A 72,089-nucleotide genomic window follows, 5' to 3' on the forward strand; every position below is an offset into this window, starting at 1 on the left:
CTAGACATTGGGACTCGCATTCGGGAGGACGACGGTTCAATCCCGCGTCCGGTCATCCTGATTCAGGTTTTCCGCGATTTCCCTAAATCATTCCAGGCAAATGCCGGAATGGTTACTCTGAAAGGGCACGGCCGACTTCCTTCCCCATACTTCCCTAATCCGATGAGACCGATGACCACGCTGTCTGGTTTCCTTCCCCAACCAACCAACCATTTGGTGCTACACTTTCAGCTGAAATGCTTCAGTCCATTAGAGTGCGTCGTTCTACCTGCAGGTGGAGCTCGTGGTATCTCTGTGTATGTTTAAAAACAAGGTGAGAGATTACCTTCCAATCGACACGGTAACAGTCACAATAACATCATACCTCCACGACTTATTGGGGTGACGCAACACTTTCTTTGATGTGTATTTAATAAAGTCCCATTCTGCAGTCTCTGGCTGCATATTTGGGCTAATCTCACAAACTACTGTAGGAATTTTGATACGGTTTTCACTAATAGAGTCTGATTCACGGAGGAAGCCTGTGTCTACAATTCATTATAACTAAAGAATCATGAGTTTCATATTTCTTTGACTTTCAGTATGACACCTCGTGACAGTAATGGGAGGTACAAGGTGGTCAGCTACAGAGGTTTTCTGACGAGAAAACCGGTAAACACCCACCACAATTCAAGAGAGCTGAGTAGCTGGACCAATATCCATGTTGAGCCTAGGGGTCGAGCGTGCCAGGAAACTGTAATGTCGCGGCTTCGGATCCCAATTGGCTCACGCATTTTTCAGTCTGTCTTTTAACCAAGCATTCGACGCTGTGATAAGACATGCCACAAACTACTAATGATTTGGATTCCACGTTAATCCGTAGGTCTCCTTTCCACAGTTGAATAACAGGTAGGTTAGGAGCACGCAAGTCGCCGAAGACGTGTCCAATTGGTAAGGCTTTTCTCAGTCGGCTGAGTCACACGAAATTATTATTGCCACAATCTTTACATATTCACATGGTATAAATATTATAAATTAAAGTCTACCTCCGCGTTCTTCTGTCTGTGTGTGAACGTTAATCTAAGGAACTATTGTAGGGATTTTGATACCGTCTTTTCTACTACGTAATCTGATTCACGAGACAGGCTACGCCAGACAAATTGAGCGGCCGTTCATACCGAATGGTTGAAACTAAACTGACGTTGTTCCAAGTGCTCCATTGCGGGCTGTATACATTTCAGGATGCTGAAACATCGTAGATATATACATCAATCGGTGCACTCGCGGGATAGGCGAAAATAAAAATAGTTACAGTTTCTACCACCAGGTGAAAACATGCCACTGCAGCAGCCAGAATTTGGTGTAGGTACAGGAAAAGGGGGGGGGGGGAACGATCAAACACGCGACAACAGTGGATCTGGCACATTTATTAGGATATGGTCAGAAGTTACAACATAAGTTCAGTATGGTCTCCCAACTCTGCAACATGCTGCATTCATAATACGGTATGGTCGGTAATTGCTCGCAGCATCCTATGTAACCAGAGTGATACGTCGCCTTACGCTGTCCTTCAGATCAGGAAGAGTCTGAATACATCTATGATAACCACGATCTTTCAGATATCCCCACAACCGGAAGTCACACTGATTGGGTCTGGGATCTGGAAGGCCACACATCTTAAAATTTCCTAGAGATGATGCGCTAGCGAAGGTTTCTCGAATCAAATCTTTCGCCTGGCAAGCAGCACGTGGTGTCACCCCATCTTGTGCGTAAATAGTGGTGGGGACACTGTTGGTTTCTTGCAAAGCGGGAATCACATGTTGCACAAGAGGGTCGTCACAACAGACCCACGAGATGTCATCTCCTCGTAGTAAAGCGGAACGAGAATGAAGGAGCTTGTGAAACCACGCCACACAGTCACATAAGTTGGATGCAGGGATGTTCCTGCGCAACATGTGGGGGAGTAGAAACCTATGTGGGACAGTTCTGTGCTTTCACGTGTGTCTAAATAATATTCCCCAGCCACATGTCATCCATTTCCATGCGTCCCAAAAGAGAGAGAGAGAGAGAGAGAGAGAGAGAGAGATCAAAATGGTGGCATTGTAACTTAGCTTTGGGCTTCATTGGTGCACATTCTGAATTTTGTAGGTATAACAGTATAAAATGCACCGCAAAGTGTTTTGCGCTGTTGACCAGGGGAGAGGCAATTCCCGTGACAGAGCTCGAGCACTGGCTGGAGAATTTCAGACATGTGCTGCATGGTCGACTAAAGCAACAGCAACTTCACAACAACTGCCATTGAGATGGGCCCCTCTCTCTACCAGCTCCACCACCTAACTCATCTTTTTCTTCAAATTTCTTGACTACATTCTTTAGACCATTTATTGACACGGGGCCTATTTGCAGCAGTCCATGGCCACTCGTTTCAATAGCCATAGCTTTTCGTATGGAAAACTTCAACCCTCTTAACTCTTTACACTAACAGTCACCTCACAAAGAAACTCACACGCGTCGTCGAGCGACAACGAGCATACTGAAGTCAAAACAAGAAACAATTCACATTCTGACTGCTTACAGAGCCATATTGTTATCTAATGACAGGAAGTGGAGCTATAATTTTTTCAGCGTACTCCACGATCGCACCGATTAATGAACATAACTACGATATTTCCGCATTTTGTGATGCATGCATCCCACAATGCTCCACGGAGAACACACGTCAGCTTATTTATAACCACCCGGTACTTAGTGCCATCCGTGCGAAGCTGGGACGGGTCGCTGGTTTCAGTGTAATCATGTGGTTCAGATAAAAGGACAGTTGATTAGTTTGAAGTTTCATGTTTTGTTTGACGAGGAAGCCACTAATTAATGAATGAGAAAACTTTCTGAAACGATTTTCTGTGTTGAGTATAAATACAGACGCCTAAGACAAGTCACTTACAAATATTTATTTCTATAACCCAGTTGCAAGCTTATATTCGGTGAGACGCGCGTTTGTAACATATTTATAGTTGTACTTCGATGCTTGGGGCTGTATCTGTGACAGCAAGACAGGGAACACTAGAATGCATCTGACAGTTGACTATATGGCCAACTGTATCGAGAAACATATTTCTTTTCTTACAGCACAGTATGGGCGGCATTATACACTACTGGCCATTACAATTGCTACACCAAGAAGAAATGCAGATGATAAACGGGTATTCATTGGACGAATATATTATACTAGAACTGACATGTGATTACATTTTCACGCAATTTGGGTGCATAGATCGTGAGAAATCAGTACCCAGAACAACCACGTCTGGCCGTAATAACGGCCTTGATACGCCTGGGCATTGAGTCAAACAGAGCTTGGATGGCGTGTACAGGTACAGTGCCCATGCAGCTTCAACACGATACCACAGTTCATCAAGAGAAGTGACTAGCGTATTGTGGCGAGCCAGTTGCTCGGCCACCATTGATCAGAAGTTTTCAATTGGTGAGAGATCTGGAGAATGTGCTGGCCAGGGCAGCAGTCGAACATTTTCTGTATCCAGAAAGGCCCGTACAGGATCTGCAACGTGCGGTCGTGCATTATCCTGCTGAAATACAGGGCTTCGCAGTGATCGAATGAAGGGTAGAGCCACGGGTCGTAACACATCTGAGATGTAACGTCCACTGTTCAAAGTGCCGTCAATACGAACAAGAGGTGACCGAGACGTGTAACCAATGGCACCCCATACCATCACGCCGGGTGGTAAGTCAGTATGGCGATGACGAATACACGCTTACAATGAGCGTTCACCATGATGTCGCCAAACACGGATGCTACCATCATGATGCTGTAAACAGAGCCTGGATTCCTCCGAAAAAATGACGTTTTGCCATTCGTGCACCCAGGTTCGTCGTTGAGTACACCATCGCAGGCCCTCCTGTCTGTGATGCAGTGTAAAAGGTAACCGCAGCCATGGTCTCCGAGCTGATAGTCCATGGTGCTGCAAACGTCGTCGAACTGTTCGTGCAGATGGTTGTTGTCTTGCAAACGTCTCCATCTGTTGACTCAGGGATCGAGACGTGGCTGCACGATCCGTTACAGCCATGCGGATAAGATGCCTGTCATCTCGACTGCTAGTGATACGAGGCCGTTGGGTTCCAGCACGGCGTTCCGTATTACCCTCCGGAACCCACCGATTCCATATTCTGCTAACAGTCTCATCGGATCTCGACCAATGCGAGCAGCAATGTCGCGATACGATAAACCGCAATCGCGATACGCTACAATACGACCTTTATCAAAGTCGGAAACGTGATGGTACGCATTTCTCCTCGTTACACGAGGCATCACAACAACGTTTCACCAGGCAACGCCGATCAACTGCTGTTCGTGTATGAGAAATCTGTTGGAAACTTTCCTCATGTCAGCACGTTGTAGGTGTCGCTACTGGCGCCAACCTTGTGTGGATGCTCTGAAAAGCTGATCATTTGCATTTCACAGCATCTTCTTCCTGTCGGTTAAATCTTACGTCTATAGCACGTCATCTTCGTGGTGTAGCAATTTTAATGTCCAGTAGTGTATTTTCTCTCAGTATACGTAGGATAACTGAAAAACATTAGGTTCTAATAACTTGGTGAAGTTTTCAAACAAATGTCATTTTCTTCGCTTACAAAATCGAGACAAAAGCGTCCACTGAAAATAGACTTTCGAAGATATCGCAAAGCAGCTAGTTACGCTGAAAAGGAATTCAATTTAGAATGCTGGAATTAAATTCCGATCAAAATCTTACTTTTCCCGTCAATTTGAAAAACATGGTTTCGAGAAAAACACGTTCAAAGTTTTGGGTTACATTTTAGTAGTTAAGTTAAACATTTCTCTATTCAGCGATTCATGGGCCATACAGAAGTCCTTCCAAATCCAAGAGAAGCCGTCTTTTATCTTCTTTGTGGCCATGGTGGTCCTGAAGGCCTCTTTGTCAGCATCTGCCATCCACTGCTCTGCTCGCTCGATAAGCTTTTTGTCCGATTTTTTGCTAAGTTGTTATATCCTGGTCCGATCTCAAGTTATAACACGATCATAACTTCCATAGCTGAAGCTGAAATTACGCGTCGTCTATTTTGTTCCAGCTGTGAATAATTTTCGGACACACTTTTCGACAAACCGCCTGTATCGTGATGAAAGGGTTTCTGGCGAACATGGGATGAACACTACAATGTAGCATATACTCCAAAGAACGATTTACGCCAACAAAAACCATATTTTTAAATATTCGAATAGTGCTACCACCTTCATAAGTACAGAGTAGATCCTCTATGATACGAAAAACGGCTGAAATACTTTTCCAGAAGCAAAGAAGAAAAACATGCCAGATTTAAAAGATGCAAAATCTCCAAGACTGTTAATAGTTTCCACAACGAAACTCTGTCTAGGAATCTATGAGAAAATCCAAAGAGATTGTGGTCGTATGTAAAGTACACCAGCAGCAAGGCACTATTGATACACACGCGGCGCGGTAGAAATGGTAATGTATCGGCGACAGCGCTACTAAAGCAGATGTACTACGCGTAATTTTTCGAACTTACTTCACTGAAGCAGATGCGGTAACTACTTCAGAATCCAAATCAAGAACAGCTACCGTTCTTTTGAAATACAACTGATTCGTTATTCATTCAAAGTAAGGGGTGCTACCAACTGAGAATTTCAGGTTGTTTCTAGATTTGTAGAAGGCTTTTGACACCTCCTCACAAGTATCTTCTAATAAAGTTGCATAGTAGTTGTTCTACAGGATTCGTGATTTTCTCTCAGAAATGTCACAGTTCATAGTAACTGATGAGAAGTCATCTAATAAAACCGAAGTGATATCTGGGACTCACGGAGGAAGCGTTATAGGCCCTCTGCTTTTCTTTATCTATATAAACGGTTTAGAAGACAACCTGAGCAGCCCTCTTAGATTGTTCCCAAATTATGCTATCGTTTATCGTCTAGTGAATTCTTCAGAAGATTAAAAGCTACTACAAAATGAGTTAGGCAAAGGTAGGGGCCTACTTGTATGGTGTGAAAAGTGCCAATAAGAAGTGTGGGTCCACCCTATTACCAACAAAGGTCCATTGAATTTATGCAACACAACAATTGCCACGAATTTAAGGGTTGTCTTGAACTAAAGATTTCGTTTTGTTGGCAGAATACTTAGAAGATGAAACAAATCCACTAAAGAGAGAGGCTACATGAAGTTTGTTCGTGTTCTTCTCGAGTATAGTAGTGCGCTTCGAGATCCTTACTAGAAAGGATTAACGGATCACATTAAAAGAGTTCAAAGTAAGGCAACTCGTTTTGCAATATCTCGAAATAGGGGGGGGGGGGGGGAGAGTGTCGCGTGTATTATGGGAGAGTTGGAATAGCTGTCATTAAAACATGGGCGTTGTCCGTCGTGGCGAAACCTTTTCTGCAAATTTCAATCGCCAACTTTTTCTTCCCGATGCGAAAATATTTTGTTGATTCACACCTACTTAGAGAAAAATTACGGTCGTAGTAAACTAAAAGATGAGAGCTCACACGTAAATACTCAGGTTTCTCCTCCGTACTGTTCAAGAGTGGAATCGTAGAGAAACAGTCTGAAACTGGTTCGATGGACGTTCTGCCAAACTTAAGCGTGAATCGTGATTTGAATGTAGAATAATGGTATAAAGTATCCTCAGACATACCCTCCCGGATAGCCGTACGTGTTAAAGCACCGCTTTTGGGACGGGGAAGTGCGCCAACCCCACATCGAATCCACCCGGCTGGTGAAAGACGAAGGTCGGTGTGTACCGGCCAGCCTGGATGTCGTTTCTAGGCGGTCTTCCACATCCCACTAGATGTACATCGGGCTGGTACCCAAGTCCAACCCCAGTTACGCGATTCTCAATCATTTAAAATACTTTCTCTCCCTTTCGCGTGAATAACACTGTACGTAAACAGTTGCGGTATACGTAATCCAGCCCGGGATAACGGGATGGTGACAGGAAGGGCATCCAGCCACTCCTTAAAGTGACCCTGCAGAATCCTTAATAGATGTGCCAATGCTGGACAAAGGCGTAATAAAAGCAAGAAGTACCCTCCGAGCTGGTCATCACAGTTATTTCCGGCGTTCGTATACAAGGTGGTCCATTGATCGTGACCTGGCCAAATATCTCACGAAATAAGCATCAAACAAAAAAACTACAAAGAACGAAACTCGTCTAGCTTGAAGGGGGAAACCAGATGGCGCTATGGTTGGCCCGCTAGATGGCGCTGCCATAGGTTGGCTCTGAGCACTATGTGACTTAACATCTTAGGTCATCAGTCCCCGAGAACTTAGAACTACTTAAACCTAACTAACCTAAGGACATCACACACATCCATGCTCGAGGCAGGATTCGAACCTGCGACCGTAGCAGTCCCGCGGTTCCGGACTGCAGCACCTAGAACCGCACAGCCACCACGGCCGGCGCTGCCATAGGTCAAACGGATATCAACTGCGTTGTTTTAAATAGGAACACCCATTTTTTATTACATAAAGAAATATGAATGTTTCAGTTGGACCACTTTTTTCGCTTTGTGATTGATGGCGCTGTAATAGTCACAAATGTATAAGTACTTGGTGTTTTGGTTGGCAGGAGAGTCAACACCGTGATACTAGAGGAGGCCGAAAGGCACGCGTTTTAGCTCACGCAGGCTGGCGTGAGGTCTGGAACGGGACAAGGAAATTAGAATTTAGAAAAACGGACGTAGCTGGTGGAATACTTAACTTTAATCCGTTAATGAAGAACGTCGGTCTTGACGGTACATGATTCACAATATCAATAGTAACTGATAATGGCGCCTTGCTAGGTCGTAGCAAATGACGTCGCTGAAGGCTATGCTAAACTATCGTCTCGGCAAATGAGAGCGTATTTTGTCAGTGAACCATCGCTAGCAAAGTGGGTTGTACAACTGGGGCGAGTGCTAGTAAGTCTCTCTAGACCTGCCGTGTGGCGGCGCTCGGTCTGCAATCACTGATAGTGGCGACACGTGGGTCCGACGTATACTAACGGACCGCGGCCGATTTAAAGGCTACCACCTAGCAAGTGTGGTGTCTGGCGGTGACACCACACTTGGCACCAGGTAACATTCCGCCAGTGCGGACGGAATTTGCTTCGTGATACATTACCCGTGTTAAAATGGACCTTTTACCAACTGCGGAAAAGGTCGATATCGTGTTGATATATGGCTATTGTGATCAAAATGGCAAACGGGCGTGTGCTATGTATACTGCTCAGTATCCTGGACGACATCATCCAAGTGTCCGGACCGTTCGCCGGATAGTTACGTTATTTAAGGAAACAGGAAGTGTTCAGCCACATGTGAAACGTCAACCACGACCTGCAACAAATGGTGCCCAAGTAGGTGTTTTAGCTGCTGTCGCGGCTAATCCGCACATCAGTAGCAGACAAATTGAGCGAGAATCGGGAATCTGAAAAACGTTGGTGTTGAGAGTACTACATCAACATCGATTGCACCCGTACCATATTTCTATGCACCAGAAATTGCATGGTGACGACTTTGAACGTCGTGTACAGTTCTGCCACTGGGCACAAGAGAAATTACGGGACGATGACAGATTTTTTGCACGCGTTCCATTTAGCGACGAAGCGTCATTCACCAAAAGCGGTAACGTAAACCGGCATGATATGTACTACTGGGCAACGGAAAATCCGCGATGTCTGCAACATGTGTAACATCAGCGAACTTGGCGGGTTAATGTATGGTGCGGTATTATGGGAGGAAGGATAATTGGTCCCCATTTTGTCGGTGGTAATCTAAATGGTGCAATGTATGCTGATTTCCTACGTAATGTTCTACCGATGTTACTACCATATGTTTCACTGCATGACAGAATGGCGATGTACTTCTAACATGATGGATGTCTGGCACATAGCTCGCGTGCGGTTGAAGCGGTATTGAATAGCATATTTCATGACAGGTGGATTGGCCGTCGAAGCACCATACCATGGCCCGCACGTTCACCGGATCTGACGTCCGCGGATTTCTTTCTGTGGGGAAAGTTGAAGGACATTTGCTATCGTGAACCACCGACAACGCCTGACAACAACCGCCAGCGCATTGTCAATGCATGTACAAACATTACGGAAGGCGAACTACTCGCTGTTGAGAGGAATGTCGTTCCACGTATTGCCAAATGCATTGAGGTTGACGGACATCATTTCGAACATTTATTGCATTAATGTGGTATTTACAGGTAATCACACTGTAACAGCATGCGATCTCAGAAATGATAAGTTCACAAAGGTATATGTATCACATTGGGACAACCGAAGTAAAACGTACCTACGTTCTGTATTTTAATTTAAAAAGACCTACCTGTTACCAACTGTTCGTCTAAAATTGTGAGTCATATGTTTGTGACTACTACAGCGCCATCTATCATGAAGCGAAAAAAGTGGTGCAACTAAAAGATTCATATTCCTTTACGCACTACACGAATATGGAATAAAAAATAAGGGTTCCTATTTAAAAAACGCAGTTGATATCCGTTTGACCAATGGTAGCGCTATCTACCGGGCCAACCATAGCGCCATTTGGTTTCCCCCTTCAAGCTAGACAAATTTCGCTCTTTGTAGTTTTTTCGTTTGACGCTTATTTCGTGAGATATGTGACCCGGTCACGACCAATGGACCACCCTGTATAATGTAGATATGTTTGTGTTCTTCTTCATGCAGTCTTCGCATCAGTTTCAATAGTAGAATCGGGTGTTACTAAAACAACGGAAAGATAAATTGTAGCCGTGCATGCAGCGGTGACTGACTTACGAAGAAATTCTCCTTCTGTTTTTCTGTATACCACGAAAGTTCAGTTCACTACGAGGAACATTCGTCACTGCAAAAAAAAAAGAGACTTAGAACTACTTAAAGCTAACTAACCTAAGGACATCACACACATCCATGCCCGAGGCAGGATTAGAACCTGCGACCGTAGCGGTCGCGGGGTTCCAGACTGCAGCGCTTAGAACCGCTCGGCCACCACTGTCGGCATTCGTCACTGCACATGGAATGTGAGGAACATTTACAACTTCATTTCAGGCCATTAATTTCTTGATTTCGTTTTCATTGCTGCAAACGTGAGAAGATTATGATTAACCCTTTGTCGGATCATGGCTTTTACGTTTCAATTTAACTAAAGGAATGCAGCTCGCGAGTGAAGGCTGCTTTGGAGAGAGCGAGGAGGGGCTGTGATAGGAGAACGGAGGCCCTCCCCTCTCCCCCCCCCCCCCCCGCCCCAAAAAAAAAGAAACAAGATGAAAGTATGCGATGTGAGAAGTCTAGCCTATTGAGAATGCTCCCGTTGTCCCACCCTGGTAGCCACCAAGGATTTGATGCAGATGTTCACGTCGCCAAGTTGTGATCCATCCGCCGTTTAGCAGAGATCCCGCTTCGAGCGCTTTCGTCTAGTTTGTAAAGTTAAAGGCGTACCCGCCGGAAAGAATTCCGATAAGGGCGGGGAGTCGCGAGATGAGTAGGTGACCTGGTTTAGCAGCCATGGGGGTACTGCGGCGACATCAAACGGCAGACGAGGAACTAGTTTACTGCCTCTAGAACTACAGTCTTTTAGACTACGTAGTGAAGTAACTTTCGTTCTAACTATGTTACATGCTTGACTGAGGCTGAGCTCCTCCAAAAATACCTGCAGAATATTGCTCGAGTTTCCTTAATATTTTCAGTTTTTTTTGTTGAACCTGATCACATTAAGGACTTCAGGAGCTCTCTTACATCGTGCCGGGTTTTTAGCTATAAAATACTCTTTAGATCCCTGCTACCCTTTATGATACACATCAATAAAACGGATGCCGTATGAGAAGGAAAGATTTGAAACAAAATTCGAAAGTAGCTAATGCAATTTAGCAATTACACTGATAAGGACAAACAACAATAATTATAGCAACACTGCTACTGCTGTTGCTAACAACAATAGTGATAAAAGCAGTTTCTATTTTGCTGTGAAATTGGTAGTCTGAGGTGCGGAAAATCTCCGATCGCACGTGTACGCTGATTGACAAAAATTAAGCATTTGGAACGAGTATTGTAATGTAGACGTAATTTGGTACATGTACACACGATCAGTGAGGATGTAAGTGATCTGTGACAGCGAGGACAGCGACTACAGTGCTTATGTGTTATCTCAACGTGATCAAGTTACCAGGACTGACATAGTATATGACTGGCGTTTGCTGCGACTAACGCTTTGTCATTACTGTGACGGTCCACGAAGGATGTCGAGAGAACGTTACCAGCACGAAGTTTGAAAGGGGTCTGCATATGGCTAGCTGGTATGATGGTGCGATGTCCAGGAATATGTGGTGTTCGAAAAAGACATGGTACATGTCGAAACTTGAGGGAAATCCCGTGCGTCATTACGGACTGCGGTGACCAAGTCTGACCTCTACCAGGAAGGACTCTCCTCTTAGTCACCAAGCACGCTGTAATCCATTGCCTTCTACGGGTCCTCCCGCCCCCCTTCCCCCCTCCCCCTCCCCCGCCTTATCCTCTCCCGTCACGCTGCATCATTTGTCAGGGAGTGGCAGTAGCCCGGTTACTGGATCGCTATTTGATGTACAGACTGCTGTTACTGGCATGCGATTAACAAGTGGGTGGTGGGGCATTGAGCTGTGGCAAGATGCAGCGTACCACACGATATGGCGCCCAATAGCGCTATTTCACCGCCTTTGCCCTTAGCGTGCGCTTCAGGTGTGCGTAGAATATTTAGGTTTGATTTTCATGTTAGGTCAGGGATGGAGAGAATATTTCACGATTTCAGGTTTCATTGAGGGCGACATAAAGCGAATGTGTGGAGTTTCGCGAGGGGCGTTCAACAAAGAACAGGCACTTAGCGTTATTTCTACCGTTAAGTGCCTGCTTGAAACATCTGTCCACGTTATGTTGAAGTACGTACTGTAATTGCTATGTTGTTTGTTGTTGTGGTCTTCAGTCCCGAGACTGGTTTGATGCAGCTACTCTATCCTGTGCAAGTTTCTTCATCACCCAGTACCTACTGCAGCATACATCCTTTTGAATCTGCTTAGTTTATTCATCTCTTGGTCTCCCTCTACGATTTTTACCCTCCACGCTGCCCTCCAATACTAAATTGATGATGCGTTGATGCCTCAAAACATGTCCTACCAACCGATCCCTTCTCCTAGTCAAGTTGTGCAACAAACTTCTCTTCTCCCCAATTCTATTCAGTACCTCCTCATTAGTTATGTGATCTACCCATCTAATCTTCAGCATTCCTCTGTAGCGCCACATTTCTAAAGCTTCTATTCTCTTCCTGTTCAAACTGTTTATCGTCCATGTTTCACTTCCATACATGGCTACACTCCATACAAATACTTTCAGAAACGACTTCCTGACACTTAAATCTATACTCGATGTTAACAAATTCCTCTTCTTCAAAAACGCTTTCCTTCCCATTGCCAGTCTACATTTTATATCCTCTCTACTTCGACCATCATCAGTTATTTTACTCCCCAAATAGCAAAACTCCTTTACTACTTTAAGCGTCTCATTTCCTAATCTAATTCCCTCAGCATCACCCGACTTAATTCGACTACATTGCATGATCCTCGTTTTGCTTTTGTTGTTCATCTTATATCCTCCTTTCAAGACACTGTCCATTCCGTTCAACTGCTCTTCCAAGTTCTTTGCTGTCTCTGGCAGAATTAAAATGTCGTCGGCGAAAATTTTCTAATATCTTTCCCGAAGAAGTAATACCGATAAGTAGGGGGAAAGTGTACAACCGATCTCCTGTACTAGATGATGGGAAAGAAAACATTTATTATTAAACACTTACGTGGCAACTGACGGTTGTCACGTTTTTGACACTAACTTTATGTGAGTATGTAATGGTAAAGAAAACTGGGAAGTCACTTTTACGTTAAGTTTGTCATTAAATTTTGAAAAACGCGATCGAGTCATGATTTGAAAATATCCACTTAAACTGTATGTTAGTATTGAACTTCGTTACGTGAACAATGACTTTGAGACCTCAACATAACGTCATCAAAGAAATTTAGAGAAAGACAAGCACTTTTTACTTTGCAGTTACTTAAATTTCAAATTTGATTTCATATTATTGCCAGAACAACTGAGCCTTTTTTACTGGCTTGAACCGAATTAAATACTAGATTACGTACCAAACCAGACAGCCATGTGCTCCAAGCTATATGTGAAATAAATAAAACTTCCGCAGTCTTAATTTGTGCATTCTATTTAGATTTTGATTTTTCCAGTGATAGATTCTCAAACTTCGGTTAGCATATAAGGAAAAAAGGGAACAGGGACCCCGCTTGGAAACAATGTCTGGGGGGAAATCAGGACACAGTCTCCCTGAATGTAACTGATTATTATTTAAATAAAGTTCATTAATCAAATCACATTCAGTTGTGGTGCTGGGTTAGCCGTTAATACTTTCTACCTATGATCAGTCTTACTTCATTGCTGTGCGTGCGACGGAACTCGGAGCCGACGACCAATCTGCGTTGCTGGAACTGCTGCTGTTGTTGAAGACGGTAGCATCTTGTGGGGCCACGGCTAATTACAGGAACGTGCAATTGTTATTAATACAGCCTCTTCTGCCCGTCCACTGTCCTTCCTCCTGCTACTAGTGATCTGGCCGGCGCGCGTACATGATGGCCGCCGAAATGGTACTCTCTACTGCGAGAGCGTTAACACCACGCTTCGGCACACCACAACCGCTGGAACCCGCCTCTCGCTCTCTCCGCCCGCTCTGTGCAACAACTCCCTACCCAAAGATTTTACAACGCACAAGCACTGCTGTTATCGTTAAGAGTCGATGCAAATAACTATTCCTTTGACTTTTTCCAAGGACTTATAAGTTTCATAGTAGAATACAGATAAATACAATAAAACGTTAACAGACTTCTACCTAAATGTACACATACAGTGAAGCAATATCCTTACTTATTAAAAAGAAAGCATTTAAATTACAAATATTTACATACAATTAAATATATATCGTTAGCATCCTGCATTTTCGGTGTTACATGCCATCTGTGGGTAGTTATCACACAGTGAAGTCGGTGGTCACTTTAACGCTACTGGACCGCGTATCGGAAGTAACGACGAAGCGAAGATAAATCTCCCTTTGACGGTTTTACCGAATGAATGGAAACAGGCTAACGAAACAAATATTCCAGCATTTGTGGAAAAACAAATGGACAGAAGCATGGATAATAGAAATCAGAAAGTGACTACAAAGAAACATGAAAGAATCGGTAATAACAGAATGAATCTCTTTATGAGAACGAATTACTAAATCAGAAGGCTTTCAGATCAGAAGAAATAAGAAATCTGGAACAAAGTGGACAGAAGAAAAGAAAAGAAAACCCGTGGAAAAAATGAAAGAGTGTAGGACAAAGAAGAAGCAACAAAGAAAGAAGAGAAAGCTAAATTTGTTACGTCATCATAGTTGATCAAAAAAGGAAGGAAGGAAGGTAAGTAACGTTTCACTTCCCGTCGACATTGAGGTCATTAGGTCATTAGAGACAGAGCACTAGCTCGAATTGTACCGAGGATGGAGAAAGAAACCTATCGTGCTCTTTCGAAGGAACTATCCCGAAATTTTCCGGGAGTGATTTGCGGAAATCACGGAAAACCTAAATTTGTATGGCCGGACTCGGGTTTGAACTGTCGTCCTCCCGTATGCGAGTCCAGTGTGCTAACCACTGCGCCGTCTCGTTCGGTGTGGGTGGTCAATATGGAGATTAAGAATAACAATAATAATAATAATAATAATAATAATAATAATATTGACCTACTCATTTGGAGTAGTGAAATGGAGTAACACAGACCTAGAAGCACTCAATAAACTTACACGATCACAATGCCACAAATATAGAATAAATCACATACATTCAGCAACAGAAAGATTCACATTAAGCAGAAAGGAAGGAGGAAGGGGATTTACCGACATAAAAAACCTACATTATGGACAGGTAGACAATTTAAGAAAATTCTTTATAGAACGAGCAGAAACTAGCAAAATACACAAATCAATCACTCATATAAATACATCGGCTACTCCATTGCAATTTCATAACCACTTCTACAACCCTTTAGATCACATAACATCAACAGATACAAAGAAAGTAAATTGTAAAAAGAAAACACTACATGGCAAGCACCCGTGTCATCTAACACAGCCACACATCGATCAAGACGCATCCAACACATGGCTGAGAAAAGGAAATATATACAGTGAGACGGAAGGATTCATGATTGCAATACAGGATCAAACAATAAACACCAGATCACCAGATATTACAGCAAGCAGATTATTAAAGATCCCAATACCGCAACAGATAAATGCAGACTTTGCAAACAACAAATTGAAACAGTAGATCACATCACAAGCGGATGTACAATACTAGCAAATACAGAATACCCCAGAAGACATGACAATGTAGCAAAAATAATTCATCAACAACTTGTCATACAACATAAACTAATAAAACAACACGTTCCCACATACAAGTATGCACCACAAAATGTACTGGAGAATGATGAATGCAAATTATACTGTAACAGAACCATTATAACTGATAAAACAACACCACATAACAAACCTGACATCATACTCACCAATAAAAAGAAGAAATTAACACAACTAATCGAAATATCCATACCCAATACAACAAATATGCAGAAGAAAACAGGAGAAAAAATTGTAAAATACATCCAACTGGCTGAGGAAGTCAAGGACATGTGGCATCAGGATAAAGTTCACATTATACCAATTATACACTCCTGGAAATGGAAAAAAGAACACATTGACACCGGTGTGTCAGACCCACCATACTTGCTCCGGACACTGCGAGAGGGCTGTACAAGCAATGATCACACGCACGGCACAGCGGACACACCAGGAACCGCGGTGTTGGCCGTCAAATGGCGCTAGCTGCGCAGCATTTGTGCACCGCCGCCGTCAGTGTCAGCCAGTTTGCCGTGGCATACGGAGCTCCATCGCAGTCTTTAACACTGGTAGCATGCCGCGACAGCGTGGACGTGAACCGTATGTGCAGTTGACGGACTTTGAGCGAGGGCGTATAGTGGGCATGCGGGAGGCCGGGTGGACGTACCGCCGAATTGCTCAACACGTGGGGCGTGAGGTCTCCACAGTACATCGATGTTGTCGCCAGTGGTCGGCGGAAGGTGCACGTGCCCGTCGACCTGGGACCGGACCGCAGCGACGCACGGATGCACGCCAAGACCGTAGGATCCTACGCAGTGCCGTAGGGGACCGCACCGCCACTTCCCAGCAAATTAGGGACACTGTTGCTCCTGGGGTATCGGCGAGGACCATTCGCAACCGTCTCCATGAAGCTGCAACATCGTGCAGCCCGCCTCCAGTGGTGTCGCGACAGGCGTGAATGGAGGGACGAATGGAGACGTGTCGTCTTCAGCGATGAGAGTCGCTTCTGGCATGGTGCCAATGATGGTCGTATGCGTGTTTGGCGCCGTGCAGGTGAGCGCCACAATCAGGACTGCAGACGACCGAGGCACACAGGGCCAACACCCGGCATCATGGTGTGGGGAGCGATCTCCTACACTGGCCGTACACCACTGGTGATCGTCGAGGGGACACTGAATAGTGCACGGTACAGCCAAACCGTCATCGAACCCATCATTCTACCATTCCTAGACCGGCAAGGGAACTTGCTGTTCCAACAGGACAATGCACGTCCGCATGTATCCCGTGCCACCCAACGTGCTCTAGAAGGTGTAAGTCAACTACCCTGGCCAGCAAGATCTCCGGATCTGTCCCCCATTGAGCATGTTTGGAACTGGATGAAGCGTCGTCTCACGCGGTCTGCACGTCCAGCACGAACGCTGGTCCAACTGAGGCGCCAGGTGGAAATGGCATGGCAAGCCGTTCCACAGGACTACATCCAGCATCTGTACGATCGTCTCCATGGGAGAATAGCAGCCTGCATTGCTGCGAAAGGTGGATATACACTGCACTAGTGCCGACATTGTGCATGCTCTGTTGCCTATGTCTATGTGCCTGTGGTTCTGTCAGTGTGATCATGTGATGTATCTGACCCCAGGAATGTGTCAATAAAGTTTCCCCTTCCTGGGACAATGAATTCACGGTGTTCTTATTTCAATTTCCAGGAGTGTACTATCAACTACAGGAGTCATACCACACAATATCCACCAGTACATTAACGCAATACAGCTACATCCGAACATATATATACAACTACAGAAATCTGTAATTATTGATACATGTTCAATTACCCGAAAGTTCTTAAATGCAATGTAACATATACCGTACAGTTAAAAGGAAGTCACGCTTGATCAAGGTCCGCATCACTTTCCATTTTTAACCAGACATAACGTCTGAGAAAGGAAAGAAATAATAATAATAATAATAATTATTATTATTATTATTATCATTATTAGTACTATTACTGTGGCCACCGTTAGGCCTTTTAATTAAGACTAGTGGCTAGAACGGAGACTGCAGACGGGACACGTCGTGAGACAGCTGCGACGGACCGTGTGCTGCGAAGGACGCGCGGCCTGAATGGGATCGCGTGTGCAGAAAGGCGGCGCGGAGCTGTGAATGGGAGTCGTGCTGCGCGCTGTCCGTATTCCGCCGTCGCCTTGCGCCCTGGCGCGTCGCATGTCGCGGCTAAACGGGTTACCGGCATGCGGCGGGAGCTCGCTACCGCCGCCATTGTGTTCCGTAGACGCCCCCTCCCACGCCTGCGACGGCGCGGCTGCAGTCCTTCCGGGCGTCTCGTATTCCGTGGTCGTCCCTCGCGATACCGCCGTGAACACTTGTACCGTCACTGACACCCTCAGTCTCATCGTAGTACCTTTGCGAGACCAGATTAATGGCACCACGAAGTAATGGTACACTTACAATAATCTACTAATGGAAAAAAATCACATCACAAAAAAAATAATTACTCTAGAGCAAGGAAATTTGGGGAATACATTTGTGCAGGTAAAATATTTAAGTGATAAACCCTGCAAGATCAACCGTTAATGTCAGCCCGAGATAAGCTATTGAAAATGTGGAATGCTGGTACATTAATAACCTGTGTAACTGCCACACTGTTCAATGCAAATGAGCACGTATTATCTCGTACAGGATTCGGATGTCAGTTTATGGGAAGGACTTGTATGCCTGCTGCACTTGGTTGGCCAATACATATATGGTTAATGATCTTAGCGGATAGCACTGGGATTGGCGTCCAGTAATGTTCCATATGCACCCAGTTGGAGGAAGACACTCTACAAAGCACGTTGGGCTACAACAGCAGTATATAGCGAGTGTTATCCTGTTGGAAAAACACCCCCTATAATGCTGTTCATGAATAGCAGCACAGCAGGTCGAATTACCAGACTGACATACAAATTTGCGTCCAGTAATGTTCCATATGCACCCAGTTGGAGGAAGACACTCTACAAAGCACGTTGGGCTACAACAGCAGTATATAGCGAGTGTTATCCTGTTGGAAAAACACCCCCTATAATGCTGTTCATGAATAGCAGCACAGCAGGTCGAATTACCAGACTGACATACAAATTTGCGTCCAGTAATGTTCCATATGCACCCAGTTGGAGGAAGACACTCTACAAAGCACGTTGGGCTACAACAGCAGTATATAGCGAGTGTTATCCTGTTGGAAAAACACCCCCTATAATGCTGTTCATGAATAGCAGCACAGCAGGTCGAATTACCAGACTGACACACAAATTTGCAGTCAGGTTGCGTGGGCTAAATCACGAAGTGTTCCTGGCTCTCACACGAAATTTAAACCCTGACCATAACTCCAGGTATAGTCAGCAGCTCGTCGTCTAGTGGCTAGCGTTGCTGCCTTTGGATCACGGGGTCTAGGCTTCGATTCCCGGCCGGGGGACTGTGTATGTGTGTCATCATCATCATCACCGTCAGCATTCGTGACAGTGGCTAAATTGGATTGTGTAAAAATTTGACAGTAAAAACTGGACTGTGTAAAAACTGGACTGTGTAAAAACTGGACTGTGTAAAAACTGGACTGTGTAAAAACTGGACTGTGTAAAAACTGGACTGTGTAAAAACTGGACTGTGTAAAAACTGGACTGTGTAAAAACTGGACTGTGTAAAAACTGGACTGTGTAAAAACTGGACTGTGTAAAAACTGGACTGTGTAAAAACTGGGACTAATGGGACGGGTGCTGACGACCACGAATTTGAGAGCCCCACAAACCAAACATCATCATCATGCCTCAAGGTGTAGGTCCAATGTGTCTAGTGCGCAGAAAGGCTTGTTGCTGCAGGCCCTCGGCTGGCTTTCTCCTACCCAATATACGACCTTCACTGGCATCGAGAGAGAACTAGCGTTCATCAGAAAACTAGAGTTACAAATGGCGGTGGTGTAGGGTGAGTAAAACTGATCTACAGGGCGTCTGGCTCGGTGGCTCGGAGATGTCCTTGAAGTAAATGATTTGTAACAGTCCGTTGTGTCGCTGTGGCGCCAACTGCCGCTCAAATTGCCAACTGCTGCTCAGTTTGCGAGGGCCATGCGCCGAACACGATAGTCTCCTCTCTTGGTAATGCCAAGTGGCCTTCTGGAGCCCTCCAATTTTGCGACCTACATTCTCGTGACCACCACTGCCAGCAGACATGTACAGCGGCTACACTCCTGCCAAGCCTTTGTGCAGTATCGCAGAAGGAACATGCAGCTTCTAGTAGCCCTGTTACACGGCCTTGTTCAAACTCACTGAGATACTGATACCGCCGTCTTTGTCGCTACTTGATGAACAGTAATTCACCACATCCAGTCAAAAATGTAACTAACGCTCACGACCGTTACAGCGCGTATTTAAACCAAACCTGATGTATATCTTCATAGTGGCGCTACTAACGTCACTCTTAAGCGATTGGTGTGAAATTTGAATAGAAATCTTCTTTCAGATGTAGAAACACGCCTACCAACTTTCGTTATGTCGCACAACACCTCCTCAGTGTAGTAGTTTTTTCCGTCAGTATATTTTATCATGCAAAAGAAATTTCAGCTTTTGCAACAGCCATAGTTTGTTTTTATACACGAGGATGGGTTTAGATACTGTGCTCGGAACAGAATAGAACAGAAATTCCGAAAGAAAATATTATTGGAAATCTGAAGTGAATCATTTTTAATATTACGTCACAGGCTGTAGACACGGAAGAAAGTTGTATTGCTACGTAATACCTTAAAACCAGGTATTTCGTTCTGAACAAATGTTGGCAATCACTGTTTATAAAGAGTTTTACTACAATTTCAATAAGGGACTCTGTCAGTGTTGCGTCCTCGCCAAGCTCGTCGAAGTGCTTCCCTACTGTTACACTGAAGAGCCAAAGAAACTGGTACACCTGCCTAATATCGTGAAGGGCCCCTGTGAGCACGCAGAAGTACCGCAACACGACATCGCATGGACTCGACTAATGTCTGAAGTAGTGCTGGAGGGAACTGACACTATGAATCCTGCAGGGCTGTCCATAAATCAGTAAGAGATCAAGGCGGTGGAGATTTCTTCTGAACAGCACGTTGCAAGGCATTTCAGATACGCTCAATGATGATCACGTATGAGCAGTTTGGTGGCCAGCGGAAGTGTTTAAACTCAGAAGATTGCTCCTGGACCCACTCCGTAGCTATTATGGAGGTTTGTGGAGTCACAATGCCCTATTTGAATTGCCCAAGTTCGTCGTAATGCTCAATGAACATGAATGGATGCATTCGGAAGGACGACGGTTCAATCCCGCGTCCGGCCATCCTGATTTAGGTTTTCCGTGATTTCCCTAAATCACTCCAGGCAAATGCCGGGATGATTCCTCTGAAAGGGCACGGCCAACTTCCTTCCCCATCCTTCCCTAATCCGATGAGACCGATGACCACGCTGTCTGGTCTCCTTCCCCAAACCAACCAACCATGAATGGATGCAGGTAATCATACAGGATGCTTTTACATACGTATCACCTGTCTGAGTCGTATCTGGACTTATCAGGGATCCCATATAACTCCAGCTGCACACGCCCCACAGCATTATAATGCCAGAACCACCTTGAACAATTCCCTGCTCACACGCAGGGTCTGTGGATTCATGAGGTTGTCTCCATACCCGTACACGTCCATCCGTTCGATACAGTTTGAAGCGAGACTCGCCCGATCAGTCAACATGTTTCCAGTCATCAACATTCCAATGTCCGTGTTGACGCGCCCAGGCATTGTGTCGTGCAGTCATCAAGGGCACACGAGTGGGTCTTAGGCTCCGAAAGTCCATATCAATGATATTTCGTTGAATGGTCCAGATGCTGACACTTGTTGATAACCCAGTATTGAAATCTGCAGCAATTTGCGGAAGAGTTGCACTTCTGTCATGTTGTACGCTTCTCTTCAGTCGTCGTTGGTCCCGTTGCTGCAGGATCTTTTTCAGTCGCAGAGATGTCGGATATTTGATGTTTTACTGACTTCCTGATATTCACGGTACACGAGTGAAATGTTCGTAAGGGAAAATCCCCACTTCATTGTTAACTCGGAGATGGTGTGTCCAATCGCTCACGCACCGACTGTAGCACCACGTTCTAACTCACTTAAATCTTGATAACCTGCCACTGTAGCAGCAGTAACTGCTCTAACAACTGCGCCAGACACTTCTTGTCTTATATAGGCGTTGCCGACCGGAGCGCCGTATTCTACCTGTTTACATAACTCTGTATTTGAATACGCTTGCCTACATCTGTTTCTTTGTCGCTTCAGTGGGTGTTTCATTTGTTAGGCAATGTAAACTCAATAGCCAGTCTTTCAAAGACATTAAAAGTTTCGTAAAGTAGTTCGCCGTATGATCCTTTGATGGTAGCTGTTTTTGGCAGCAAGCCAGAGATATGTCGCAGTGGTAGGCACAGGACACACATTCGCGAGGACAGAGATTCAAAACCCCGGCTGACCATTGGTTTTCCGTCGATTCCCCCAAAATTGCTTTATGTAAACATTGGGACGGCTCCTCTCAATAGATGGCAGCCAGTTTCCTTACCCATCGTTTATTTACCCGAGTTTGCACTCCGTCTCTAATGACCTCGTCCTTGACGGGACGTTGAATGCCAATTACTTCCTTCAGTTCTGACACTGCCGTTCCTGAGATGTCATAATGTTGGTGCAACGCCCATAGTTCCACATTGCAGGGTCTTAAGGTGGCATATTAACCCATTCTAATGAAACGAACTGATGGCACGGCCTTGTTGGCCAGGAAACCCTAACAGGGTTTGTTCACTCGCCTAGTGCAAAACGACACTTCGGTAACAGTAATGATTAGGACAACGCAACGCTCAGACCCCAGTGTTAATATCTCCTCCCCGCCCGGGAATCGAACCTGGGCTCCCAGCACGGCAATCAGCCTCGCTGACCACTTTTTATTTATTTTTTGTGATATATTGGTGTGTTAAGGCTACAGGACTAACGGTACAGGGCACCGCCATTTGTGAACCTAACAAACAAAAATAGACTGACCCCTCCTCAGGAGTTGCCGTCGTAACGACAACTAACCTTTCCGCCGCGTAAGGAAAGTAAGGTAACTTAATGGGGTAATCGTTTGAGCACCAATCCCTAAGGGCTATAGGATGGTTAGAAGCTCCCAGTAAACGTGGAACAAAGGCATACATTTCTTGCCATTTTCTTCGTATTATATCCGTTCGTGGGCCTGTATGTGTCAATGCATCGTACCGTGGAAGAAGGTAACAGTTTCGTCATGAAATGGGGAGACAGGGCACGCCCCGGTCATGGGGGTTTGGGGGGGGGGGAAGAACGACGCTATGGAGATATCCTGGGAAGGTTCACTGGTAATGGGCAATCAGGTGAACGTACAGTGCACGATCACAACCAGATACCAGAAGTCGAGTCGGCCGGAGTGGCCGTGCCGTTCTAGGCGCTACAGTCTGGAACCGCACGACCGCTACGGTCGCAGGTTCGAATCCTGCCTCGGGCATGGATGTGTGTGATGTTCTTAGGTTAGTTGGGTTTAAGTAGTTCTAAGTTCTAGGCGACTGATGACCTCAGATGTTAAGTCCCATAGTGCTCAGAGCCATTTGAACCAGAAGTCGAGGACTCTTTGTGGACCATTGTGAAAGAGGTAGTCTTAAGACTGTCGTCAAATCCATACCACTCTGCGATGGAGGCGGAGATGCCTTCTAATAGATTATGATGAATCTTCAAAGGGTATAATTTTGTTTTTAAGATCTACTGGTACACTTTATTCGTTACATTTTGCACTCTTATGAATTATGTTTGATAGAGCCTTAAGAACATCAGTGAGTATTTCTTTAAGTGCACAGACGGTTTCTTATCTACTAGCGCGTTTGGTGTCTCTGGTGTTACTTTCGAAGTACTCACAGTACAAGTTTTAAAATCTTACCACTGTAGGTGGACAAAAAATTTGTAGATGTTTTCAATTGTTTCGAATTAAGGGACACTTTTTTATTTGCTTCTACTTCAGCTTTGAGACTAAATTTAAATTATGACTTGTTTGTAGCACGTCGATTTACACATCTCTTACCATGGATGCTCCAACATAATCTTGGCCGAACACTTTCCCTCAACTAGTTTATTTCGTTCATTTATGTGATTCCCGTGATTTCCGAGAACTAATGCAGATCGATGTTTGACTTGGGTAAATAAGGCAAATGATTCCTATATAGTTACGCGAGAATAGTAACCACTTGATAAATTTTACAAATATTTCTGCTTTTTCTTCCCATTGTAATTCTTCCTCATTTTTGCCTTACTCTTTTCCTTCCATTGGCACGTTGTCTTCAGGGGTTTTATCCCGGTCATCCCAGCCTAGTTATGCCCCTGCTATTATCGCCGGATAGTTTCCTTAACTATGCGGTGATTGTTTTCGCATATCCTCCTCGAATATACAACACCTCGCGCGTGACGCACTTCTCAACAATCCAAGGCTCGTTTGTGCTGCTGACGACGTTGCTTAGCAACAGTCTGCGGCGTGGCGACTGGCGTGCATCGTCAATGTTTCCGTCGACAGTCTGCAATATCTGAGGAAAACCCTGAAATGCAGTAAGAACACGGAAGAAAGTGGTGGTCGTTCGGGCGCCAATCCCAGGAATGAAGGGTAGAAGCTCCCAAGGAGTCAGAAGGTAAGCTATTGACAAAAATGTGAGTTGCGCCAATCCGTCGCAACCAAAACACAGGCGTCAGATAGACTGCACGTTTCTGCGGGCGCGTAAAATAAATCTTGGGCGCGCATAGTTAATAAATATGGAGATCTTCAACACTGAAGTTGTGTTCAGGGTAATTTGATTTTTAAAAACCAGTCATCCAGAGTATTTATCAAGTTTTGGCTGAGGTAGCTTGCTTTGCAAAAGAGTTTATTTTATGAATTTTTGAATTGCAATGAAATCGAAACACTATAAATTATATATTCTCATATGAAGTTTTAGTGTTAAATGATGTCTGTAGTCACTCGTATAAACGTTGTTCTGCAAGTTGAGCGTATCACCGTTAGGTCTGAAACACACATTTTCCATGCACGTATGATAACAAGTAATACATTTTTCTAAGCATTGCTAACGATTGTAGAATAATTTCAAACACTTAAATGTATTTTATCAGAAAATTAGTTTACCATTTAAACCATAGGTGTCGGAGGATAAACGGAAGCCGGCCGAGGTGGCCGAGCGGTTCTTGGCGCTACAGTCTGGAACCGCAGGTTCGAATCCTGCCTCGGGCATGGATGTGTGTGATGTCCTTAGGTTAGTTAGGTTTAATTAGTTCTAAGTTCTGGGGGACTGATGACCTCAGATGTTAAGTCCCATATTGATCAGAGCCATTTTTCCGAGCGGAGAAAATCTCCGACCTAGCCGGGCATGGATCGTAGGCCTATTGCATGGCAACCAGACGCGTTGTCCATCTTCCTTTTTTTGTCGACATCACTTTGTTCGTTACTGTGCGTTGCATTTGTGCGCAGCACACGTCCCGTGACACCCGTTCAAGTTCATCGTTGATCCACTCACTTCCTTTTAAAAAAAAAAAAAAAAAAAAAATTACAGAAGGCAACTAACCCTCTGACCGAACACGTGAGCTACCGTGCCGGCACCACTCAGCTTAGAAGGCGGACTTTATTGCTTAAAACACTACGGTCGCAGGTTCGAATCCTGCCTCGGCCATGGGTGTGTGTGATGTCCTTAGGTTAGTTAGGTTTAAGTAGTTCTAAGTTCTAGGGGACTGATGACCTCAGATGTCAAGTCCCATAGTGCTCAGAGCCATTTGAACCATTTGGTGAACGGAATGAAATACCATTTTAAATTTTTGTACCTGCATAGGTATAATGAAATAAGGTGGGTCATCTTTCATCTTCGTGCCAAGGAAGTTCGTATCCTCAGTCCCAGTACAGTGCGCCATGATTTTCGTAGCTTCTCGTCTCCGTAGTGCTGAGTCTGTAGAAGTCACAGGAACTGGAGATGCTAATATGTTGATTCTTGACGATCAAACAACGCCATGTGCAACAAGCCTGTTTAATTATTTGTCTCACTTCGGTGATAACGCTTGCTAATTTGGAGCAGTCTGCATGTTACGTGTCTGCCTTTGTTTATGAGAATAGCTGCCAAAATGAGTAACGTAGAAGTAAATATCCTCGGAGTAGTGAAGCAACTTTAATCACTAAATAAAAGCAAGCCTTCTGGTCCAGACTGTATACCTGTTATGTTCCTTTCGGAGGATGCTGATGCATTAGCTCCACACTTATCATATACAACAGTTCGCTCGACGAAACATCCGTGCCCAAAGACTGGAAACCTGCGCAGGTCACACCAATATTCAAGAAAGGTAGTAGGAGTAATCCACTAAATTACAGGCCCATATCGTTAACGTCGATATGCAGCAGGATTTTAGAACGTATATTGTGTTCGAACATAATGAATTACCTCGAGAAAAACGGTCTATTGACGCACAGTCAACATGGGTTTAGAACAAATCGTCCTTGTGAAACACAACTAGCTCTTTATTCACATGAAGTGCTATGTGCTATTGACAAGGGATTTCTGATCGATTCTGTATTTCTGGATTTCCGGAAGGCATTTGACACTGTTCCACACAAGCGGCGCGTAGTGAAATTGTGTGCTTATGGAATATCGTCTCAGTTATGTGACTGCATTTGCGATTTCCTCTCAGAGAGGTCACAGTTCGTAGTAATCGACGGAAAGTCATCGAGTACAACAGAAGTGGTTTCTGGCGTTCCCCAAGGTAGTGTTATCGGCCCGTTGCTGTTCCTTATCTATAGAAGCAATTCTGGAGACAATCTGAGCAGCCTTCCTAGGTTGTTTGCAGATGACGCTGTCGTTTATCGGCTAATAAAGTGATCAGAAGATCAAAAGGAACTGCAAAATGATTTAGAAGAAAGATCGGAATGGTGCGAAAAGTGGCAGTTGATCCTAAATAACGAAAAGTGTGAGGTCATCCACATGAGTGCTTAAAGGAACGCGTTAAACTGGGGTTACACGATAAATCAGTCTAATCTAAAAGCCGTAAATTCAACTAAATACCTAGGTATTACAATTACGAACAACTTAAATTCGAAGGAACACACAGAAAATGTTGTGGGGCAGGCTAACCAAAGACTGCGTTTTATTGGCAGCACACTTAGAAAATGTAACAGACCTACTAAGGAGACTGGCTACACTACGCTTGTCCGTCCTCTTTTAGAATACTGCTGCGCGGTGTGGGATCCTTACCAGGTAGGACTGACGGAGTACATCGAAAAAGTTCAAAGAAAGGCAGCACGTTTTGTACTATCGCGAAATATGGGAGAGAGTGTCACAGAAATGATACATGATTTGGGCTGGACATCACTAAAAGAAAGGCGTTTTTCGTTGCGACGGAATCTTCTCACGAAATTCCAATCACCAACTTTCTCCTCCGAATGCAAAAATACACTCCTGGAAATTGAAATAAGAACACCGTGAATTCATTGTCCCAGGAAGGGGAAACTTTATTGACACATTCCTGGGGTCAGATACATCACATGATCACACTGACAGAACCACAGGCACATAGACACAGGCAACAGAGCATGCACAATGTCGGCGCTAGTACAGTGTATATCCACCTTTACAGCAATGCAGGCTGCTATTCTCCCATGGAGACGATCGTAGAGATGCTGGATGTAGTCCTGTGGAACGGCTTGCCATGCCATTTCCACCTGGCGCCTCAGTTGGACCAGCGTTCGTGCTGGACGTGCAGACCGCGTGAGACGACGCTTCATCCAGTCCCAAACATGCTCAATGGGGGACAGATCCGGAGATCTTGCTGGCCAGGGTAGTTGACTTACACCTTCTAGAGCACGTTGGGTGGCACGGGATACTAGCGGACGTGCATTGTCCTGTTGGAACAGCAAGTTCCCTTGCCGGTCTAGGAATGGTAGAACGATGGGTTCGATGACGGTTTGGATGTACCGTGCACTATTCAGTGTCCCCTCGACGATCACCAGTGGTGTACGGCCAGTGTAGGAGATCGCTCCCCACACCATGATGCCGGGTGTTGGCCCTGTGTGCCTCGGTCGTATGCAGTCCTGATTGTGGCGCTCACCTGCACGGCGCCAAACACGCATACGACCGTCATTGGCACCAAGGCAGAAGCGACTCTCATCGCTGAAGACGACACGTCTCCATTCGTCCCTCCATTCACGCCTGTCGCGACACCACTGGAGGCGGGCTGCACGATGTTGGGGCGTGAGCGGAAGACGGCCTAACGGTGTGCGGGACCGTAGCCCAGCTTCATGGAGACGGTTGCGAATGGTCCTCGCCGATACCCCAGGAGCAACAGTGTCCCTAATTTGCTGGGAAGTGGCGGTGCGGTCCCCTACGGCACTGCGTAGGATCCTACGGTCTTGGCGTGCATCCGTGCGTCGCTGCGGTCCGGTCCCAGGTCGACGGGCACGTGCACCTTCCGCCGACCACTGGCGACAACATTGATGTACTGTGGAGACCTCACGCCCCACGTGTTGAGCAATTCGGCGGTACGTCCACCCGGCCTCCCGCATGCCCACTATACGCCCTCGCTCAAAGTCCGTCAACTGCACATACGGTTCACGTCCACACTGTCGCGGCATGCTACCAGTGTTAAAGACTGCGATGGAGCTCCGTATGCCACGGCAAACTGGCTGACACTGACGGCGGCGGTGCACAAATGCTGCGCAGCTAGCGCCATTCGACGGCCAACACCGCGGTTCCTGGTGTGTCCGCTGTGCCGTGCGTGTGATCGTTGCTTGTACAGCCCTCTCGCAGTGTCCGGAGCAAGTATGGTGGGTCTGACACACCGGTGTCAATGCATTCTTTTTTCCATTTCCAGGAGTGTATTTTTTGACACAGACCTACATAGGGAGAAACGATCATCACGTTAAAATAAGGGAAATCAGAGCTCATACGGAAAGATTCATTCTTTCCGCGCGCTCTACGAGATTGGAATAATAGAGAATTGTGAAGGTGGTTCGATGAACCCTCTACCAGTCACTTAAATGAGATTTGCTGAGTATCCATGTAGATGTAGATGTAGACATGGACGTACTGAGCATATCGTCGTGTGCTAGCTGAAATTGACTGAATGAGCCGCGTATCCAGAATGATATCCGAAACCAGCTTTAACTGTTCAACACAGCACAACATTTCACCTCACAGATAAATTACGCTTACTTTTTCCATATTAATTTTTCCTTTCTTTTCATTTGCTTATTTCATGTCCCATGGGTCCTTCAACCTGGGTGGTGCCAGTAAAATATCCCAGTTGCCCCAGTATAATTACGCACTAGCACACAACTTTAATCTGGCAGTAAATTTTAATTTCCCACGAAGAGGATGGAGTAGATGTAATGGTATTTGCTATCAGTCTAAAGTACGAGATGCTTTAAAAAGGGTGTACCTGCTGAAAGGATCGTAATGTCTTTCCCTGCAGAAGAATGTTCGGCCCCTATAACAGAGTTTCCCAAATATACTGGTTCCCAACCTGAGAGAGAGAGAGAGAGAGAGAGAGAGAGAGAGAGAGAGAGAGAGAGAGAGAGAGAGAAGAAACTGGAAATTTTAGGAAGAAAATGTCTGATCGAACTCTGCACAGAATGCATCATGTCAGGCTTACTTCCTAAGTTGTGAAAAGAAGCAAAGTCATTGTGGTGCTAAAGCCCGGAAAGATTAGAATTTCAGACCGTTATCACGGCTAAGTATCTCCTATAAGCTACTAGAGAGAACATAACTGACCATATTAACTCCATACATCGAAACTGACCTTCCTACAAACTAAGCAGATTTTCGATCAGGGTGAAACTGTTCGCGATGAAATACGGTGACTGACAACCTACGGTGAGAAAGGCTTCCAAAACTGGCCTGGTTCTCATAGATACTACTTCACATTAGGGTACAGTATGGGCTGGGGGCTGCTGCTTAATTTAACTAGAATTACCTAATGCAGACAACGTTTCACGTTACTAAAAACGTGTTATTGACAGGAAGAGCAAGGTTTGACTTCATAGTAGGAACAGCTAGAGCGTGGTCTGCCACAGGGTTTGGCATTAGCACCCAGCATTTTTAATCTGTATATTTCTGAGATGTCAGAGACCAAATCATGTAAATTTGCATTCGTGGATGACCTGGCCAACGCATTCCAAAGTAAGAATTTTAACGACCTTTACAACTTATTGAAAGCAAATCGGGAAGTACTGAACACCTACTACTCCGAGAGGTATGTACATCCAAACCCTAACAAAACGAGAATGCATCTTAACAACAGATACAAATAGCTCTCCATGAATGGCCAACGCATCAGGCATAAGGATAAGCCAAAATATCTGGGAGTGCAATTAGATAGCATCTGACATAAAACCCGCATGTAGAAGCTAACCTAACCCAACATAACATAACCTAACCTAAACTAACCAATCCCATAATGCTGCAATTTAGTGACTGGCTGGAATGACGTGGGGTTGTGGGCGGGCTCATGCAGGACTTCAGCAGTAGCTCTTGTTAACAGAGTTGCTCGATACTGTTCGTGCCAGCCGCGGTGGCCGAGCGGTTCTAGGCGCTTCAGTCCGGAACCGCGTAACTGATACGGTCGCAGGTTTGAATCCTGCCTTGGGCATGGATGTGGTGATGTCCTTAGGTTAGTTGGGTTTAAGTAGTTCTAAGTTCTAGAGGACTGATGACCTCAGATGTTAAGTCCCGTAGCGCTCAGAGCCATTTGAACCATTTTGAATATTGTTCGTCTGTCTGAATGAGAAGTGCACACATAGCTGGACGTTCTGTTAAGGAGATAAGGCTAGTAATCTCTGGAACACTGGTGCCTCACTCCCCGTCCTAGCAAAGATAGAGCCGACTGAAACTAGGCGATCACAGTTATCCACAAGAGCAGATCTCCCTAAACAGAAAGACCTATTCCCACAAAAAGACTTAAATCCAGATCACCTTTATGGGAAATCAGCGAAGAACTGCAAGACTTGTACTCGACGACAGCATGGAAAGAAATATTGACTGTAAGTGGACGAAAAACCGATATTTGGTGGATGACCCCAACAAAAATATGGAAGGATTCAATCTACCTAATAAATTCTGGACAACATTGAACCGTGTCCGAACGAGTGTGGTAGATGTAACGAAGTGATGAATAAGTTGGCCTACCGGACAGTCCTAAATGAAAGTGCCAGCGAAACCAATTAGTGGACCACTTGCTTGTGTGTGAAGTACATAGATATGAGGGCGAACTGAAGGACATACACGGACATATAGCTTTATATGAACGTATGTGAAGAATATAGTAGTTCATGTACGGTGAGTGAAAAAGGATTTTACAACTTTGGACTGATACAGAAATTTGTTGAGGTACATCTACATGGATACTCTGCAAATCATATTGAAGTGCCTGGCAGAGGGTTCTTCGAACCACCTTCACAATTCTCTATTATTCCAATCTCGTACAGCGCGCGAAAAGAACGAACGCATACATTTTTCCGTACGACCTCTGATTTCCCTTATTTTATCGTGGTGATCGTTTCTCCCTATGTAGGTCGGTGTCAACAATATATTTTCGCATTCAGAGAAGCAAGTTGGTGACTCGAATGTCGTGAGAAGATTCCGCCTCAACGAAAAACGCCTAACTTCTAATGATGTCCAGCGCAAACCCTGTATCATTTCTGTGACACTCTCTCCCATATTTCGCGACAATATAAAACGTACTGCCCTTCTCTGAACTTTTTCGATGTACTCCGTCAGTCCTATCTGGTGAGGACCCCACACGGCGCAGCAGTATTCTATAAGAGGACGGACAATCGTAATGTAGGCAGTCTCCTTAGTACATCTTTTATATTTTCTACGTGTCCTGCCAATAAAACGCAGTCTTTGGTTAGCCTTCCTCACAACATTTTTCATGTGTTTCTTCCAATTTAAGTTGTTCGTATCTGAAATACCTAGGTATTTAGTTGAATTTACGGCTTTTAGATTAGACTGACTTATTGTGTAACCGAAGTTTAACGAGTTCCTTTTAGCACCCATGTGGATGATCTCACACTTTTCGTTATTTAAAGTCAACTGCCACTTTTCGCACCATTCAGATATCTTTTCTAAATTGTTTTGCAGTTTGTTTTGATCTTCTGATGACTTTATTAGTCGATAAACGACAGCGTCATCCGCAAACAACCTAGGAAGGCTGCTCAGATTGTCTACAAAATTGTTTATGTAGATAAGGAACAGCAACGGGCCGATAACACTACCTTGGGGAAAGTGAGAAATCATTTCTGTTTTGATCTATGACTTTTCATCACTTAGTACGAACTGTGTTCTCTTTGACAGGAAATCACAAATCCAGTAACAAACGGAGACGATATTCCATAAGCTCGCAATTTTACTACAAGCCGCTTGTGTGGTACAGTGTCTAAAGCCTTCCGGAAATCCAGAAATACCGAATCGATCAGAAATCCGTTGTCAACAGGACTCGTTGAGTGCTAATTGTCTTTCACAGGAACTATGTTTTCTAAACCCATGTTGATTGTGTGTCAATAGACAGTTTTCTTTGAGGTAATTCATAATGTTCGAACAGAATATATGTTCTAAAATCCTGCTGCATATCGACGTTAACGATATGGGCCTGTAATTTAGTGGAAAACTCCTACTACCTTGCTTGAATATTGGCGTGACCTGTGCAGATTTTTGCGTACGGATCTTTCGTCGAGCGAACGATTGTATATGATTGTTAAGCATGGAGCTAATGCAACAGCATACTCCGAAAGGATCCTAATTGGAATACAGTCTGGACCAGAAGACTTGCTTTTATTAAGTGATTTAAGTTACTTCACTACTCCGAGGATATTTACTTCTACGTTACTCATGTTGGCAGCTGTTTTCGATTCAAATTCTGGAATATTTACTTCGTCGTCTTTTGTTAAGGCATTTCGGAAGGCTGTGTTTAGTAACTCTGCTTTGGCAGCACTGTCTTCGATGGTATCTCCATTGCTGTCGCGCAGAGAAGACATTGATTGTTTCTTGCTGCTAACATACTTCACATACGACCAGAATCATTTTCGATTTTATTCCAGGTTTCTAGACAATGTTTCGTTGTGGAAATTGTTATATGCATCTCGCATTGAAGTCCGCGTTAAATTTCGAGCTTCCGTAAAAGGTCGCCAATTTTGAGGATTTTGCGTAACTTACATATTTTACGTAACTTGCTTGTTTTGCGTAACTTACATATTCGGTAGATACGTCACTTTATAGAAAACAACCTCAAGTTTGATTCTTGTGGTGGATCAGTAATGAAATGGCTACTTCCATAGGTGCAGGGAGTGCCCGCTGTGTGTTTTGCCTTCACGAAACGCACTCTGCAACAACGGTTCGGCGTAAATTTCGAACCGAAAACGATAAAGAACCTTCAAGTATGCTTACAATTCACTCTTGGCACAAGAACTTTGTTGAGGCCGGTTATTCACTGCGACATGGTAAATCGCCAAGTCGCCCACGTGTTGATGATTATGTCAAATACGTTATGGAGAGCTTTGCCCGCAGTTTAAAAAATTTAACGCGACGTGCGTCTCGCAAGACTGGCATTCTACAAAAGACTTGATTTTAAATGAGGGGCCAGGGTGTGCGTGAAGCGAGGGTCGCTAAGGAGAGGAGTGGCGCAAAGGAAAAATGTTTTGTAAAAATGTCTACCCCCAATGTTGACAGTTAGCTTTCGTTTATGAGTGGGAGTTGTAGGCAGCACTCGCAATGCATCAATCTATAAAAAAAAAGGTTGTTAGAAATAAGCGGTATCAATTGTCTCACTGACTCATTAGTTCGTGGTTAAATACAACACCTACGAAAGCTAAATATTGCCTATGTTTTGAGATTTTAAAAATAAAAATTTCAATGAAAATTATTTTTCATTTTTATTTTTAGGTAGGCGCTAGTGTTGATGATAACAAGGAAAGAGACAGGGTGGTACTAGCTAATGTCTGACTCCATTTAGGGGTAGTGGTCTAAGACAGGTTGGGAGCCACTTCGCTAGAGGGATACGCGAGCACACCCACGCGAGGACACAGCTTACCCACTAGCCCGTCGAAAGTCCAGTACAGTCAGTCGTGCTGGAAACGGTGAAAGGGAGACTTCAAAGGAAGGGCAAATGGTTCTAGTGCGTTCCTGACAGCGGAAGGAATGCGGGGATTGGAAATTTGTTGAAATAGGGAAGACGTGTATGGAGGGCACTACTCGTCCCTACAAGTCGTGCGGGCGATTCAGTGAAGGGCGTAGTCACTGACTAATGAACAACGGTCTGGAACGCCACACCGCATTGTCGATACCATTGCCTAGCAGGTGGATGCACTCATTATTCCGAGACTGGCGAGTTACGGTAGCAGCCATTTCCGCAGAGGCAGGATCGAGCACCGAATGTGTTCACGCCGTCATTAGAGACGGAAATATCGCAAAGCTTGTGCCCATTAGGTGCCTCACAATCAGCACAGAAGAACGTCGAACAGAACCCTGCCTTAAACGTTTTCAGTGCAGTATGAAGTAAGTGAATTGAGTTTTTTGTCGCAGTAGCCTCTGGAGATGACACATGGTGCCATCACCTCGAATCAGAGTAAGAAAAAAAAAAAATCGTCAGTGGAAGTGAGCAGGATCGTCACCTCCCAAAAACCCGAGGCCTTTCACACAAGTGCAAAACCAAAAATTAACCCTTCTTATCTAATTTCTGCAACATGACAACGCTGAATGCGCAGCGATAATCACAGATCTTGACCACCCTTCACAATGCGATCAAATCGAAACGACAAGAACAGTTTGTCCGCGGTGTCATTCTATTCTGTGCAAGACGCTATAAGGCAAACGAAGTCAAGGAAATCTTGCAGACATTCAAATGGGATGAAATGATAATTAAATCAAGACCCTAAGCTGTCGACGGGCGTTGATATACATCAATGGGGACAGTTGAAAATGTGTGCCCCGACCGGGACTTCAACTCGGGATCTCCTGCTTACATGGCAAACGCTCTATCCATCTAAGCCACCGAGGGCACAGAGGATAGTGTGACTGCAGGGATTTATCCCCTGCACGCTCCCCGTGAGACCCACATTCCCAACTTAATGTCCAACACTACATTGGTAGTGCCACTGCCCATTACACTCATTACTCGCGGCAGTCACGGACATGTGCGAAAGGACAGATACCACCGGTGACCATGCAGCTCTCTTAGAATGAAATTATAATTAAATCAAGACCATAAGCTGTCGACAGGCGTTGATATACATCAACGGGGACGGTTGAAAATGGGTGCCCCGACTGGGACTTGAACCTGGGGTCTCCTTCTTTCATGGCAGACGCTCTGTCCATCTGAGCCACCGAGGGCACAGAGGATGGTGTGACTGCAGGGATTTATCCCCTGCAAGCTCCCCGTGAGACCCACATTCCCAACTTAATGTCCACACACTAAATTCGTAGTGCCGTTTCCCATTACACTCATTACTCGCGGCAGACAATCTACCGAGTCCCATAAGACTTCGAGCAATGCGTGTGAATCCAGCACAAAGAAGGAGGTCAATGACTGGTTAGACTTAACTATATGAACATGGTATCTGTTCTTTCGGACATGTCCGAAAGAACAGATACCATCTTCATATATTCAAATGGGCGGTCCTCAGACACCTTCCATACCGTGTAGACCTGTGTCTCCGTGATTATGCCATTTATGGTGTGTTAAAGAAGGCTCTGAGGGGCAAACTATTCACCTCGGACGAGTACGCCAAGCAGCACGTTCGGAACTGGTTTACAACGCAGCACTAGGAATTTTATGAGACGGCCATTTACCGTCTTGTTCTGCAGTGGGACAAAACCTCGACAGTTTTGGGAGAAATATAACTCCTTTTAGAATGATGGCAGAAAAGTATAAAAGAAGTGAAAAGGATATCCGCAGAAAGGCAGGTCGAAAGCCACGAACATACTTCGCTTCGCACTGCTGTCACAGTTCCAAAAGAGTTCCAAGCTGCGTGCAATATGTACGATGCGGTGCTTACGACCGCCGGAGGGTTAAGGCTCGGAAAACAGCTGCCTCTGCTGCTCCATGCACGTCCGCACGCCTGAACTCTGGTAAAATATTCATGACCTGTCCGTCAACGCGCCTGCTGCGTAGAGGCGTCGCTACGGTGCTGTCTTTCCATGCAGGAGCAGAAATACTTGGGAGCAAGCAGAGCTACCGCAAGACAAAGAGTAACAACATTCGCGTCGTGTACGTTCTTCGGGAGTTTAAATTTCATTTCAGTTTTTTATATTAAATTATTGATATCATTTTTCAACAAAGACACCTTGATTTTCAACGCATCTGGCTTATCATTGCCCAAGCTATCCTATAACATCTGTAAAAAAATGTTTTGATTGCACAGCAAGCCTCGGTTGCTCCGTTTCTTTGACCTGTTGATCGGAGCTGAATCGAAGGTTATTAAAGCATGTTTAAGTGGACCATCTCCAGTGATCATTCATTTCAGAAACGTTTCACCTTCGTAGGATGACGATCTTGTACGTGCTGACAAATTTTCACACGGTTACTCTTCTGCTCTTATCGAGCTGTCTTGGAACCCGCCTCGTGCAGATTTCTAGAAAGTTGAAGCTGTTCTGCGCCATTTGGTATGCAGAGCCATTAATAATCTGAATACGGTTTGCCACATAACCAACAGTCACTCGCCTTGGCCGGCCGGGGTGGCCGAGCGGTTCTAGGCGCTACAGTCTGGAACCGCGTGACAGCTACGGTCGCAGGTTCGAATCCTGCCTCGGGCATGGATGTGTGTGATGTCCTTAGGTTGATTAGGTTTAAGTAGTTCTAAGTTCTGGGGGACTGATGACCTCCGATGTTAAGTCCCATAGTGCTCAGAGCCATTTGAACCACTCGCCTTGAGGGTTGGACGTATATACGTAGTCGAGTGTCGGAAATCGAGTAAACGGGCAGGACTTTTAGCGTAGTGCTTATTATAGGAAGATTTTTCTGAAGAAAACTGTTAGAAATTATTAATCTGATGGAAGGTCTTACAGACACAGCATTTATGGAGCAGAGAGAGTGGACTTGCATTATGGATAAGTTTTTAAGGTAATACATTTTGCTGGCGCATACTGGTAACGTTAGCGATTCTTGCAACCAAACAATCCACATCCCCTCCTCAGTTTAGATCATTTCGGTTTAATTCATATCAGTTTGGATAATCGTAAAAGCATTGTCTTGTAAGACCTTCGTAAATAAAGTAAAGTTGTTGGTTTTCTGTGAGTTTTATGTACTTGTGAATTAACAGTTTAAAATACAGTGTTGTCATTATAATGAACGAATTAATGTTTTCATTTCAAGTAAGAAGTTATTTTTTTTGTATGAGAAAATCATCTCAATCCTTCTCTCAGTAGTTTAGTTTTACTTTAGCATGTTTTAGCTAGTGTGATTTCTTCATGCCGCGCTATTTGGGGATGATTATACTGTAATTTTTCAGGTGAGATTATTTTCATATTTTGTTGGTTCTTTCGTTTCTCTTCTCACGTTTCTACTGCGCAAATTCTAAGTATTTTCTTTGTAATTCAGATTTTTAATGGGCCAGTGAGCAGTGTGTTTCATAGTGTGGCTACGTAATATCTGTGATTTAATTTCTTTGGGCAGGTAGCGGTTCTCCAGTAAAAGGTTTGATATAATTTCCTGCAGAGTGAACGTCAGTTGGTTTTGTCATTATGTAAATGTGTGCACTGAGACACGCTGTTCGCAATATTAATTTCAGTAAAACCTTTTTATAACAGAGGACAGTACATTCAGTTTTGAGTAAAAAGCAGGCAAACATTTTTATGCTCATGAACGAAACGATTGAGTCAGAGCAAATAAATTAAAATATTTTCAGACTCAAGGCATTAAATTGTTAAATACTGGCATCAGTTCTATTTATAGTTGGATGTCCCGGTCTTTCCCCGTCCTTCAATACCATTGCACTACTTTTTAACTGTTCAGTACATTGGTAAATACTTCTGTGCCATAAAACATTGTCCCTGTATTATGCTGAAAGTCTTCTATGAATTGTCGCACCTGGTACGCCTTCAAGACCACAAAAAACGGATTACCGAACGCTGTCCTTCCAAAGTGCAAACAGAGACTGACGGAACCATCTTTTCGTAGCAACAGTACAAAGTGCACTAACGCACCCGCCAGGGTAGCCGAGAGCGCTGACGCGCTGCTTCCTAGACACAGGTAGGCGTGTCGGCCCCGGATCGAATCCTCCCAGAGGGTTAACGACGAGAGCCAGTGTGCCGGCCAGCCTGGGTGTGGTTTTTAGGCGGTTTTCCGCATCCCACTAGGCGAATAGCAGGCTCGTCTCCACGTTCCGCCTCAGACATCTGAACACTGTTCCGTGGATTACAATAGACGCACCGAGCGAGGTGGCGCAGTGGTTAGACACTGGACTCGCATTCGGGAGGACGATGGTTCAATCCCGCGTCCGGCCATCCTGATTTAGGTTTTCCGTGATTTCCCTAAATCACTCCAGGCAAATGCCGGGATGGTTCCTCTGAAAGGGCACGGCCGACTTCCTTCCCTAATCCGATGAGACCGATGACCACGCTGTCTGGTCTCCTTCCCCAAACCAACCAACCAACAATAGACGCAGACGGTTTGGGTACACTAAAGTGCGCGTCATTTATGACGGTGGCCGAGTTTAGGTTCGTTCTGCGCATCTGACGTCACAAAACACAGTCAGCCAATGAACAGAGAACGACGTTGCCAGATCTCGACTGCAGTGCAGAGCACGGACGAGTGTCTTCAGTTTTAGAAATTGTTCAGTCATAAATAAAGTAATTGAACAAAAGTAATGTCTTGATAGCAGACTTTCTTTTATAGAAAGTTTGGAAAAAGCATTCTTTATACCAATTGCTTCATATTCTATTAATTAATTAAACCAAACAAGCAATAAGACTCCTAATTCAGGCGATAGCAAGGAAAGGTGTTTGTATCAACCACACGAACCGCTTTTTCGCAATAAAGAACAGCGGTAATTGTTTATTTCCTATTGTACTTCGACGAAGCGTGAGTAATTCATAGTCATACCAACAGTGTTTGTCAGTATTTTGCGTGATGTGTTACAGTCTTCATGGGGGTCTGCAGTCGGACGAGTTGCCATAGCGTAACGGTTAAGGTGATGGGCTCCTGCATGAAAGATTATGAGTCCAAACCTTGCATGGAGCGTAATATTTTCATTATTTAAAAACAATATCGAAGTGCGTTACTTCACGAATTATATTCGTTTGAATGCAATTTTTTTGAAATTTCTAGTGCTTTGTCTCTCTATTTAAAATAAAGCCAAATGTGCTGAGTGCAAATAAAACTTTTGTTACAGTCGCGAAAGATGGAATATTTCTCAATATTACATATGACACCTATGTGGTACTTAAATGAGATATTGTTACAGAGTAAATTTTATATGAAATTTAGGTATCTTGTCCACATTTTATTCTCAACATCGTGACAACTAAAATCGACCATACGGAAAGTATGCTCTATGGACTTTTACCTCTGCAAACTCTTCAAAATTTCGTGCAGTGGTTTACTATATTTAATGCTGCATATTAACTGCGTTGAACATCGAAACAAAATTAAGTCACTTATGGGGGGAAGGTATCAGTCAAGAAGATGTGTAAAAATCTAATTTTTGGGCCAAATAGTTTTTGTGGAATCGAATGATAAGACTGACAAAGCAGTCGGAACACGATGTGCCTGCACAGGCGAGCAGTGCAGTGACAAAATCGCGCACTGCGCGGAATGCGGGGATCACGTCTCTATAGCAGCGAAAGGGTTAATGCGGCCGTGGTGGATTTACTTCATAAACTGCGCGCTCCCCCCTAAACGTAAGTTTGCGAACTACACTATACTATGGCGCTGCTTCTATTGGCGCGTGCGTCGTGTGCAACTGGCAACGCAGCAATCTCCAGCGTCTGGGCGGGCATGCGCGAGCCGCCAAGATAAAAGAATTGAACTATAATTCCTTCCCAGGGGGTATGGGGTGGCGACAGGAAGGGCATCTGGCCACCCCTTAAAACGAACGTCCCACACCTGATTCACCAGCAGACCCCACATGTTGCGATTAATCCTTGGAAAGAGAGTCCAAAGTGAACTAACGTGATAACTTTTCAGCTTACTACAGGTGGACAACAGTGCCATCTAGGCGATGATGAGCACACAAAGCCATAAACCATAACCAGCATAATGATAATTAGAGTAAAATTGCAAATACTAGTTGACTTACTTTCGTACTTACCACAGTGGGAACTACTCGTTGGTTTGCACCTTTTTGGTCTCTGAAAGCTCAATTTCGATGTAGGGAAACGTCTGGTGAGTGTTCGGTTTGTCTACATTACGTATGAATATTCGGAAGATGCATGTGCTCTCTTTCTCCCACCCCCCCCCCCCCTCTCTCTCTCTCTCTCTCTCTCTCTCTCTCTCTCTCTCTCTTTCTCTCTTTCTCTCTCGTTTCATAGGTTGGATATATTCTTGAGTATTTTGGTAGAAGGGATTCGTAGTCTCCTTTGTTAAATCAAATAAAATGAAAAAAAAGAAACTTCATAACAACGATAAGGCCTGTAACATGGAATCGCCAAATCGTAAAACACAAAACACAGAGTAATGTTGTAACCTTCAGGTGTTAAGTTACGGTGATGTTTTTGATGTCACTGCAGAAGCAGCTCAGCATACGGCGTCGTACTGTCCTCCCTTTATGTTAGTGAACCTATAGACGAGATACTTATCGGTTAATTCCTAATGAGTGAACCTATGTATTCTACTGTGTGTCATTGTTAATGTGTAACTGACACTGTTGGGACAGCAAAACCGAGACAGAAATTTGCAGTACTGAATGCAAGCTTGAGGACAATAGCGTGCACAGCCGGTACCGTGAGTAACTGCAACAACTTTGTTTCGAATCAAGACCCTACACATTACTACCGGGCAAGTCCAACTAGTTACCCGGACATATTGGGAACTAACTTAATCACGTGACGAGGTGCACTCATGTTCCCATTCAAAGCAGAGCGCTTTATTGCCTTGTAGTGACAGCGCGAAAACTGATCGAGGAATTTTTTTCGCGAGGAGCCCGACAAGTGGCTGTGACATCACCTGCATAGCACAGTAACTAGACATTGACAGTAAATATTTTATTGATGGTGTAGATAAATGTTTTGTTAGACAGCAGTTTCTGAGGTATTGTGAACAATAAAAGTGAGCAGCACCTTTGCAAAAATTTCGCATTTGTTGTGATAGACAGGACTTCAAAGTTTGCAAAGAAACTGTGGCGTTTGTTTTTAAAACGTGCCACAATGAGCGAGTCGTCACGTGCGTCGGAGAGAACATGCTTGCACAAAAAGAGCATACTACGCTGGATACTTTGAGAAGAAAATGATGTACTTAAAATGGCCAGTGATATCTCCAGATGAACCGTGATTCCATACACATTACACAGTGAATACGTGCCTGTGTGCGAGGAGTATTGTCAATCAACAGTGCCAATTATCTTTTCATTGTTGTGAACACAGAGTTTCGTTTCGTGATTACTTCTCCCGTATGACGATAACAGAAAAATTTGGTCTATTATATAGAAATCCAGAGGAAAAATAAAAAATTCGTAGAGATAAGATAAATCGAAGTTTTGGCATTAATTAAGGACCACCAACCCCATTTCATTACTCCACTGACGAAAGTTTGAAATAAAAAAACTCTTCTAGGGTTTTCTCTTACAACCACCATACCATACAGACAAAATACTACAGGGTGTATCGAAAAGAATCATCCGATTTGGCACGTCTGTATTTCTAAAGCTAATAAACATATACAATGAATTTTGTTTTTTGATGAACCAAAAACTCAAAACGTTTTTTTCTTACCTTTGCGTATGTGTACAATATGTCCCCCTTCAGATGCATGGCATATGTCAATGCGGTATTCAAATTGTTCCCACACTGTAGCGAGCATGTCTTGAGTTACAGCTTCCACAGCTGCTGTCACGCGATGTCGCAGTTCACTCATTGTTGTTGGTAACTGAGGCACAAAAGCAAAGTCCTTTATAAACCCACACAGGAAATAATCACATACGGTCAGGTCCGGTGACCTTGGAGGACAGTAATGTATCATTTGGCCCAGCGCGACCGATCCAACGTTCAGTAACCCTTTGATTTAAAAATTCCCGCACTTCCAGATGCCAGTGTTTCGGTGCCCTATGCTGTTGGTAGATGAAGTCCTTCAAAACAGACTCCAACTATAGGAAAAGAAAGTTTTCAAGCGTATCGAGGTATGTGTTTCCTGTAGCAGTGTTGTCGGCAAAGAAAAATGGATTGTACATCTTTTCCCGTGAACTACAAAGGCTCAAATGGCTCTGAGCACTATGCGACTTAACTTCTGAGGTCATTAGTCGCCTAGAACTTAGAACTAATTAAACCTAACTAACCTAAGGACATCACACACATTCATGCCCGAGGCAGGATTCGAACCTGCGACCGTAGCGGTCGCTCGGTTCCAGACTGTAGCGCCTAGAACCGTACGGCCACTCCGGCCGGCCCGTGAACTACACAAAACACATTAAATTCTGGAGAGCCCCTCTATGTTGTACCCCATATTCTCACGTTATGACGGTTCACCTTTCCATTTAATCAGAATGTTGCCTCGTCACTAAACACTAAGCGTGGAAGAAAACTGTCATCCTCCATCCTAGCCGGCCGCGGTGGCGTGCGGTTCTAGGCGCTCCAGTCCGGAGCCGCGCTGCTGCTACGGTCGCAGGTTCGAATCCTGCCTCGGGCATGGATGTGTGTGATGTCCTTAGGTTAGTTAGGTTTAATTAGTTCTAAGTTCTAGGGGACTGATGACCACAGCAGTTGAGTCCCATAGCGCTCAGAGCCATTTGAACCATCCTCCATCCTGCCAAGAACGAAATTACAGAACTCCACATGTTGTTGTTTGTCACTTTCACGAAGAGCTTTCAGTAACTGAATTTTGTATCGTTTCATGTGTAAACGTCGACGCAACACACAGCAGACGGACATCGGGGGCATGTTGAGCCATCGAGCTGCACGGCGAACGGCTTTCTGCGGACTCCTTGTGAAACATGGCGGATGCGTTGGCTCTGAGGACTTAACTTCGGAGGTCATCAGTCCCCTAGAACTTAGAACTACTTAAACCTAACTAACCTAAGGACGTCACACACATCCATGCCCGAGGCAGGATTCGAACCGGCGACCGTAGCGGTCTCGCGGTTCCAGACTGTAGCGCCTAGAACCGCACGGCCACATCGGGCGGCTGGCGGATGCGTTCGACGTCTGTGTCAGACACTTGGGGACGGCCCGGCGATTTGCCTTTATACAAACAACCTGTTTTTCGGAATTGTTTGTACCATCGTGTAACGCTCTGTGCTGTAGGAGGATCCACACCATACATAGTACGAAAGTCACACTGAATAGCTATTACTGATCCGAACTGCGCAAAACGTAGAACACAAAACGCTTTCTGTTGTCCCGACACTATTTTTACTGGAACTGAAGTGGCGAACACTGCAGCAACCTAGTGGGAACCATGCAAAACTCGAGAGTTTTGCCCTTTCAAACAGTATGTTGTTGACGCACATATCTCAAGTAACATAATTGCTAAGATTTTTTAAAATCGGATGATTCTATTTGAAACGTTTGGTATATTACTGGTCTGGATCTTGAAAAGAACAAGATTCATAGTCATAATATATCAAGTAGCTTGCTGTCTCACCTGAAAAACTATCGGCTGATGCGTTTGTTGCTAATAAGCAAACATGCCATACAGTTTGTTGCACGCCTTTCGAAGTAAAACTTCTTCACCGACATGCACGTCGATATTTTAATACTTTTCTGTTGAAGATGTATTTTATTAACTTCACAAGGCTGACTGGACCTTCTCGCAGATCTTTCCACCAGAGAAACATGTGAAATGGACATTGGGAATAGAACCCAACACAAAGAGCTTACTAGCTACAAACGCAAACTACTACACCGCTAGCTTAGTTTGCTGGAACTGCTCTGACATGAGTTTTTACTGTGGTGGAGTTACAAGACTTGAAAATGGAGCATCGCGCCAAGAAATACTTAAGGATACAATTTATGACCGAAAACACAATCGCAAACTAATACCCCTGGACAAACTGGTCCTTACTATGCGTGCAGTCTGCATTATTTTGTGTGTGTGTGTGTGTGTGTGTGTGTGTGTGGATGGGTGGATGGGTTTTTCTGTGTGAGTGAACGATTAAATGATAACATACATGCCGAAAACCTACTTTAGATGTCTTGGACCGTTGACGTAAAGCCGGATTTACACCGGAGCGAATGAAATCTAACTCAAGCGATCGAGCATTCGCAGATGTTTGGCCAGTGTTCATTAACATTCGCTTTCATACGTCAACAAGCATTTACACTAGAGGGAACGAAAGAGAACACGGGATAACGAGCATAGCCTATGAACGGTACGTTATTGCGACCGAAATAACAAAATTCAGTGACATGGAAGTTCTCGCTGTGTAGAAAAGCTACCACGCCCGATTGTTCGGGGAAGAAATCCACAAAAATGACAATAACAACCAACAAGGAAGACAAAAGATTCAAGCTGAACGTATCCTTATTCTCGTGATGCAACGAACGACCATTCCAAATACCAAGGGGAGAACCAGGCGCTTCAGTCCCGAACCGCGCTGCTGCTACGGTTGGAGGTTCGAATCCTGCCCCTGGCGTGTGATATCTTTAGGTTAGTTAGATTTACGTAGTTCTAAGTCTAGCGAACTGATGACCTCAAATGTTGCGTCCCATAGTGCTTAGAGCCATTTGAACCAGAATCACTTCTGTAATGATCAGAAAAGAGACGTCATACGTTGGCGCACCAGGTACACTTCTGCAATAGGTTTTCCTTAGACCTTACTTCAGCATTAGAACTTATTGAATTGCTCAGCAAATTAGAATTATTTCTTGGTGAAAGTTTAGATACTCTTAATGATCTAGCTATGCGCAATGAATTCCAAAACAACTTATGTTGCGGATGATGCTGTGGTATATCGAGAGGTTGTAACAATGGAAATTTGTACTGAAATGCAGGAGAATCTGCAGCGAATTGACGCATGGTGCAGCGAATGGCAATTGAATCTCAATGTAGACAAGTGTAATGTGCTGCGAATACATAGAAAGAAAGATCCCTTATCATTTAGCTACAATATAGCAGGTCAGCAACTGGAAGCAGTTAATTCCATACATTATCTGGCAGTGCGCATTAGGAGTGATTTAAAATGGAATGATCATATAAAGTTGATCGTCGGTAAAGCAGGTCAGACTGAGATTCATTGGAAGAATCCTAAGGAAATGCAATCCGAAAACAAAGGAAGTGGGTTACAGTACGCTTGTTCGCCCACTGCTTGAATACTGCTCAGCAGTGTGGGATCCGTACCAGATAGGGTTGATAGAGAAGAGATAGAGAAGAGATAGAGAAGATCCAACGGAGAGCGGCGCGCTTCGTTACAGGATCATTTAGTAATCGCGAAAGCGTTACGGAGATGATACATAAACTCCAGTGGACGACTCTGCAGGAGAGACGCTCAGTAGCTCGGTACGGGCTTTTGTTGAAGTTTCGAGAACATACCTTCACCGAAGAGTCAAGCAATATATTGCTCCCTCCTACGTATATCTCGCGAAGAGACCATGAGGATAAAATCAGAGAGATTAGAGCCCACACAGAGGCATACCGACAATCCTTCTTTCCACGAACAATACGAGACTGGAATAGAAGGGAGAACCGATAGAGGTACTCAAGGTACCCTCCGCCACACACAGTCAGGTGGCTTGCGGAGTATGGATGTAGATATAGTTTGCTCTGAATAAAGCCACAGATAGTTGCTAGTAATTGTACATGCCAATTATTTCCTTATCCTCATCACTGAATTGTTTAAGAGAGCTAAAAGGATAACACTCTAAAAAAAAAAGTTTTTAACGTAAATTTCGTGTGCAGTTTCGAAACCTTGTCTGGAAGGCTACAATTTCATAGTTCGTATTCAAACTAGTCTTTATTTTGTTGATATACGTGAAACTGCTAAAAGTGCCAAATATAATGGTTCAGACTATTCAAAGTAGCTCTACGATAGTTAGTAATCTTTTGCAATACCAACTGCTTCTAGGTAAGACCGATGTTGTTCTTGTACTGAATACTAGCACTCGGAAACGAAGCACAGTTTTCGCTCACCCGTGGTAGTTGAAATTTTATAATAGTGCCTGGCAAACGCTGTTACAATATCCGCAAAATAATGAAGGGTAAGAACTAGATCCCATACCACATTTTCTCTGTTCGTGCAGTAGAAATTCAGCATCAGCAGTGATATTTTAACTTATTATTTTTTTATTACTATATGCGGAACACAGTTCGCAGGAAGTAACGACACATGTCACTGAATGCACCTGGAAAAATATATCACTCTGCGGTACACAGCTCAGGAGATACAACGACACAAAAACTGAGATAAATAAGTATTTTTTTATGCATGGGAGTTTGATCCTTGAAATAATCGGACTGGGAGATTACTGGTAAAAGAGAGAAATAACCCGCAAGTATCCCGTTATATCGTAAATGGGAAATATTTGCAGCAAGCGCAAGATTGTAAGAAATCGTACTAAGAAGGTATATCAAATGGTATGAACAGGTAAAACCTACATCAGATAAGGCAAATTTAGGACTTAGATGTGTTACTAAATTCCCAGGAGAGTGCAGCGCATACAAGATCTTAGTGCGACCAATTCTGCAGTACTGCTCCAACGCTTGGAGTGCTATTCAAGCAGTCACGACAGCAGACGTAGAGGGAACTCACAGACGCTCTGCTAGAATTTTAACAGGTCGATGTGGCCTTTACGACAGACATTGTTCGGTGAACCTAAAAGGCTAATATTTGTCAGAAAAATCGCTCATTTCTGGCGAACCACTGTTGGATCGATTCAGAGAACTGGCATGCTAAGAACACTGTGCGACATTTCTGCTAATACCGTCGTGTATTTCGCGTAAGCACCTTGAGAGTAAGATAAGAGAGACTAGGAACCTACAGAGGCACATTTTTCCCTCACTCGACATGCAAAAGAAGTACGGCATCAGCTCGCTTAATATTGCGACGAATAATCTTCCGCACGTGATAGCTACGTATTACAGAAGCTATTGTGAACTGCGAAAAGTTCACTAACATTCTGCGCGCTATCATGATTGCAGAAGCTATTTTAAACTGTGAAAAATTCAGCAATATATTGCGCGCTATCATGGCCGTGAGTTGGTAAGCGGGTGCAGACCTACGACTAAGAAGTCAGCTTCACTAACTTGACCAAACATTTTAAGTACGAAAAAAAAATTGCAAGATATCAGCCCGAGAAATCTACCTCGCGCGAAAATTTGGGCCATAATTCTGAGAGTACACAGTTATGACCTTCTGAAAGTACAGTTTTTAAGCTTCAGCACGCACCGGTTGTTTGTCAGTCGCTGCGCCCCACTACAGCCGCCTATACCCGAGCGCGAAGTATGGTAGAGTGCACTGACAACCACAGCCTTCTTATTTCTGGGATACAGAAGGCGAGGGAAAAAAAAGCTATATGTCCTCCTCAAAATAAAATTAATGAACCTAAAAAAAATGCGTAATTTAATCATGTTTTTTTTCTTTATTGTTATTTTGAAACCTGTAGTACAGGCAGGCCTGCAGCAGCATACGACGCCGCTCTTTGGCCCCAGAGAAACACAGATATACAAATGAAGACATTTAGAGAAAATACATGGTGGACATATAGACGGAGACAACACTTTTTAAAATACAAGGTGCCGTTCACGAGCGTAGAGTCCAAGATAAAATTGTTCAGACACTTGGACACAGACAAAAACTAAAATTGTCAACATGAACGAAGGTGCACAAAACGAATAACACTGAACCACTTAAGCACAAAACGACGGCACACACAGAACACGAGGCGTCGATCTCCAGCGCGCGAATGTTCACTAACCGTATACGAATCTGGGGACCTGCCAAGAGAGGAGGAGTGGGGGAGGGAGGGAGAGGGGAGAGCAGATGCCATGGGCAGGGGAGACAGGGGGAAGGAAGGAAGGGAGGGGGGGAAGCCCGGGTGAGGAGGGGTGGAGGGAGGGGATGGGGGAAAACGAAAAGGAAGGGAGGGAGGGTGCCTAAAGGAAAGGACACAGGAAGTGGGGGGGGGGGAGGATCAAAGTTGATAGGAGGGGTAGATGGAGGGCAGGAGGACATCATCAGGGAGGGGGAGCTGGCGGAAGCCACCTTGGGAGAGGGCAAGGAGGGTGGAGAGATGGAGAGTGGGTGGGATGTGGGAATACAGGCGCGGCAGCGGTCGGGGGTGGGAGAGGATGGGTGAGACAAGCGGATGAGGAGGATCGAGTTTGCGGGAGGTGCACAGGATCCGTATCCTTTCAAGGAAAAGGAGGAGGTGGGGGAAGGGGATGAGATCGTACAGGATCCACGTGGGGGAGGGGAGACGGATGCGATAGGCGAGGTGGAGAGCATGGCGTTCAAGGATTAGGAGGGATTTATAAAAGGTAGGGAGGGTGGAGATCCAAGCCGGATGGGCGTAACAAATGATAGGGTGGATGAGGGATTTATAGGTGTGGAGGATGGTGGAGGGGTCCGGACCCCACGTACGGCCAGAAAGGAGCTTGAGAAGACGGAGTCGGGAGCGTGCCTTGGCTTGGATTGTCCGGAGATGGGGAGTCCAGGAGAGGCGACGGTCGAGGGTGACGCCAAGGTACTTAAGGGTGGGAGTGAGGGCGATAGGATGGCCATAGATGGTGAGATAGAAATCAAGGAGGTGGAAGGAAGGTGTGGTTTTGCCTACAATGATCGCCTGGGTTTTGGAGGGATTGACCTCGAGCAACCACTGGTTGCACCAAGCAGTGAACCGGTCAAGATGGGATTGGAGAAGGGAAATTTAATCATGCCAATGACGTTCAAGAGTAGCGCATTTCCTGCAAATGTATGTTAAGAGTGCCATCTTTAAAATCCAAAGAAAGTAAAGCGCAAAAGCGATGTTAATAATACAAGAACGCTGCCCTGCTTCTTTAATGGCACACTAATTCGTCACAGTTAATAAAATATTCCGGGTTATTGTGCCGTAGTCGAATACATTTCACATTAAAACCCGGCTTTTCGTCCCCGTCTGCAGAGAACATTTTCAAGGGGGATCGTAGCTTCTTTGAGTGCCCAGTTCACAAGCTCGCTCGTTACTGGTGAGTACTGCGTGCAGTGGCGTGAGGTCGCATGCTTTGAATCGAAGCCCATGAGAAAGACAGGTCACGGCGCGTACGTCACGAAGGTAGGCCTGAACTCGCTCGCTCGCTCAGCTCAGCTGACAAAATGCGTTTCTAAACCTGTTAACTCGCAGCTGGGCGTGTAGGTACTAACGAGAATAGCATCTTCTACTCGAATTTGCTATTATGAGGTCTTACTGATTAAACAGTTTTACAACATAATTTCATTTGAGGTCAATACTCGATATAAAAGAAAATGGCTCTGAGCACTATGGGACTCAACTGCTGAGGTCATTAGTCCCCTAGAACTTAGAACTAGTTAAACCTAACTAACCTAAGGACATCACAAAAATCCATGCCCGAGGCAGGATTCGAACCTGCGACCGTAGCGGTCACGCGGTTCCAGACTGAAGCGCCTGGAACCGCATGGCCACACTGGCCGGCTTGTAATAAAGAAGTAATGAATTAAAGCATGCTGAAGTTTTTACTTCATGAAAAGGAAAGTGTAGTAAGCAATAAGCTTTATTCCTTCCATTATTTTGTAGGGTTCATCAGCGAGAAAATGTTTCGAAAAGGTTTGAAATTATGTGTAAAGTTTATTGGAAGTCGCTAAACTTGGGTGAGAAGCAGCTCCTAGTTTTAAGTGCCCAAAATTTTTTTATTAATGAATATTTGCATACCCGAAAAGTTGTATTCGGTTCTCAGGACCATGAGAATATGTGTACTGCACTACAATTACACATATGCTCCCGTGTTGTCCACCAAGCGACGTAAACGTATACGAACATTATTAATTAATTTCTGCAGTAAAGTCAGAGGTACATTTCCCAGGACAACTGTGATCCTCCTCTCTAGTTCGTGGGTGTTTTCGGTGCACCTCTTCCTTGGCCCAACAGAACAATGAGAAGTCATAAGCGGTGAGGTCAGGACTTCTCGCAGGGCGTTCATGGGATACCCGTTGTCCCCGCCAACATCCTAGAAAGTGTTCGTCCAGCCAGTCACGAAAGATGCACGAAAATTGAGATGGTGCTCCATCTTCCTAAAAAAGGATATCCGCAACATTGACCCAGTGTGATATCAGTGGCCACGAATGTTTATTGACCATCTGGTGATACTGGTCGCTGTTCAGGGTGTCCCGCAATGGACCAATGAGACGACTCGCCCTCATACCGCATCAGACTATTAATTGTGGTAGACTTGGTGATTTGTTTCTGCCCAATAATGGCACCTGTGTTGACTGACGAATCTCCCAACGAGAAGTACTGACTCATCGCTCCAAATAATGTCCTTGAAAAAATCCGGCCATCGTTACGTCATGACAGCATAATTTTCCAATATTCAATGCGCCTGTCACAATCCTCCAACGATAACTCCTGATATACTGGGATTTCAAGCTCATTCTTTAACAGAAAACGCACCGTGTGTCTGCTAATTCCCTTCTCACGAGCTGCCTCGCATCTTGATTTAGCAGGATTGCGCATGAAGCTGTCCCTAACTGCCACTACATTTTCTGGAGATCGCGCCACCGAAGGTTGTCCTCTTCGTGGTTTATCAGCAACCGGCCCAGTGTCATTAGCCTGGTGCTTTTAGCATAAAGTGTGGCATGAGGGCCATGAAAACCCCACCACAATCTCTGAACCAGAGCTAAACATAGCCACTAAGGAATGTCAAGGTACTCTCAGGAATCCTGTAACAAAACACAACATTCATTAATAAATATCAACAATAACAAAGTCGATGATCATTTAAAGTTAGGGAGCGACTTCTCACCCACCTTGTAGTTTGGTAATTTGTGCGCCGTGAGTTGTGATGCCTCAAGACATGTGAAGAATGTCTGGGTGGGTAGGAATTAACAACTCACATCTGTATATCATTTTTTTCTTCTCGTATAAAAAATAGAAATAGTCAGAACGTAACCGTATGTAGAAAATAATATGCGATATGAATGCATGACGACTCGTTCCACATCATTACGATCTATCGTGCAAAATGATCCATGAAACATACTAATTAACTAACCAACTTTAATATTTGACCAGCCGTGTTAAATCTTTAACGCACGATTGTACTTCTTAATGAGCAGATTATGGCAGCATTTATCATTTTCTAATGCGGTCAACAATTATCAGCTAAAAGGGCTGCTGTCGGAGCATAAAAAGGCGAGTATGCTACGCTTTAGAAGGCTCCGGCAGAGAAGTGGGGAACCAGTTGGCTCAGTCGTCATTCCGCCTCACTTACTAAAAATTTTGGCATGCGAACATTTCCGCGCTCTTTTAACACAGAACATTCTGAATCTTTCACCCAGTCTCTCGTGGCAGTGAAGTCTCCAGCATCTCCCTCTCACTACAATTGTAATTATATCATTCTGTCTCCTTCTTCTCTCACTGGACCTTTCTCCTACCTATCCATCCCACTGTTACTGTCTTCATCCCTTTCTCTCACTCTTCCTTACCACTGTCTCCTTCTCGACCACTATCTCTCTGTCCAACTGGCATTGTCCTTGTACCATTGCTATCTCTCCCATTAACACTCTCTCTTTCTTTCTCACTTACAGTCTGCAGTCTTCCTCTTGAACCACCATAGTCTCCTCTCCACACATGTCGTTGGGGACGGTTTGTGCAGGGTTTTGTCCATTACACCGGGGAAATCTAATACGTCGGTATAGGGATGATGCATAGTGGACAAATTCTTTCGTGTTAAAGATTACTGGTACCATTGAGGGGGAGGGGGGTATATATCGGCAGCTGCTTCCCCGCTTTTCAGAGTCTTTAAAAAGAGATTCATAGTCGCTTTTTGTGCTCCTACGGAAGCATTTTTCAGCTACTTCAATTCACTTTCCTGTTACAGCTGCGTATACTTCTCACATAAAACGAATTATGTAGGTCAGTAAAGTGTTGAGAGTTTATTATACAGTTCGACACCTTTACATACTTTGACACACACAGACTACAAATAAGTACGCGTAATACAAGGTTAACACAAATTCGTCGTCCATCCAACGCAGGTGCAATTTACATTACTTCATGAAAAAAACCACACATTTTAGGATACACCTACAGTATACAGAAAATACGGTGTTTGATTTGTGGTACAAATAATTTCGTATAACAGAATAATTTTTTGTAAAGTGCTTACCCCGCCAGCTGACACCATCGAATAATTTCCGTGTCAAAACAGCCTGTATAGACGTGAAGTGCCCATTGTACAGACACAGCACGTCATGAAGTTTTATTGATGAAAAAACGGCGACTAGAAAAATATTGTGAGGACCTCAGAGCCATTGCGATGATCCCGGAATCCTTTCCTGTCTTCACTACGACATTTATGCGTCAGATCAGATGTTATGTGCAGAAGTACGATAAATTTGAACGTCAAGAGCTTGTAACGGGCAATGATAAAGAAAGGACGATTTGGAATGAATAGAAATTGTAGAAGTGGTACTTTTGGTACACAATAATCATGGTTTTTCTGGTGTATCGTTTTAAGGGATAATGACTTTATAAATCGGGAAACTGTAGTTCCTAGACAAATGTGGAAAGAATGTACAGATGAAGTTTGAACCATTTTCTATAGCCAGTTATTTATATATTTGTGACGAACAGTGCAAAATGGCTAAAAACAGATTTTTGTCATTTTGTGCGTGAGTTCGATAAAAATGAACCTCTGGATCTGCATAACAGATAATGACAGCGAAAGCTTATTCGAAGTACTCCGAGACCATTATCTTAAGATCATACGGTAAAAATTTCGACTACTTGCCATGAATACGAGGGTTGCCCAGAAAGTAATGCACCTCATATGCGTAGCATTATGTATGTATTACCTGAAATCTCCTAAGTGAGCGCGCCAAGTTCCCGTCACTTCCGACGGTTAGCGTAGCTGCAGGACAGTTTCAAAATGGCGACAGAAGCAACGTTCCGTCATTGAATTCCGCACTGCAGAGAAAGAAACTTTGGAGAATATTCACAAACGCTTGTGCAAAGTCTATGGAGCATCTGCTGTTAACAGAAATTCAGTTAGCCGCTGGGCACCGAGGGTGAGGTTATCAGAAGGCGGTTCGGAGGAGCTCCACGATTTGCAGCGGTCGTGGAGCTAGCACTCCTGAACTTCCACTTGTTTGGGCCGTTAAAGAATGCCATTCGTGGAAGACATTTTGTGGACAACGAGAAGGTGATTCACACAATGAAGTACTGGCTCCGCCACCAGGACAAGGAATGGTACCGACATGCATACACGCCCTTGTTTCGCACTGGAGGAAGGCCATAGAAAGGGATGTAGATTGCGTGGAAAAATAGAGTGTGTAGATAAAACACCTTTCTTTCATGTGTGTAATTCTCATTATGTTCAATAAAACTAATAAAGAAAAAAATGCGGTGCATTACCTTCTGGGCAACTCTCATAGACACGATAGAAGTGGCCATTCCTACAACTGGTATTTTTGGTAACCAAAAAACAGGGTTTTCTGATGTTTTCTCAGGAACCGCTCATTTGTTACTGGTGCTTTTATAAGCCGGCCTAAGGGCCACTCTAAACCACACCAAATGCAAAAGAACCTACGAGTTTTTTAGATTTGCCTTGGCTAAGGAAGAGTGTAATGTTTAAATTTTGACCCTGTTCTATAGGATAGTTACAGTGTGCCTGTTCTTCTGATAGGTATACAAATGGTTGCTAGGTCAAGGATTATTAAAAACATTACCTTGTGGTCATTAGAACCGGAGACATGTCCACCTGAAAAATCCCATTTTCGTGCGCCGGTTTTTGGAACGTATGTATCTGTACCGTGCGCTGTCGGGCTCGGACCGATGTGAAATGCTGGATATGATACTTGTGTTCCTCCTGGAGTCTCTTAGAGAGGCAAGCTGCGACAGCAGCCAGCCGAATGTTTTATCCAGTTAGGATTACTCTGTTGTGATTCTAATTTGAATTACTCTTGTGGAAGTATAGTTTTGCAAGTACGGAGTTCAGAAACAGTGGGGAGTAAAACAGAAACAGGATGAGTGTGGTTTACTCCTGAGAGAAAGGCATAAACAAACGTCAAAGCTGCTAAATAACCGGTCAGTGGGTACTTGACATTCCCGCCTAAAGTGAATACTGGAACAGCAACGTACAATGCCGGCCTGTGTGCCGGCGGCGAGGCCGAGTGCCGTGTCAAGCGAAGCGTAAAAGCCGTGTCCATTCGGCGAGCGGCAAACGCGATGCGGCCGTCTAAATCGAGTAGCCGGCAGCGCGATACGCGATTGCGAGCGGCAGTGTGGGAGCGGATTCGCTCGGCGACATACGACGCGGCGAAAGCTGACAGCTGGCAATGCCCCGCGACTTGGCGGCTGGCGACGCGACGCAGCGCTCGGATCCGGCGTCAAATATGGGATAGGGGCCGCCGCCATTCGGAGGGCGAGCTGTCGCGCTGTTGTGATATGGTAATGGCGGACGCCCCCAAACGCTCTGCCATCGCAACGCTGACACGCACTGTCTCGCTGCTGCGTATTGCTCGCAGCATAATGTGGCGCCCCGCTGCGAGCAACCCTCCACTCCCTGCGGCTTTCATCTTTATCTGCATCCATACAGAATCTGAGATTTTTCAGCAGCTGGTAGATGGCCTCTGGCAATACATTGGGGAAGGTGTGCTGTATTTCAGTTATTATTGGATTTTCCGTCTTAAGCTTAGTGCAGTTAAGGAGTATTCTACAGCAGACGCGATTCCCTTTTATTTACAAAGCATCTTCTGTGGGCATTCTGGAAATAAGGATACATAATATGCCAGTACTTTTCGGCCGTTAAAGATTAATAATATTATTTCCTTATAAAGTTAAAGTACAATTTACTTACGTTGCTTTCGCCTCTTGTTTACGTATTCTGTAAAGCACTGCTTTTTCCCTCGCTGTTAGCGGAAGTTGAGGTCAGAATAATCTTTGTTTCATATTCACTCTTGGCAGGTTTTCCGCTTCTCTTGAAATCACTTTCTCTTACGCCACATTGGCGTTGTATCCACAACATCTAATTTTTTAAAAGTTTATTGTCTTTTGGTACGTGCCTAAGCAGCCATCTGAACACTGAAAACCTGGAAATATAATTCTACATGTGTCCTCGGAGTCTTCGCGACGGCATACATGAATAAAACGTTCTCGGTTTTCCAGCCGCGTCAATTCGAATAAAATACTCGAGCTTTCGACGGAGATGGCCATCGAAAGCTCGAGCATTTCATTCGAATTGACGCAGCTGGAAAACCGAGAACGTTTTATTCATATAATTCTACAATTTGTTTCCACAATGCACAGTATACGTTAGTGTAATTTTTCGCTGGTACGAAGTTACATACACTTAACAAAGGACAGATTCAGATATAAAACGGAGTTTGCATGCACAGTATACTGAAACGAGTAAACAAGACGAAAATGTAACACAGGATACACAGAGTTAGTATGCTATAAAAATTCCACTGGTACCACAGTAAAAACTTATAAAACGCGGTTGGTACACATCTGGGATATTCCAGATTCAATCCATGTTAATGACTATTTACCGAAATTTACAATAAAATGTTCTTTTGTATGTCCTGGAAGACCCGGCCCCGATGGCCGAGCGGATCTAGGCGCTTCAGTCTGGAACCGCGCGACTGCTATGGTCGCAGGTTCGAATCCTGTCTTGGGCATGGACGTGTGTGATGTCCTTAGGTTAGTTAGGTTTAAGTAGTTCTAAGTTCTAGGGGACTGATGACCTCAGATGTTAAGTCCCATAGTGCTCAGAGCCATTTGAACCATTTGAACCAAAGAAAGCAGGAGCTGACAGGTGTGAAAATTACCCACTTTCGTAAGTCATGGTTGCAAAATTCTAAGCCGCACGGGGTAGAAGCCCGGTCTAGGGCGTCTTGTCACGGTCCGCGCGGCTCTCCTCGTCGGAGGTTCGAGTCCTTCCTCGGGCATGGGTCTGTGTGTCGTCCTTAGCGTAAGGTAGTTTAAGTTAGATTAAATAGTGTGTAAGCTTAGGGAGCGATGACCTCGGTCGTTTGGTCCCATAAGACCTCACCACAATTTTTTTCCCAAAATTCTAATACGAATTCTTCACAGAATAATGGAAACACTGGCAGAAGCAGACCTCGGGGAAGATCAGTTTGGATTCTGGAGAAACGTAGGAACATGCGAGGCAATACTAACCCTACGACTGAACTTAGAATATAGAGTAGGGAAAGGCAAACTTACATTTACAGCATTTGTAGACTTAGAGAAGGCTTTCGAAAATGTTGATTGGAATACCGTCTTTGAAATTCTGAACGCAGCAGGGGTAAAATACGGGAACGAAGGGCTATTTACAACTTGTACAGAAACCAGACGGCAGTTACAGAAGTCGAGGGACATGAAAGGGAACCACTGGTTGAGAAGGGAGTGAGACGTTGTTGTAGCCTATCCACGATATTATTCAGGGTGTAAAATGAACTTGAAGTAAAGGAAAATACAGAAAAATTTGGATTAGGAATTAACGTCCCGGAAAAAGAAATAAAAACTTTGAGTTTTGATGATGACATTTTAATTTTGTCAGAGACAGTAAGGCACTCGAAAGAGCAGTTGATTGGAATGGATAGTGTCTTGTAAGGAGGCTATAAGATATCAACAAAAGCAAAACGAGATCGAAAACGTAGTCGAATTAAATCAGGTGATGCTGAGAGAATCAAATCAGGAAAACATACACTTGAAGTAGTAGATAAGTTTTGCTATTTGGGCGACAAAATAACTGATGATGGACGAAGTAGAGAGGATATGAAATGTAGACTGGCAGTGACAACAAAAGAATTTCTATAGAAGAGAAATTTGTTAACATACAAAATAATGTCTGCAGAAGAGAAATTTGTTGACATTGAATACAAAGTTAAGAGTTAGGAAATCTTTTCTGGAGGTATGTGTCTGGAGTGTACTCACGTACGTAAGTGAAACATAGACTTTAAACAGTTCAGATAAAAAGAGAACAAAAGCTTTCTAAATGTGGTGCTACAGAAGAATGTTGAAGATTACATGGGTCGATAACGTGACTAATGAGAAAGTACTGAACAGAAATGCGGAGGCAAGAAATTTGTGGCACAACTTGACCAAAAGAAGAAATCGGTTGATAGCACACATTCTGAAGCATCAAGGTATCACAAATTTAGTATTGTAGCGAGGTATGGAGGTAAAAATCGGAGAGGGAGACTAAGACATGAATACAGTAACTAGATTCAGAAAGATGTAGGTTGCAGAAGTTATTCGGAAATGATGAGACTATCACAGGATAGAGTCGCATGGAGAGTTGCATCAAACCAGTCTTTGGACTGAAGACCACAACAACGTACAATGGTACTTTCGGAATCATGGGATGAATTAATGGGTAGTGACTGTCTTTGATTTTAAATGCCCTTGACCATTCCCCATCCCAGTCTAATGACAGCCCCTTTCTGAGCATGGGTGACATACCTGTAAGAGGGACATACCTGTAAGTAGCGCCATGTGGAGATACTTGCTTTGCTAGGACATCTACTTGTTCAATTCCAGATATCACAGAGGCCCTTTCATCCATACCATTATGATATTGAGACAGTTGCTCTGCACCCGAAACACAAACAAGTACAAATTGCTGCAACTATTGGGTTGGTACAACTATTATTACAGTTTCTAATCGGTTATAGGGCTGACATACTTCCAAAATGGCAATCAGCTAGCCGCGCCATGTCACGGGTTTCGCTGCCCCTCCCGCCGGAGGTTCGAGTCCTCACTCGTGCAGAGGTATATGCGTTGTTCTTAGCATAAGTTAGTTTAAGTTGTGTGTAGATCTAGGGACCGACGATCTCAGTAGTTTGGTCCCTTAGGGTTTCACACACACATGAGCATCTGAGCAATCAGCTCGGCTGTCATAATAGTGAAGTGTGGATCCAGCTGTATAGGCCTTGTAGTTTGCTACGGTGTACTCGGTAGGCATTACCATCACCGTCATTAGACGGATCCCTTGGTATACACCATGCACGCAACGCGATAGTGAGACAGGAATTCTATTGTCGTTGCGTTGGTTGGGTCGTGGTTTGGAAACATTTAAATGGTTCTGGTATCGATCTGCAGAGTCAATTTTCGTACGGCCCCTTGTAACGCGCTATCAGGAGACTTTACACACCTTGTTCCGTAATGTCTGCATCTTCATATATCCAGCCGCGACGGGTGGAAGATGTTAATTCCCAAAGTTTTACATCAAGTGGCCCATATTCGTCGAGAAGGAAAATTTTCTTGCAGAGGAATATTCATCGCAGCTTTAACAGTGGTTCATTCGGTTTAACCAGCTATGGGTTGGTTGGAGTTGACGTGAACGTTCCAGTACCCACACGTAAGGCTTTGTGCTGCTTAGTGTCGAGTCTCTGGAGTGTGCTGACTGACGCTGATCCGTTACACACGTGTCCTTAACCAAAGTGTGTCCTCAGTAGGAAGTGGTGTTAAGTCATCACTGTCCGCCAACCAGAGCCCCACCATACTCCGATACTGTATGTCTTTCCACATCCCTTAATGATAGGTCGATTACGGAGACCCATCGTAGTCTCTCATCGATAATCATCCCAAGATATTGTGTTGCTTTTGCAAGTGGAAAATTATGTTGTCCCAGCCGTATTGTCAGAGGAAGTGACATTCTGTGGCGAGTAAAGATCATTAGAGTATACTTGCTAACCGTAATTTCAAAGCCAATTTCTGTACACCACCATGCCGACGTACGAGAGCGGTGTGCATTTTCAGTCGACAGGACTCAAGCGTACTGTCTTTGAAACAGAGGCATACGCTGTAGGCGCATTGCAAAATTTGGATGTCACTCGCAAAAAGACCATGAAGGTCTTCAGTATAGGGATGGGATAATAAGGCAGCCAACACTGATCTCTGCAGGAGACCTCTGCTAGTTTCCTTGGCTCCCGGCGTAGTTCCATGTTGCAATATGACTGTTTTCCTATTGAAACTTCATGACAGATTAAAACTGTGTGCCCGACCGCGACTCGAACTCGGGACCTTTGCCTTTCGCGGGCAAGTGCTCTACCATCTGAGCTACCAGTGCACGACTCACGCCCGGTACTCACAGCTTTACTTCTGCCAGTATCTCGTCTCCTACCTTCCAAACTTTACAGAAGCTCTCCTGCGAACCTTGCACAACTAGCACTCCTGAAAGAAAGGATACTGCGGAGACATGGCTTAGCCACACCCTGGGGGATGTTTCCAGAATGAGATTTTCACTCTGCAGAGTGAAAATGTACGTAACCACCATGTAATTATTCTGAGAGACATGTAACTGTATGTCAGTAACTAACCGTAGGAGGCTTTCGGAAGTCCTTTTTCCTTTACGAAACCCAAGTTGTTTTTCTGGTAATGCTTTTTTTGTTTTCATACCACCTTTTTTAAGCGCCGTTTAATAATCCTTTCAATCATCTTCACTGAACACAATAGAAAGGAGCCAGGCCGACACGACTTGGTTTTATCACGTCCGTTTCCGATTTGTGGATGGGGACGGCAAGACATGTAGTCAGCGAGACGATTTTAAATTGTAAATTTTGAGTAGCATCAGTTTCCCTTTGTGTGGGATGTGTCACAGCATTCGGTAGTCAATATAATCCCGGCTAGGTGCTGTATCCTTCTCTTGGGAGTTATTCCAGCGAAAACTGTTGTGTTATTACAGTGTTGTAAAGTTTGTAAATTTTGAGCCTCATCAGTTTCCCTTTGTGTGGCGTAGCATTGGGGGTCAGTATAATCCGGGGTAGGTGCAGTACCCTTCCCCTGGGAGGGCGCAATCTGGGGTTCTTTTCATATTCCGCCTCGTCTTCCTTGTTCATTACGTGTGCATGACCGTTGCCAGACGGTTTTTTATGTCCCTTAATACATTCCAAATCCTGGTTAATGGAGTTTCTTTGAAGACTGCAGTGCAGACGATTTTTTTTCGTACTTGGTAATTTCCTTGTCTATAGCTTGTGCCTTTTAAAGAGCAATCAAATTTGTGTCATTTCCGAGATGTGGTATTTTCTGAATGCCTCCCTGCATTCCTTAAGACTGCGTCACATTCTGAATCCCATCAATTGGGTGATCACTTATAAGGGGTCCGCTTATGCTCTTTTTGAGGTACCGAGGCTTCTGCTGTTTCACTGATCAGAGATAACGAGAACCCCATAGTCTCTTTCGGGATCCCCAGTTTCGATGATCGATTTTTGTTTTCCTTCCAGTAGTGTATCGTATAGGTTCCAGTTGGCTTGTCTGTGTTCCATTTCCGGCTGATTGCGTGTTTGACAGTCACCCTGGGTTGATCGTTTATTAAAATTTGGATTCGAAGCGATCCATACCCGGTATCACTTCCCGTGTTCTTCGGCAGACAATGCAGGGGATGCTATACTCAAGTCGACCACCGTCGTGACTTCATTTGGTCGTACTACTAATTTTGGTGAGCCATCATTTAGTACCATAAGGTTTTCCGACTCTAGTACGTCTACTAGCGTTTTTCCCACTTCGTTGGCACTTCTGCGGCCCCACAACGTATGGTGGTCGTTAAAGTCACTTAGTAGCATAACGGGTTTCCCGATGGTGTCACTTATTGTTGTTGATTGTTGTTTTGAAAGTCTGTTCTAGGTGCTTGTGTGCTGAGACCAAATTCAAATGGAGGTCCTTGATCCGCAGGCACATACCGACGAATTGCAACTGATAGTAGTAAGTGCCAGTATTGACAACGGAGAAGTGGATATCTTGTTTTACCAACAACGCTGCAGCACCGATCCATCATCTTTATCCTCTAAAATGACACAGTAGCCAGGGAAGGCGAACGCGTCTTTCGGCTTCAACCATGTTTCGGCGATGGCACAAATTTCTACGTTAGTTTCGATAGAAAATATCGAAGGCGATCTTTGTTTGCCTTAAGTGATCTTGCATTCAATTGGATGATTTTATAGGCCAGATTGAGATGCAAGGAGTGGGGTCAGCATGTTTTGGACTCATATACGGATCGAATTTCTTTGCTGTTCTGTAGTGGGCCCGTTAGTATTCTGCTGGTATCACAGTCACAATGACATAACTTGAAATGTTGTTAACGAGGTAGTTCTCGTTGGTTGCGTGTGTGAAACTGTACTGGGTAGGAGTTGGAACTCATTGGAGCAACAGAAAAGCAGAGTTCTGATTGGTACAATTTATCTCGGAGGACCGCGCTTTGATGGGGTCCTCTATGTTCCACAGAATTTACGCATTGCTGGTAATGTAGTTGGGCATGCTGTATTAGGGGAGAGGGCGGTGGCATTGTCCGTGAATTCGCTGGACCCACCGTTGCTGGCTTCTGGAGCATTGTCATCATGGCATGGATTGTACAGATTGAACGTCGTGTGCTGATGTCTACGTTGAGCTACCGTTCAGTGGGAAGGGGAGAGAAATCTGTACACTGTCTCTGAAAGTTTGGGGGATAACTAACTGCATTCGCATAAGGCCTGGTTTGAAACACAGTTGTTGCTTTTCGGACGGTAATATTACTGAGAGACATAAGTAATATGGTTAATTTCCTTTTGTCTGAGATACATCGGACGTCTTCTAGATATGGCATTGTTACCACCACAATGGATACAGGTTGGTTGACTGGTCCTCCCACAGGCATCACTTCTTTACCGGCCTGCACACTTCGCGCATTTTGTGTTATTTCTGCGGTGCTTGCTGTCATGTCCTAACCACAAACAATTACACCAGTGTAGATTGAGGGTACATACACGTACACCGGACTTTGAATTTCATGAATATAAATAAACTGTGGGAGTCGCTATAATCCAAAAGTCACAAAAAAAGCTGGTGGTGGCTTTGTTACCCTTTCCCTGTCCAGATTTATAATTTTAATAAATCGCCCGATGGCAATAACTTTGCAGCAACACGTCATTTCCGTCCTCCATAGGGAGGTTTCAATATTACTGGTGATGGCTTGTTTACTAGTGAAGAAATTTGGAATGTACGCCTCAAAATTTGCTTTGTCTGTGAAAAGATGTTGAACCAAGGAATTGGCAATTACTCCCGACACACACTCAATTTTGACATGGTTTTCCCTGCCACCGTAATATTGTTTATGTACTTCAATAATGAATCATTACTGTCTAATAAGTTTTCCTAGAGCCATAGGGTGGAACTGCCTATATTTCTGCCTCCACTTTCGACAGATAAGGTGAAAGGCCCTTTGTTGAGTATAAGTTAACTGTGCAGCTTACATGTTGGGGCGTGATGGTTCCCTCTTGAGTGGTGTAGATGTGTGGCACTTCCTCCATTCTGTCCCGTTGATAGTCTTGTCCTTTCCCCTCTGTTCTATTTCTGTATTTGCATTGACAGATGGAAAATGTTGGTGTGAGTCTGTGTTGTGGGGCGCAATGATTGCGTCACTAATCCCCCCACTGAAGGGTTTAGGAAGTGCCTCAGTATCAAAAATGGTTCAAATGGCTCTGAGCACTATGGGACTTGACTGCTATGGTCATCAGTCCCCTAGAACTTAGAACTACTTAAACCTAACTAACCTAAGGACATCACACACATCCATGCCCGAGGCAGGATTCGAACCTGCGACCGTAGCGGTCACGCGGTTCCAGACTGTAGCGCCCAGAACCGCACGGCCACTCCGGCCGGCGCCTCAGTGTCCATTGAGACATTGTGTCGCTGGCTATATGAAGTTTTTGGAGAAAGGGGGCTGCAGTCACCTCCGTTCATGGTGGTGATCCCACCGTAGCAACATATTAACGAATCGGCAGAGTCTATGGAAGTATGGCAAATAACGGTACGAACTACCACTGTTTACAGTGCGCGAGCACTAGCCGAGTAGTAAGTGTTTAATCGTATTAGCACGCCTATGTAATGGGAATAGAACTCTAATTTCAAACACTCAGCTCAATGTTTGTTTATTCATTTCCTCTTTGTAGAGATTGTGCGCGTTGGCAACTGTGAATGCAAATTTTTCCTCCGTATTCGCATTCGAGAGCATACGCGCCTGATGCGTGCGCGCGCGTGTGTGTGTATGTCTGTGTGTGTGTGTGTGTGTGTGTGTGTGTGTGTGTGTGAAGGTGATTATAAGTCAGTGTAAATTTATTATGATGTCACTGATTTTCAGCAAAATGTGAGTGTGTGTGGATGGAGGGGGGGGGGGGGAGACGAGAGAGTCGATTTCGGGGGGGGGGGGGGGGGGGTAAAGTGAGACGGTAGAGGTGGATGGAAACTGAATGAGGGTGAACGATAGAAGTGATGGAACGATACATGTAGAGATGTGGTTATATGTCTGTATTTAATAGTATACTGAATGGTCTATTAATCTGAAAAGGAAAAAGTGTGTGATTTGCCAGGTCGGTCTCATCGTTTAGGAGTTGTTTCTTCTATGTTATGGGCCACTGAATGTGTTAGTTTTCTTGGAGGGTGTAGGCGTATGCCAACCTTAAAGGAAATAATGTTTTTAATTTATGAGGTCCAGACTGTGCCTATTTCCAGAATGAATAAAGATGATGATTCGTAACTAAAACCGAAGCATGTCTGGGACAATATACTCCTTAACTGCAGTAAAGTTGAAGCGGAAAAACGAATAATAATTGACCTGCTGCGGAAAACGGTCATCTGAACATGCATGTTAAACTTGGTTTCCTTGTTTCGTTCTTTCTTTTGCCTGTTAAAAGAGCGTGCTTAATCGACCTAACCGTCTGAAGTAGCTTTCTTATTTTAATTTTCCGAAATTTTAATTTCGCCAAAACATACCTCCGTACCCGAATTGCTAGCGTCGGCCGCTTCCGGAGCAGAAGGAGCTGGATTCCATTACCAGTATCTCCACAGACTTCCTTAAGAGGTAAGTAGTTATGGAACTGGTTCTACTCAGCAAAATGAGGCCAGATGCGGAGCTGCCTCAAAGAAGAAGCAGCAGCATCCGGATTCATCTACTGGAGTAACGGCTGGAGGGACCGGCGGCATACTGACCACGTGTCTCACGACCTCACGACCATAGACTGCTTCTCATAATGCCTCCTAGGCAGCGGTTTGCGACTCGAAATAGGCCTGAAACTAGTCCGTGAATGCAGTGTACCTATACGCTTAATTTTCCCCAAACCTCTTTGTTAAATTACAGTTTAATGGTTGGTGGCTTCAGGCCATTTCTCAGGTTGTTGTGGTATTCAGTCCTGAGACTCGTTTGATGCAGCTCTCCATGCTACTCTATCCTGTGCAAGCTTCTTCATCTCCCAGTACCTACTGCAACCTACATCCTTCTGAATCTGCTTAGTGTATTCATCTCTTGGTCTCCCTCTACGACTTCTACCCTCCACGCAGCCCTCCAATACTAAATTGGTGATCCCTTGATGCCTCAGAATATGCCCCACCAACCGATCCCTTCTTCTAGTCAAGATGTGCCACAAATTTCTCTTTTCTCCAATTCTATTCAATACCTCCTCATTAGTTATGTGATCTACCCATCTAATCTTCAGCATTCTTCTGTAGCACCACATTTCGAAAGCTTCTATTCTCTTCTTGTCTAAACTATTTATCGTCCACGTTTCACTTCCATACATGGCTACACTCCATAGAAATACTTTCAGAAACGGCTTCCTGATACTTAAATCTATACTCGATGTTAACAAGTTTCTCTTCTTCAGAAACGCTTTCCTTGCCATTGCCAGTCTACTTTTTATATCACCTCTACTTCGACCATCGTCAGTTATATTGCTCCCCAAATAGCAAAACTCATTTACTACTTTAAGCGTCTCATTTCCCAATCTGATACCCACAGCATCACCCGATTTAATTCGACTACATTCCATTATCCTCATTTTGCTTCTGTTGATGTTCATCTTATATCCTCCTTTCAAGACACTGTCCATTCTGTTCAGCTGCTCTTCCAGGTCCTTTGCTGTCTCTGACAGAATTACAATGTTATCAGCGAACTTCAAAGTTTTTATTTCTTATCCATGGATTTTAATACCTACTCCGAATTTTTCTTTTGTTTTCTTTACTGCTTGCTCAATATACAGATTGAATAACATCGGGGAGAGGCTACAACGCTGTCTCCTTCCCTTCCAGACCACTGCTTTCCTTTCATGCCCCTCGACTCTTATAACTGCCATCTGGTTTCTGTACAAATTGTAAATAGCTTTTCGCTCCCTGTATTTTACCCCTACCACCTCCAGAATTTGAAAGAGAGTATTCCAGTCAACATTGTCAAAAGCTTTCTCTAAGTCTACAAATGCTAGGAACGTAGGTTTGCCTTTCCTTAATCTATTTTCTAAGATAATTCGTAGGGTCAGTATTGCCTCACGTGTTCCAACATTTCTACGGAATCCAAACTGATCTTCCCCGAGGTCGGCTTCTACCAGTTTTTCCATTCGTCTGTAAATAATTCGTGTTAGTATTATGCGGCCGTGGCTTATTAAACTGATAGTTCTCATAAATTTCCTTTTTACCACACTGCGATCACTTTAGTCCTAGACTCTATAGTAAGTTCCATCTATGCGGGTTGATGCGAACCCACTATATGTATACCCACTATGTGTATACTCCGTAGATCACCATGTGGTATGTGACAGTGGTTTCTTTGCTTACTACTGTGTCCCCCCCCCCCTTTCACTTTTCCTGTTCTGATGTGCGAGAAGAGGAATTGTTAGCAAGCCTCTGCGTGAGCTTCAATCTCTGTATCTTAACTTCAGTGTATTTTCGCGAGCTGTACGTCGGGGCAAGCAACATTCGATTAACTGTTCCGGGAACGTAAGCTCACGTAATTTTGACAGCAAACCATATCGTGATGCAGAACGCCTCTCTTACTATGTACGTCACTGGAGTTGGATCAACAGCTTCGTGACGCTTTTGCATTTGCCAAATGAAGCTGTGAAAACATGTGCTGCTCTCCTTTGCGTCTTCTCTATTGGCTGTCACAACCCTGTCTATGACGGATACCAAACAAGGAACAGTGTTCAGCTATTGTTCGAACGTGGGTTTTGTAAGCTACTCCTTTGTGGGTGGAGTGCGCTTCCTGAAGGCTCTTCCAATGAATCTGTCTGACGTCTGTCTTATCTATGATTACTTTTCTGGCCGGCCGGTGTGGCCGAGCGGTCCTAGGCGCTTCAGTCTGGAACCGCGTGTCCGCTACGGTCGCAGGTTCGAATCCTGCCTCGGGCATGGATGTGTGTGATGTCCTTAGGTTAATTAGGTTTAAGTAATTCTAAATTCCAGGGGACTGATGACCTCGGATGGTAAGTCCCATATTGCTAAGAGCCATTTGAACCATTTGATTAGTTTTATGTTGTCGTTCCAGTTTACATCACTGCTAACGCATTCTCCCAAATGTTTTATGGATGCGACTGTTTCCAGTGATCATTCTGCAGTTGTTCAGCCATACACAGATGCGTCTTTCTGTCTGTTTTTGCGCAGTACATTTCATTTGTTCGTGATGAGAATTAACAGCCTGTTCGTGTACCTAACGTCGTTTCTGAGCGGGTCTTCGCTACAACAACAGCACAACACGAAGAATCGAAAATCAGCATGTCTACCGCAAACTGTAATCTATTGCCTTCACAACTTGCTATTCGTCACATTTTGAAACTGCGCTGCGGTCATTACACGTTATTAGCTGGAAAAATAGAAACAATTTGGAAAGTAACGAACCTAAGTTCCTAGTAAAGGATCTAGACAAACATACGGACAAGAGTGCTGCCGCGGTCATGATTCGAGGATAGAGTCTCCGCATTCGCCTCAGATGTATCGGGGAACAACAAAAAATGTTTCACTGATGTCGGAGGGGGAAGGGAAGGGAGGGGGGGGGGGAGGAATGGAGCCCGCATTGTCATCCGGCGCTAGAGCCTGAGTCGCAAGCACGAAAGTATATTCGAAACAAAAATTTACAACAAAATACTTCAGTCTTAGCTATTTACATCTTCCACGGATAATGTAGTGCTGAAGTGAAAGTGAAACTCGGCCATAGACACTAGTGCCGGGCGCAGGTATACCTAGAAAATGTGCATGCAGGCAACACTTCCAAACGTAAGTGGAAATAAGACAAAAATGCGGTCAACGACGATATTTTATACAAAACAACGATATATAGTGACCGCGCCAAATATCTCACGAAATAAGCGTCAAACGAAAAAACTTCAAAGAACTGACCTAGTAGATAGTGTCGGAAGTTCCATGCGGCTTTTCGCGGATGATGCTGTAGTATACAGAGAAGTTGCAGCATTAGAAAAATGTAGCGAAATGCAGGAAGATCTGCAGCGGATAGGCACTTGGTGCAGGGAGTGGCAACTGACCCTTAACATAGACAAATGTAATGTATTGCGAATACATAGAAAGAAGGATCCTTTATTGTATGATTATATGATAGCGGAACAAACACTGGTAGCACTTACTTCTGTAAAATATCTGGGAGTATGCGTGCGGAACGCATGATCATATAAAATTAATTGTTGGTAAGGCGGGTACCAGGTTGAGATTCATTGGGAGAGTGCTTAGAAAATGTATTCCGTCAACAAAGGAGGTGGCTTACAAAACACTCATTCGACCTATACTTGAGTATTGCTCAACAGTGTGGGATCCGTACCAGATCTGTCTGACGGAGGAGATAGAGAAGATCCAAAGAAGAGCGGCGCGTTTCGTCACAGGATTATTTGGTAACCGTGATAGCGTTACGGAGATGCTTAATAAACTCAAGTGGCAGACTCTGCAAGAGAGGCGCTCTGCATCGCGGTGTAGCGTGCTCGCCAGGTTTCGAGAGGGTGCGTTTCTGGATGAGGTATCGAATATATTGCTTCCCCCTACTTATACCTCCCGAGGAGATCACGAATGTAAAATTAGAGAGATTAGAGCGCGCACAGAGGCTTTCAGACAGTCGTTCTTCCCGCGAACCATACGCGACTGGAACAGGAAAGGGAGGTAATGACAGTGGCACGTAAAGTGCCCTCCGCCACACACCGTTGGGTGGCTTGCGGAGTATAAATGTAGATGTAGATGTAGAACTTGTCTAGCTTGAAGGGGGAAACCAGATGGCGCTATGGTTGTCCCGCTAGATGGCGATGCCATAAGTCAAAGGGATATAAACTAGGTTTTTTTATTACATATTCGTGTAGTACGTCAAGAAACATGAATGTTGTAGTCGGACCAATTTTTTCGCTTTGTGATAGATCGCGCTGTAATAGTCATAAACACATGGCTCACAATTTTAGACGAACAGTTGGTAACAGGTAGGTTTTTTAAATTAAAATACAGAACGTGGGTACGTTTCAACATTTTATTTAGGTTGTTCTAATGTGATACATGTACCTCTATGAACTTATCATTTCTGAGAACGCATGCTGTTACAGCGTGATTACCTGTAAATACTACATTAATGCAATAAATGCTCTAAATGATGTCCGTCAACCTCAATGCATTTGGCAGCACGCGTAACGACATTCCTCTCAACAGCGAGTAGTTCGCCTTCCGTAATGTTCGCACATGCATTGACAATGCGCTGACGCATGTTGTCAGGCGTTGTCGGTGGATCACGATAGCAAATATCCTTCAACTTTCCCCACAGAAAGAAATCCGGAGACGAGAGATCCGGTGAACTTGCGGGCCTTGGTATGGTGCTTCGACGACCAATTCAACTGTCATGAAATATGCTATTGAGTACCGCTTCAACCGCAAGCGAGCTATGTGCCGGACATCCTAATGTTGGAAGTACATCGCTATTCTGTCATGCAGTGAAACATCTTGTAGTAACATCGGTAGAACATTATGTACGAAATCAGCATACATTGCACCATTTAGATTGCCATCGATAAAATGGGGGCCACTTATCCTTCCTCCCATAATGCCGCACCATACATTAACCCGCCAAGGTCGCTGATGTTCCACTTGTCGCAGCCATCGTGGATTTGCCGTTGCCCAATAGTGCATATTATGCCGGTTTACGTTACCGCTGTTGGTGAGTGACGCTTCGTCGCTAAATACAACGCGTGCAAAAAATCTGTCGTCGTCCCGTAAATTGTCTTGTGCCCTTTGGCAGAACCGTACACGACGTTCAAAGTCGTCGCCATGCAATTTCTGGTGCATAGAAATATGGTACGGGTGCAATTGATGTTGATTTAGCATTTTCAACACCGACGTTTTTGAGATTCCAGATTCTCGCGCATTTTGTCTGCTACTGATGTGCGAATTAGCTGCGACAGCAGCTAAAACACCTACTTGGGCATCATCATTTGTCGCTGGTCGTTGTTGACGTTTCACATGTGGCTGAACACTTCCTGCTTCCTTAAATAGCGTAACTATCCGGCGAACGGTTCGGATACTTAGATGATGTCGTCCAGGATACCTAGCAGCATACATAGCGCACGACTGCTGATCATTTTGATCACAATAGCCATACATCAACACGATGTCGACCTTTTCCGCAATTGGTAAACGGTCCATTTTAACACGGGTAATGTATCACGAAGCAAATACGTGATACCACGTACTCATACGTTTGTGACTACTACAGTGCCATCTGTCACAAAACGAAAAATGTGGTCCAACTAATACATTCACATTTCTTTACGTACTACACTAATATCTAATAAAAGTGGAGGTTCCTATTTGAGAAACGCAGTTGATATCCGTTTGACCTATGGCAGCGCCATCTAGCGGGCCAACCATAGCGCCATCTGGTTTCCCCCTTCAAGCTAGACGAGTTTTGTTCTTTGTAATTTTTCCGTTTGACGCTTGTTGCGTGAGATGTTTCGGCCGGTCACTATCAATGGACCACTCTGTATATTTAAAGCACTGTATGGTGATACAATATATTTAGTCGTATTTTACGTCACAGTATGTTTAATGATGCAAGCCCAATTGAACTTGGCCCAGTAAACCAGCGCCAGACGCCAGAATACCTAGAAAATGTGCATGTGGACCGCAGTTCCAAATCTAAGCCGAAATCACACAGAAATCCAATCACTGACGATGTTTTAACTGGTTAAAACGAAACGCGTATGGCACAGTAAATACGCATTTTTAGTAGTTGCCAAGATGGGTCTGAAATACCTTTAGTAACTATACAACAACAACGCAAACCATGCCACCACGAATAAGTAAATTTCTTTTGCGACGTTCATCCACATATTTGTTCTTAGATGTGACGACTTTCTATGATGCTTCCTATTCTGTAAGAAGCTTGTAGGAATAATTTAGCTACTTTCCACCTAGTTATATTTAATTTGTTTCAACCTTCATTGCTCCACAAAGACGGTCTGGCCGACTCAGCATTTGACTTTGAGGTCAGCAACAAGTATTACTTAAATTTAATCACATTGCGGGTGTCTTCCAGAAAGTAACTTCCCACAGCGAGCAAAGAAAACAGAAAGCTGGAAAAATGTCTATCTCTGTAAGCTTGTTTTTGTAGTGCGCTGACATGCATCTGTCATACATGCCGGTGTGGTCGAGCGGTTCTAGGCGCTTCAGTCCGGAACCGCGCGACCACTACGGTCACAGGTTCGAATTCTGCCTCTGGCAAGGATGTATGTTATGTCCTTAGAGTAGTTAGGTTTAAGTAGTTCTAAGTTCTAGGGGACTGATGACCTTAGATATTAAGTACCATAGTGCTCAGAACTATTTGAACCATTTGTTGACCTTCGTGGCTCTTGTCGTGAACACGTGGGGTCGTTTTTGATTTAAATATAATATAAAGAAATGCAGTATTTATCCCTTAAAACACTTCAGCACACGCGTAAAATAGCTTTAAGTGCACGGACGGCTTTCAGTTCTACAATAGGTACGGTGAGAGCGATTGATGACGTTGTAACGCTCTTTATAAATTTCTTTGCAGTACTTTGAATGAATGCCTGAACTGGGAATGCGTACAAAACAGGAGTTATCGTGTAGCGTGTTGTAACTGCAAGTGGCGTGCTTATTGTGTTATTTTTGGCAAAGACTTTATACGAACTGATTGGGCAATGCAACTCCCACGTCCAATAAAGAAATACAGTCACTGCAAAATACATTCAGCCCCTGGCCATGTTCAAAACTAATAACTTTGGTCCCCATGCGGACAACGAATAAATACAATTGTCTTACCTCTAAAGCAGCAACGGCGGCTAGCTGTACAATCTGGTCTCTCGTGAAGAGGAATAAAATATACTAGGCAGCTCAGCGGCGTGCAGTGCTGGCCGTTATACTTTGAAAGAGACATGAAATTCTTTCGGCTGATAAATGAAAACAGTTAAGAAAACTTCAATGTCTCTGAAAAACGTATGACCTGGATAGGGAGGAGGTAGTGATTTGGGTAAATTACTAACACTGACTTTTTTCGGTAGTGAAATTGTTTTCGAAGTTAAGTTCGGCTTTTCAAAACATCTGACAACTGAAATTTCATTACTCAAAAATTACATCCTTTTTACTAATTGCGCTACAAACAATTTGATTTATACAGCAGGGATTATCTAACCTCTCTAAAGAAGCATAAAGACAAATCATCAGATTACGCATACCTGTGTTAACAAATCTTAGAAATATTACAAAAGGGAAACATCTAACTAGCCTATACATCAAATCTGTTTACGTACATTCTGGGGTTACTCAACATAGAACACACTATTACCAACTGTCGGCCAACTCATACACTAGCTACCTCAGCGGTGTGCAATGCTGGCCGTAATACTGTGAAATAGACATGAAATTCTTTCGGCTGATAAATGGAAACATTTAAGAAAAATGGCAAAACGGAAGTCGTAAAAGTTTAACTTCTTTACCTCACTTGCGAGAATACTTCTGCTTCCACATTTATATTTCCAATAATACATGTACTCGCAGTTCCTATACTATAATCTAACACTTGCTGGTTTTACAGAGCACACCACAAAAAACTGCCTACTGCATCCCTCTTTCGTTCAGACAGACACCCATTGCTGTGCGCCAAGCCCTCTCTTACTCCAACACTACAAGCTCGGACCAGAAGTAGTATCTTTGGCTCTGCGATCATCCACAGTCAGCGATCCACTTTATAGAACCCATCAGAGACATGCATCGTTTATAATATAATAGTTTCATTTCAGTTTACATCAGCATCATTACAATATTCGGGTGCCACATATAAGTGTACCCCAGTAGAACCCTTTCAACGTCTTGACATTGATACAACAACAAATATTTTCCTATCGTAATAATTGCCTGTTGTAGCGTGAAGATGACTGAAGGCTAAGCAATGGAAACTGAATTACGTGTATTATAATTACAACCCTTCATTAGTATCTAAATTTGACTTATTAAAGTGGAAACTGGACACAGCCTGCATTTACAAATTTCGCTACATGTGGAGAGA

Source organism: Schistocerca serialis, chromosome 2 (genome assembly GCF_023864345.2).
Source record: "Schistocerca serialis cubense isolate TAMUIC-IGC-003099 chromosome 2, iqSchSeri2.2, whole genome shotgun sequence".
Classification (NCBI taxonomy): Eukaryota; Metazoa; Arthropoda; class Insecta; order Orthoptera; family Acrididae; genus Schistocerca; species Schistocerca serialis.